Source organism: Mobula birostris, chromosome 21, assembly GCF_030028105.1.
Source record: "Mobula birostris isolate sMobBir1 chromosome 21, sMobBir1.hap1, whole genome shotgun sequence".
Taxonomy (NCBI): domain Eukaryota; kingdom Metazoa; phylum Chordata; class Chondrichthyes; order Myliobatiformes; family Myliobatidae; genus Mobula; species Mobula birostris.
The window spans coordinates 34,456,789-34,528,877 of record NC_092390.1 but is presented as its reverse complement, the minus strand read 5'-3'; the positions used below and the strand labels follow the sequence as shown (position 1 = coordinate 34,528,877).

Sequence of the window (72,089 nt, the reverse complement as noted above, 5' to 3'; positions counted from 1 at the left end):
TAACCCTGTTCCTTTCCCCTTCCTTCTGAATCTTTGCCTGCTACCTTCATCTACCTCTTTGTCAGAATTCCCCGTCAAGTTCTAGCGCCGGAATAAGACCAGAGCCTTGCTGTGTCCAGATAAGGAACTGTCTATCGTTGTTTAGAACTGTCTCTGTGTTCACGCCTTCGCAAGGTAGTTCCAGCCATTTGCTGTTAACTTGTGTTGGGAACCATCTCATCGTGATCAACATTCCATGTATGAGTCCCGGCCCTATGTCCCGTTCCCAAGAAGGGACCACAGCTCTGTGTTCCATGTTCCTGTCTCTCAAGTCCAAGGCTCCGTGTTCCCATGCTCTAGACCAATGCTCCGAGCGTCCAGTCCTCGTCCTAGGTTCTGAGCATCCATTCCTCGTCCAAGGCTCCGAGGTTCCTGTCTCCCAAGACCACATCATGTCTTCGCCTAGCTCCAGAGTCCGAGCCCGAGTCAAGACCCAGATTCTGGGTCCTTGCCCAGTCTCTGGCTCGGTGTCCATACTCAAGCCTCGAAGAACCCAAGCCTCGTCATGTCCTTGCCTAGTTCCAGGTTCAGAGCCCGAGTCAAAACCTAGGTTCTGGGTCCTTGTCCAGTCTCTGGTTTGGAGTCCAAGCCCAGGTTCCTAGTTCAAAGTTCCTTGTCCTGGTCCCACTTTCCTAGCCAAGGTCCTAGCCCTAGTCTGTGTTCCTGTCCCAGCTCCTAGTCAGTGTCCAGTCAAGTCCCTAACTCTAGTCCAGTCCTGTTCCTAGTACTTCAGAGTCTGTGTCCTGCATTTGGGTCCTCTTCACGCCCCCCCCCCCCCATATGACACCAGGAGGGGATGTTTCCAACAGTGGAAGGTCTTGGACCAGATGTCATTGTCACAGTATAGAAGGATGTCCCTTTAGAAAAGAAATGAGGAGGAATTTCTTTAGCTAGAGTCTAGTGAATCTGTGCAATTGATTGCCACAGATGGCCATGGAGACCAAGTCATTGTGTGTTTTTAAAGCGGAGGTTGATAGGTTCTAAATTAGTTAGGGTGTCAAATGTTGTGGGGAGAAGGCAGGAGAATGTGGTTCAGAGCGATATTGAATCAGCCATGATTGAATTGTCATCCAGGCTCAATGGGCCAAATGGCCTAATTCTACATCTATGTCTTATCCTTTTGTTGCAACAGTTTTTTTAGTTAGCTTAACATTTGGATCATGCCATCCACAATGTAGGGTCAAACCATTGAAATTTGAGACTGCTTATCTATTAATGTCTCTTATAAATCCAATGCCTCCCTCCCCTTTCTCTCAATCTCACCATCTCTATCTCTGGAGACAGCTTGTCTACTGATGTCTATGACAAACCCACAGATCCTCACAGCTAGCTGGACTATACCTCTTTCCGCCCTATTGTAAAAACGCCGTCCCTTCTCTCAACACACATAAAAGTTGCTGGTGAACGCAGCAGGCCAGGCAGATTCTCTAGGAAGAGGTACAGTCGACGTTTCGGGCCCTTCGTCAGGACTAACTGAAAGAAGAGCTAGTAAGAGATTTGAGTGGGGGAGGGGGAGATCCAAAATGCTAGGAGAAGACAGGTGGGGGAGGGATGGAGCCAAGAGCCGGACAGTTGATAGGTAAAAGGGATATGAGAGGATCATGGGACAGGAGGCCTAGGAAGAAAGAGAAGTGGGAGGGGGGCAAAAGCCCAGAGGATGGGCAAGGGGTGTAGTGAGAGGTACAGAGGGAGAAAAAGGAGAGAGAGACAAAGAATGTGGGTACATAATTAAATAACGGATGGGGTATGAGGGGGAAGTGGGGCATTAGTGGAAGTTTGAGAAGTCAATGTTCATGCCATCAGGTTGGAGTCTACCCAGATGGAATATAAAGTGTTGTTCCTCCAACCTGAGTGTGGCTTCATCTTTACAGTAGAGGAGGCAGTGGAAAGAAATATCAGAATGGGAATGGGACGTGGAATTAAAATGTGTGGCCACTGGGAGATCTTGCTTTCTCTGGCGGACAGAGACCTTCCCTCAATTCTTCCATCTCCACCACATCTGCTCTCAGGATGAGCCTTTTCATCTAGGACAAAGAAGATGTCCTCCTTTTTCAAAGAAAGGAACTTCCCTTCCTCCACCATCAACACTGCCTTCAACTGCATCTCTTCCATTTCACGCATGTTTGCTCTTAATCCATCCTCCCGCCACCCTACCTGGGATAGGGTTCCTCTTGTCCTCACCTACCATCGGACCGGCCTCCACGTCCTGCACTTAATTCTTTGAAATTTCAGCCACCTTCATTGGGATCCCACCACCAATCAAATCTTTCCTTCAGCCCCACGTTCTTCTTTCCACAGGGATCGATCTGTACGTGATTCTTTCTCCATCCGTCCCTCTCCACTGATCGCTCTCCTGGCACTTATCCTTGCAAGCGGAACAAGTGCTACACCTGACCCAAACACCACACACCTCACTACCATTCAAGGACCCAAACAGTCCTTCCAGGTGAGGCAACACTTCTCCTGTGAGTCTGTTGTGTCATATACTGTCCAGTGCTCCCACTGTGGCCTCAGGTATATCGCTGAGGCCTGACGTAGTCTAGGAGACCTTTTCGCCAAGCACCTACGTTCCATTTGCCACAAAAAGTGGGATCTTCCAGCGGCCATCCATTTTAATTCCACTTCCCATTCCCACTCTGATATGTCAAACATTGGTTTCCCCTACAACCACACTCAGGAAGGAGGAACAACACCTTATATTTTGTCTGGGTAGCCTCCAACCTCGATTTCTCGAACTTCCAGTAGTGTCTCCAACACCCTTCCACCACCACCCCCTCTGTCACCAGTCCTGCCCCCTTTTCCTTCTCTTATCGTAACTCCTTCCCCGTCCTTCACCTCCCTGTGGAACTCCTCACCCCTTTACATTCTACTATCCCCACATATCAGATTCTCCTACCTCCAGCCCTGTATCTCTTTCACCAATCAAATTCCCAGCTCTTCACTTCACCCCTTCGCTTTCTGGTTTTGCTTCTCTCTTCCCTCCCCCCACATTTTAAAACTATTCCTCATTTTTTTATCCAGTCTTGCTGAAGGGACTCGACCCAAAATGTCGACTGTACTTTTTTCCATAGATGCTGCCTGGCCTGCTGAGTTCCTCCAACATTTTCTGTGTTACTCAAATTTTAGGCAATTGTCAATTATTCTTTTCATCATATTTTTATTCACTTTGAACTTCTTCCTTTATATTTTCCCTGACTGAGATGGCACCAGTATTTAGGTATTACACTGTCCCACAGAATTTCCTTCTTACTATGATGAGGGATTCTGAAGGTTTGCTGAAGAGCTGCAGTGACTGGTGTGTTATGGGTTGAGAGACTCACAGTTACACTGAGTGCTTTCAATTGCTGGCATGTCTCTTTAAAACATTGGTTTGGTCCAATGATATGAGGCCCTGCCCCCTGTGTCTCTTATGGACAAAATGTCAATGTGGACCAAATACAGAACCCTTGCCAACTTTAGTACTGTAGGCATGATGTTGGGTGGTTCTTCAGACAGGTCGACCACTTCAGCTCATTGACTGAGCCTGGTCCCCTTGGGTCTGTGTAAATCTACCACATCCCCATACTTCATACGTTAACAATTTACAAGGTTGTTGTAAATTGCCTCCAGCATAACTTTCGGAAAGTGAATCAAAGTGAGATGAGTGAACATGTTAGAGAGAAGGGTTAGGCGGGAATAAACATTGATGGGAGAGTTTGCATCGGCATTAATTAAATGGGGTGAATGGCCTTCTTCTGCATAAGGAGCTAAACAGAAACATGGAATATGAAACATAACATGTCTAAGTGGTGACTGGCAGAGCATGGTGTGTATTATATTGAAAATGATCAAAGTACTGCTGAGCACTCAGCACTTTCCCATCAGTCCGTGTGTTGCTTGTAAACCTACAACAGCCTGCCCCTTTGTGGAGGTTGAGGCAAAGCAAGGATGGACAAAATGTCCAGGCAAGGATAGATTGTAGATAGGTGCAGACAGCTTAGGCAAGAAAGGTATCTGATGAATGTAGCTTCCATTTTCACTACTAAGAACTGGAGCCGTTTTAGCTGACAGAGATGAGGTAAGAATTAAGCTGAAGTATTCAAGGAGTACGCACCAATTAAGGAATAATTGTGTTATTAAATTTAAAATATTGTCAATTGTTAGGCAGTATTTTATATCGACTTTAAACACCTGTATTGTGAGTGGTTATTGATTTTGCAAGTAAGAAATTCAAGCATGCACAGCTTCAAGAAATCAACACAAACAAAATACTGTGCGAACTCCGCGGGTCAGGCAGTATCCAGGGATGTATAAACAGTCAAGGCTTCTGGATGAGACCCTTCTTCATGACTGGAAAGAAAAGGTGGAAAATGCCAGATCAAAAAAAAGTGTGGGGGGGAGGGGGAACAGTTAGAAGGTGTTTGGTGAATGTGATATCAGAAAGGTAGAAAAGATAAAGGGCTGGAAAGGAAGGAACTCAACAGGAGAGGAGAGGAGAGTGGACCAGAGGAGAAAGGGGAGTTAGAAGGGATCCAGGGGGAAGTGATAGAGAGGTGAGAAGAGCTAAGAGGCCAGAGTGAGGAATAGAAGAAGAGGGAAGGGGTAGGGAATTCTTTCTCCGCAGAAAGAGAAGTTGATATTCATGCCATCAGGTTGGAGGCTGCCCAGACGGAAGGTAAGGTGTTGCTCCTCCATCCTGAGGGTGATCTCAAGAGGAGACCATGGACTGAGATGTCAGAATGGGAATGGGAATTAAAATGTTTCGTCACTGGGAATGGTCAACATTTGTACCTGCTAGTCAATTCTGTATAAAAATGACATTTCTCTGTTCAGACTTCAGAAGTGTGTGGAGACAGAAGACATGCTCTTCGTCTTGTGCACAAGTAAATGAAGTGTAATTTTATTTTATTTATTTTATTTAGACATACAGCATGGACCAGCCTGTACTAGCCCAATGAGACTCACCACGCAGAACCCACCTATATAACCCTAGCAAAATATCAGGACAGTTTACAATGACAAATCACCCTACTAACAGGTTTGACTTTGGAATGTGGGAGGAAAAGCGGACCACCCAGAGGAACAGAAAAACTCCTTATAGACAGCATCAGAATGGAACTCTGAATTCTGATGTCCAAGCTAGAATAGCATTCTCCTAACCACTATGTTACCGTGGTGATTGAGGAACAAGTGTCCAGTTAATTGGCGATGACACCTCTCTTTGAAATTTCAGATGATTGTTCCCAAGCTGGTTCTCATATGCCTTTCTCTTTTCTGCATCTCCCTTCTCATTCTTCTCAACTCTGAAAATTTTATGGGGGCAACAGCTCACTTAGCGTATAACCATATCTGATTTCCATTGTCTAATTACGGGGTTATCTCATTATCAGCAGCCAATCCCTTGCACATCACAGGAAGATCTTTTGGCTATCACTTTACCAACACCATTGGTCATGTCAAAGGCATGATCCTTGCACTATAACCTTCCATCTTCTTTTTCCATTATGAATCCATTGGCTCACACAGTCTTGTTTGCTGTGTTGCAGATACATTGTCCTTGGCTGTTAATTATTATGAATGAAAACTCTAATCCTCTTTTTTGTTAAAAATATTATCTTTTTGAAATCCATGAATAATTGTCAAAACCGCTCTACCGCAACTTGCCAGTCATTCCTCTTCCAGGACACTCCTCCACCACACTCAGCAGGTTGGAATCATGCTGTTAAGGATTTGTTGTTTGCGTTCCTTTTATTGTGTCAACACAAGACCAACTTTTGCTCTGAAGCTTTAATTATCAGACATATCTAAAGAGGACATTTTACCATTATCCTTAAGATACAATGTTACGTACCCCGTAACTGGGTTGCCAAACCAGCAGAAATGGACCGCTTAGTTGGAGTCTGGATTACTGGAACTAAGAAAGTTTTATTAAAGAAATAAGTAACACAGTACTCTAATCGTAAGGATATGAATGCAACAGATTAGCAATGATAAAACACACATGTACACAGAACTAGGGTAATAGGAATCAAACAAGCTCTATCACAGTCTAGGGGTAAAATGATTAGTCTCAAGTGATGCAAAGTTCAGTTCAGCTTAGGACAGTTCACAGTAATCGCTGTTGTGCCATTGGGGAGAGAGAGAGAGAGAATGATATGCAAATCTGATTCAGGCAGACCTTGATGTTCTTCGCAGTTAGCTTTCGGGCGAAGCCTTTTAATGTCTTCTGTGGTCACTGACTGTGACCCCTCTGTTCCGGATACGACCGTTCTTCCGCGGTGAACCCAGCACCCAGGCAAGGGTGGACACACACACCGGGTTCCCGCCGATCGTACCTTTTCACCCTGTGCATCTATGGTCAGTTCCCGCGACCAGACCTCCAAACTTCCACCAACTTGTGGGGGCACACCGCTGTTCCAGGGTCTCATTATCTTGTGATCTCGTGGTGTGTGTTGCCTTAGCGAACCTGTTCTTTTTATCCCCCTGCTGGGGTGTCACCTGTCCGTCAAACTTCAAAAAGTTCAGGTTCAATACAATCGGTCTGTCAATACTCGGACTGGTGTCTCTTTCCGTTATCTCTCTCTCGTCTCTCATTAACATTTTGAATATTTCTCCATTGTCTCACTTATCTCTCTCATTAGCATCAATCTTCTGATAACTTGATTTTTCGTCACAACAATCACACTCGAAAACTCATTCCAGAGTTCCGCTAATACATTAGAATACATGTGAAAAGTAAAATACATTCAATGGTTAATAGGTCCAACAAACCAATGTGGAAAAATATTTGATTTCTCATTTCACTCCACTTGCTGCAGTATCCCAAATCCCATTTTTCCAAAGTCTAGAGAAGCACAACTGAATTCAGTTTGTTCAGGGTCCTTGAGGAATTAGTATTTTTATAAAAGAAGCAGAATAATTGGGTATAGTTACAAAGGGACCATTTTTGCAAATCGAACACTAATGAGTAAGGGAAGGTGCTAAGAGGATATAACTAGTAAAGAAACACCCCACCAAACCTATCCTCAGTTCAGATAGAAATGCATCTTTTAAACATCCCAGTGGTGCTCAGATACGTAACCGAGAAAGAGCACTCACATATTCCTCATTGTCAGGATCAAACTCCAAGGCCATCTCAAAGTACTCAGCTGCTCTACCCTGGTTCCCATCCAGCTGATACAGAAATGCTCTGACACCAAGAGCCTCGCTGTCTTGTGCATTTACACTAAGTTTTCTATCTGTCCACTCCCCCAAATTCATGCGACATTTTTCCCGTTCTCTTGAGTTATATTCAATTTTCACTCCTTTCAGGAAGAGGCGAGCAGCATTTGTTTCAGAATTGTTCTGGTTTAGTTCAAATAACCCAGCTTCCAGACATATGCTCTGCATGTTTTCAGGTCGAATGTCCACTAACTCCTCCAATCTACTGTAGATCTCTTCTGCTCTGGGATATTCCCCACTTGTTATGCAGATGTCTGCAAAGTCCAGTTGTGCTCTAATAAATGACCTTGGACGGTGCTCAAAAGCCTTTTCAAAGTGATATTTGCATAGATTGATCAACTCAGCTCTCTGCTGAAATTCAGGATTGCGAGCGTATCTGCTACGAGTGTATTTCAGTTTCCTTCTGTAGCACAATCCAAGTTGGTGGTGTAAGAAACCAGAGTGTGGAGTTAATTCTAATGCTTTTTTCAAGAGCTCGATTGCTTTCTCCACAGATCTTACTTGTCTATAATATTTTGCAGCATAGCGAAGCACATATGGAAGATTAGAAGTCTTCTGCAATGCTTGTTCGACTAATTTACGTGCTTCCTCATTTTGTTGTAACCTCAGCAGTTTTAGAGCCAACAGCACCATGGCCACAGCATCATCTGGATCAAGCTCCAGTACTCGTCGGAAATACTTCACTGACTGACTCTGATCACGACTCTCTGGGGTTCCAGACATTGATTCCAGACGAGACAGTGCAGTCGCATATCCCATTATCCACTCGGTGTTGTCAGGATCTTGCTCCAAAGCCTTTGCAAAGCATTCCTTTGCCTCTTCATAGAACTCAGAAGCAGAATTCAACAATGACCATCCCTTCTCCCCGTACACCTCAGGGATCATTGCTGTATAGCGAGGGCCGTCACTGAGCGGTTTACAGATCATCTCCAGCTTGTCGAGGTAGGACTGGGACTCGGTCAGTTGTCCCATGTGGTAATGCACCCAGGCGAAGTTTCCATAGGTGATGATGCTTCTTCTTTCAAATTCATCTTTGTGGTTCTCCCTCAGAATTTTTTCAGCTTCCTTTAAATTTTGAATTGCTTCCTCACATTTGCCCTGCAAACAATTTAAAAAAGCAATTTGGTTGTAGGCCTGATCTTTATACTTCATATTCATATCGATAGAATCTTGCAATCTGTGCATCAGATCTTCCAAGTCAATAGTTTCCTTCTGTGGCCTCCATGTGAAGTGACACTGCAGCTGATTGAGCTTCTCTTTCAATAAATCTCCCGATGTGTTGCTGCAAGAGAGAAAAACATAATCATGAATTCCATCTCAGATCACTTGATGCAGATCTGCCCTGTAATCCCATAAAGAGCAGATTTACTAACTGTACGAAAGCTGCCTTTTAAAGTTTTTTTTAAAATTATGACATTGAAAGCCTGGAAATGCTCAGCCTGTTAGTCTGCATCTGAGGAAGGAGAATCTATCAATGTTTCAGATGAATAACCCAATATGAAGAATTGATTCATGTGATGAAGATGGAAATGTGTCTCCTGAACAGCCTAGGCAGCTGATCTGTTGCTTCGCTACACTGATGTTGCATTTGGTTTCTCCCAAAGGAGATGAATTTGCCGCACCATGGATGCAGTTCCTCCATCCTGTCCTGAAAGCCACTAGGGGTTGGAAGTTATGACAGTTTAGAGTAGCATGTTTCTCTGGTTTATTAACTAAGTACTCAATACACCCCATAAGCTCCAATGTGCTCAAATCTACATGGATGTAGTATATGGCAGAGCTGAACCACATCCTACTTTTAAAGAATTTAAGATTGATGATTAGCTTTTTTATCACATGTACATGAAAATATACAGTGAAATGCCTCGTTTGACATTATATCAGATGAAAAAGGGTAGCCGACAAGTGTGTCACCATGTTTCCGGCACCAACATGCACACCCACCCTAACCCATACATCTTTGGAATGTAGGTGGAGAGTCGAACACCCGGAGGAAACCCATGCAGTCACATCAGACTCTTGATCCAATGGGGAAAACTTCACTCAACTTCACTTGGCCCATTATTGAAATGTACCCACAGCCATTAGACCCAGTTTCAAAGGCTCTTCATTTTATGTTCTCCATATTAATTACTTATTTGTTTTTATTATTTCTTTTTTTTATATTTGCAAAGTTTGTTGTCTTCTGCATTCTGGTTGAACACCCTAGTTGGGTGATCTTTCATTAATTATGTAATAACTGTTATTCTATAGATTTATTGAGTATGCTCACAAAAATGAATCTCAGGATTGAATATGGTGACATATATGTACTTTGACAATAAAATTCACTTGGAACTTTGAACACTGAATGGGAACAATAAAAGATGAACACCCGATGTGCAAGAGAATAAAAAAACACAAATTGTGAAATAATTCAAGCAAACAACAACATTCCGTACCAAAATGTGTCCTCAGATCCGAACCCGGGATGAAGGGTTTTGGCCCAAAACATCTACTGTTTCATCTCTTCATCTGCGGAGGTCCCCCAGCATTCTGTGCGTATCACCTCCAACAACTAAATTGCTGTCCCGTGAGTGCAAGTTGTTTTGACAGAAGTGTTCAGATAAAGAACGTGCTTTCATGACACATGGTATTCTGCAGAGTAGCACACACAAAGTGCTAGAGGAGCTCAGCAGGTCAGGCAGAGAGTTTTCTCAGTGGACCTTATCAAATCTTTTACTGTAATCTCCAACATCTAGGTAAATATCAGCCTTTCTACATGACCTGTCTTCACAATTAGTGCTTTCAGGACCAGTCTCATTTTAAGGAATCTTCAAGCTCAGAGTCTGATGTTTGAAATATTGTGCCCAGAATAAACTCTAAAACTCAGCCATTGTAAATTATTGAGAGATTTATACAGAAGTAGCACAACAAGTATACGTAGATTCCAACATCCCTTGAGATTAAGGCTATGTTTCTATTTGTCACGTCAGTTATTTGTCTGCTGAGTGTCATAATTTCCCTGTATTTCTCTGCTCTTTCACCAGTATCCATATTTTTCACAGCACATTCCGGTTTGCTCAGTTTTTCCCACTCACCTTTTTGCCAATGATCCTTTGCAGCTTTCAATCCCCATCTGCTCAATTCACTAGACCTCTCAGTGACAGCTGTAAACTTTAGTATCTCAGTCACTGCTCCTGCAGTTCACTGAATGCAACCGACTGGGAAAAGTCAGTTCCCCACTACGGAGCTTAAAAATCATGTCATCTATTCAGAGGATATGCTCCTTCGTGTAACGTTCACTTTCCGCACTCCCAATCAGCTCCCTATCCTTCAGTGTCTTAGCACCACAGGCCTTGTTTCAAATTATTATCAGATCCTGGGATATCAAACTGAGTGCTCACATTCTGTGGGCTCATCCCACTCCAGTGGTCTCTGATCCCAGGATCAAGCTGAAGTCCCCAGATCACAAACCTGGGATCAGATCCACAATCCTTATGCTGAATGAACACCGGCATCTTTCCTAGATCCCTTCATGTCCGGAAACAGATTACATTAAATCTGACTGATCCAGCTATCCATGCTAATGTCACTGTCAAATGTCCGAGAATTTGTAAACATTCTGTAAATGAAGATGCGACTCACCTCATGATGCTGTGCAGAATTCCAGCTGCACCTCAGATGGCTGGTTAGCTGAGTAACTCTGCAAAGTGTTGTTCTAGTTGTTTATATAGCGTCTGGGTGGAGCTAAAATCTATCAAAATATTTGGCTCAAAGTGGATCAAGAAAGCAAAGCTGAAGAAGCCGGATGTTTTCTCCCTGGAAGTTGTTTGTGTCATGAAGAATTTTCCATGTTGAGAGTGTCAGGGGGCAGAAGCGAGTCTATTTGCTATTACTAAGGAGAAGGTGCTTGGGAAGCTGGAAGGTCTGAAGATAGATAAGTCACCTGGACAAGGTGGATTACACTCCAGGGCTCTGAAAGAACTGGACGAAGCAATAGTGCAGGCCTTCGTTGTGATCTTTCAAGAATCACTAGATTCTGGAATAGTTCTGGAGGACTGGAAATTTGCAAATATCATTCCACTCTTTAAGAATGAAGGGAGGCAGAAGAAAAGAAATTATAGGCCAGTTAGCCTGGATTCAGTGATAGAGAAGGTGTTGGAATTCACTATTAATGATGATGTTTCAGTGTACCTGGAGGCACATGATGAAATAGGTCAAAGTCAGCATGGTTTCTTTAAGGGGAAAACTTGCATGACAAGTCTGTTGAAAATCTTTGAAGAAATAACAGGCAGGATAGGCAAAGACAGTGGATATTGTTTACTTGGATTTTCAGAAATCCTTTGACAAGGTACTGCACATGAGGCAGCTTAACAAGAAAAGGAACCATGGTATTGCAGGAAAGATTCTAGCATGGATATACATTAGATTGGTTGACTGGAAAGAGGCAAAGTCTGGGATGAAATCAGACCTTTTCTGGTTGGGTGCCAGTGAGTAGTGGTGTTCTTTTCACAATGATTTGATGACAGAATTGATGGCTTTGTGGCCATGTTTTCAGATGATCTGGAGATCGGTAGGGGGGCAAATTGAGGTCAGGAAGCGGGGAGTCTGTGGAAGGACTGAGTCAGATTGGAAGTATAGACAAAGAAGTAGCAGATGGAATATAGTATAGGGAAGTTATGGTCACGTATACTATTTTCTAAGTGGGGAGAAAATTCAAAAATCTGAGTAGTAAAGAGATTTGTGAGTCCTTGTGTGGGATTCCCTAAAGGTTAACTTGCAGGTTGAGATGGTGGTGAGGAAGGCAAATGCAATGTTAATATTCATTTCAAAGGGACTAAAATGCTAAAGCAAGTACTGTACGTAATGCTAATGCTTTTATAAAGCATTGGTCTGACCACACTTGGAGAATTGTGAGCAGTATTGTGCCTTTTATCTAAGAAAATATATGCTGGCATTGGACAGTCTCCAAAGGAGGTTCATGAGAATGATTCCAGACATTAAAGGGTTAACCTATGTGGAGCTTTTGATGGCCCTGGGCCTCTACCCACTGCAGTTTAGTTGATGAGGTAGGGGGATCTCATTGAAACCTATCGAATACTGAAAGGTCTGGATGGGTCGGATGTAGGGGGAAAGCTTCCTATAGTAGGGGAGTCACGAACAAGAGGGCACGATTGTGACTGTGATCAAACTGACCACAGAAACACTGAAGCTGGTGATATAGAATTCGTTGTTCAGCACAAGAAGCCAAAATCATTCTGGAGTCACTCTCGGTAGGGGCTCACAAACCCAAAGATACATCACATTTTTACACCCTTAAGATCAAATGTAACAGTGGTGTTTCATTGCAGTTTCAACAGATACTATTACATCAGTTGCTCCAATATTTTGGATTGACAATGCGTCCTTTGAATTACATATCTATAGTGCGAGAATTCTGAATATGCAACTATCTCTGTGAATTGCAACCTTACTTGAACCCATTTACAATGGGGCAAATTACTTAACTGCTACTGAGTCCTGAAATGGGGGGGGGCATGATAAAAGGTCTCGGCCTGAAAAATCCACTGCTTATTCATTTCCATACATGCTGCCTGACCTGTTAAATTCCTCCAGCATTTTGTGTGTACTGACCTGGATTTCCAGCATGTGTAGCCTCTCTTGTGTTTAAGCCCAGAGCTGCCTGGATGGCTGCAGGCCAATGAACACCACCCCATTGTTTTAACATTTGGCTGACGCATATGCAAATATCTCACAGTCACTATTTTGGAAACAATCTCACTTCATTTACAGGTGGCCAATACACCACAGAGGGTGCAAAGGGAGCTTTTAATGTCAATTTACTGCTTTCAGTTTGCAACTCACATGAAGAAATGAAGACTGGTTCTCACCTGAATTAACATCTGCCTTATTCACATAACTCTAGAATACTCCCTGACAGACACAGCTACAGAGTAGAGGCTCATCCAATTAGAACAGAGAAAGGAGGAATTTCGTTAGCCAGAGGGTGGTGAGTCTGTGAAATTCATTGCATCAGATGACAGTGGAGACCAAGACATTGATTATATTTAAAGTAGTGGTTGATAAGTTCTTGATTAGTAAGGGCATGGAATGACATGGGGAGAAAGCAGGAAACTGGGTTGAGAGGAATAATAAATCCGCCCGGATGGAATGTTAGAGCAGACATTTTGGTCCGAATAGCCAATATCCCCTCGTACTGTATATGTCACTGTCAGGGAGCACTTCAAGTAGTATAAGACATCAGGAATTTAAATCTGCAGCTCCTCTACAATGTTTCCATTTCGTCCACAACTCTCCAACTTCTCAAACAGCTATGTTTCAGAGAGGTCATCAGCTCTAATGCACCGGACAGTGAAGACAAGGAGTGGAGCTGGCCGGAGTCAGAAACATGTTTCCTCTGACACTGAGCTCTTCTCTAAAGCCAAGGAGGAATCTTTTATTGTTTTTTTAAACTATAATAGTGTTAATCACATTATATAGTCTTACATAATCATGCACCTTGTACCTTACAACAACCTTTTAATCATCAGGCCATGTCTCTCAAGGACTTGTGCTGATATTATCTTGTGACTCTGTGTGCTGGATCATAACTATATGTGGTCTGCGTGACTGTATGTACTGTGTTTTGCAATTTGACCCCAGAGGAACAATGTTTCATTTAGCTGTATACATGTATATGATTGAATGACAATAAAGAAGTGGGTGGTCTCTGAAATTAGGGCTGGGCTGACATCAGAAGAAGGATGTGATGCAAGGGGAAAGGGAGCATATGCAGAGTGTGAGATTGAGGGAGTAAATGTTTAGTGCAGTGATCTGGTGCCAATAAAGAGAGCTGATTAAACCTGTTCAGAGTGAAGTTTCTTGAGAGGTGTTGTAGCTGCAACCAAATGGCAAATGGAAGTCATTTCATCAAGGCCCTTATTTGTTCCCTGCAATGGCAGAATGGCTTTGGGGTGTCAGATGATGAGTCACTTACCACTGGGTACCACTCTGTCCCACTCTGTCCCACTCTGTCCCACTCTGTCCCACTCTGTCCTAATCTGCAATATTTGAGGCAATAATGATCCCAAGGATATGGACTGTTTAGGAAAACACAGTATATCTGTGCAATTTTCCACATTGCATATTGTTCCTGAACTGTAATAGCTGGAATAGAGGCATAATTGATTCTAGGGAACAGGTCTTCAAAGGGATGTTGTCCGGTGCCATGGTTTTTGCTATGTCCGTTGTACCCAGTTGTCACTTGTCATGATATAGAATGAATTGAATTGCTCGGAGGCAAGATTCCATGGTGCTGAGAGTCTCAGCTGGAAGCTGAGATGGATCGCTGGTTTGGCACTTCTTGCTGGGCATGGCTGTGAATATTTTTTTATCCCATTTTTAAACACTGCCATTCCAACTCTGCTGTCAGCGAGGTTGGGAATTCTCGGAGATTCCCACTCCTGTTAGTAGATTTATCATCCTCCACCTTTGATGACAAGATTGAGTAGGTCTGATCCATTAGTGTAATGTCTGCTCTGCCTATTGCAGATTCCTGCTGCTGATAATGAGTCACAGCACCTCATGGACATCTAGTACAGAGCTGCCTGTTCTGTTCAGAGTCATTCCAATTTAGAGCTAGAGCTGTTGGGAGTGTTTAATCTAATCTGGCAGGGGAGTGGGAACCAGTATGACAGAGCTGAGGATGAGCAGCAGTAGATGATGGACAAGCCAATCATTCAGTACAACTACAGACAGAGCAAAGAGTTAAATTGTACCACAGAGGCAAAATCCATAAGGATGAAGAATACAGGACTGACAGTGATGTATTTAAATGCACGTAGCGTTAGGAATCAGGTGGACAAACCGGTGGCGTAATTACAGAATGGTCGGTATGATGTTGTGGGCATCACTGTTCCGTGGCTGAAAGATGGCCACAGTTGGGAGTTTAACATCAGAGGATATACTTTGCAATGAAAGGAGAGGCAGGAAGGCATAGGCAGTGGCATGGCTCAGTTGGTAAGAGATGAAATTATATCTTTAGAAAGAGATGACATGGGGTCAGAGAATGTCAAATATTTGTGGGTAGAGTTAAAAAACTGCAAGGGTAAAATAATGCCATAATGGGAATCATATATAAGCTTCCAAGTAGTAGCCAACATGTGGAGTTAAGATTGCAAAGGGAGCTGGAAAAGGCATGTAATAACGGTAATGACACAATTGTAATGGGGGACTTTGATATACAAAGGAATTGGGAAAATCAGGTTCATGTTGGATCAGAAGAAAGGGAATTTATTGAATGTTTATGAGATGGCTTTTAGAGCAACTTGTGATTGAGCCTATAAGGGGAAAGTCTATCTTAGATTGGGCATTTTGTAATAACCCAGATCTTATTAGTCAACTTAACATAAAGGAACCCTTAGCAGGCAGTCATCATAATATGATTGAATTCATACTGCAATTTGAGAGGGAGAAGCATAAGTCACATGTATCAGCATTACAATAGAATAAAGCGATTTACAGAGGCATGAGAAAGGAGATTGCCCAGGTGGATTGGAGTGGGATACTGGTGGGGATGACGTCAGAACAGAGGCGGCTGAAGTTTCTGGGAATAGTTCAGGATAGATATATCCCACAGAAGAGGTTCTCAAACAGCAGGGCTTGGCAACCATGGCCGACAAGGGAAGTTAAAGACTGCATAAAAGTCAAGGAAAGGGTGTATATGGTAGCAAAAGTGAGTGGGAAGTTGGATAATTGGGAAGCTTTTACAACCTAACAAAAGGCAACTAAGCAAGCTAATAGAAAGGAAAGATGAAATATGCAGGCAAAGAAGCTGATCATATAAAGCAGGATAATAAAAGTGTTTTTCAGTTATATAAAGAATAAAAGGGAGATGAGAGTTGATATTGGACCACTGGAAAATGATGCTGGTGAGGTAGTAATGGGGGACAAAGAAATGGCAAATGAATTTAATAAGTACTTTGCTTCAGTCTTTACTGTGGAAGGCATTAGCTGTATGCCAGATGTCCGTGAGTATCAGGGAGTAGGATTGAGTGCTTTTGCAAAGGAAAAAGTGCTAGTAAATCTGAAAGGTCTTAAGGTGGATAAGTCAGCTGGACTAGATGTACTATATCCCACAGTCCTGAAAGAGGTTGCTGAACAGATAACAGATACATCAGTCATGATCTTTCAAGAATCACTTGATTCTGGCTTAGTCCCAGAGGACTGGAAAATTGCAAATGTCTCTCCACTCCTCAAGAAGGGAGGAAGACAAAAGAAAGGAAATTATAGGCCAGTTAGCTCAACCTCAGTGTTTGGGAAAGTGTTGGAGTCTATTATTAAGGCCAAGGTTTTGGGGTACTTGGAGACTAATGACAAAATAAGTCAAAGTCAGCATATTTTCTGTAAAGGCTATCTTGCCTGACAAATCTGACAAATCTTCGAGGAAGTAACAAGCATAGTGGACACAGGAAAGGCAGTGGATGTCATTTACTTGGATTTTCAGAACGCGTTTGATAAGGTGCTTCTCATGATGCTGTTTAACAAGATAAAATCCTATGGTACTACAGGAAACATAACGGCATGGATAGAGGAATGGTTGACAGGCAGGAGGCAGTGAGTGGGAATAAAGGGGACCTTTTCTGTTTGGCTGCCAGTGACTAGTGGTGTTCCTCAGGGGTCAGTATCGGGACCTCTACTTTTCACATTGTCAAAGATTTAGATAGTGGAATTGATGGCTTTGTGGCAAAGGTTGCGGATGATACAAAGATAGGCGGGGGTAGGTAGTGCTGAGGAAGCAATGCGATTGCAACAGGGCTTAGACAAATTGGAAGAATGGGCAAAAAAGTGGCAGATTGAATACAGTGTTGGGAAATGTATGATAATGCATTTTAGTAAAAGGAACAATAGTGGAGATTCTTATCTAAATGGGGAGAAAATTCAAACATCAGAGGTGCACAGGGACTTAGAAGTCCTCATGCAAGACGCCCAGAAGGTTAATTCACAGGTTGAGTCTGTGGTGAAGAAGGCAAATGCAATGTTGGCATTTATTTCAAGCGGAATAGAATGTGAAAGCAAGGAGATAATGCTGAAGCTTTATAAGACGCTGGTAAGGCCACACTTGGACTACTGCCAACAGTTTTAGGTCTGATATCTCAGAAAAGATGTATATGTATTGTCATTGAAGAGAGTCCAGAGGAGGTTCACAAGGATGATTCCAGGAATAAAGGGATTAAAATATAAGGAGTGTTTGGCAGCTTTGACCCTGTATTCACTGGAACTTAGTAGAATGCAGGGGGATCTCATCGAAACCTATCTCATTGAAAAATCTAGATAAGGTGGATGTGGAGAGGATGTTTCCTCTGTTGGGAATATCCAGAACTAAAGGACACAGCCTCAAAATTGAGGGGTGACCTTTCAGAACAGAAGTAAGGAGGAATTTTTTTCGCTGAAGTGTGGAGTATCTGTGGAATGCATTACCACAGACTACAGTAGAGACCAAGTCTGTGGGTATATTTAAAGCAGAGGTGAATGGATTCCTGACTGGTCGGGGCATTAAGGGATTTGGTGAGAGGACAGGTGTATGGGGTTAAATGGGACCTGGGATCAGCCATGATGTAATGGTGGAGTGGACTCAATGGGATAAATGGGCTAATTCTGCACCTGTGTTTTATTGTCTATGGTCTTTACCAGGTCCACAATTCTACATAATACGATGGTGGATTCGGAGGGGAGGAGTGCAATTATGATGGCGCTAAATGATTCTTTACTTGCATCTTTGGAAACAGCTCTATTTCTATCTTTGATATCTCTTTTTTCTCTTTTCAAGGTTCTTTTGAAGACCCTGACTTGGAGTTACACTCTGACTTCAGTTTTTTGTGGGAATGTGACCCACTCCCAGGACCTCAAGACCTGCCGTTTTTTGATATCCCAAGGACACATCCTGGAAGACTAGTGCACATTCAGGGTGCCGGAGTTTCATGGCTCTGGAGACAGGCTGATTCTAGGCTGGTGCACCTGACTGAGACCTCACGGGAGAACACGGAACATCGGGAGCAGCGGGTTAGCAGCCGTGTGCTGTGAGTCCAGAGACCTGAGCCTTTCTGGAGCAGACTCTCTGGATACAGAGCTCAGAAAAAGTGACACAACAGACTCTCAGGTGTATATTGTATCCATTTCTCTGACATTAAACGTAGCTATTGAACCTATTGAACCCCAGTGCTGGACAGATCCATTTCCATGAAGATGGTGCAGTATTCACTTTTACCAATGATACCCAACCAAGACTGGATATAAATGACAAATGAAGCTGTGGAATGGAGCTCAATCTGAGAAAGAGATTGAGGATTGAGCTCCATTATGAATTTTGAGACTTCAGGTTTGGGAATCAAGCAGAAGAAGGTGGTACCTACAGGATTAAGAATCAGGAAGAGCAAAACTAGGAAATGAAATGAATGTGAAACTGAGATTTACCACCAAACTTGGAGAGTGGAAGTGACACTGAGATGAGAGCAGCCAGTAAAAGTCTGGACCAGATGAGTGCAAAATCTGTGTTGCATTTCCTACTTTGCAAAGCTGACGAAGTTATAGAGTTCGTATCAGAATAAAGAATTGGCTGCATTTGGGACATCCTGAATTTGAGGACAATCCTATATAAACAGAGACCGGGTCTTTTCTTTTGGGGACTGAGGAAAACAATGATTTAACATCTAAATCCTCCAACAGATAAACCGCTCTTTCTTTATGGTGGATTCGAGTTGACCAGATAGTTGGGATTGCTGGGTAACAAGGAGCGGGGGACATTCTCCCTTCAAGTTCCAATGATCTGGGTTGGTCAGCGGTTTCTTCACTCTTTGTTATCTATGCTTCTGGTTGTTTGTGTTGGTGAAAGATTTGGATGCCCATTTTTAAAGGTAGCATGTTCTGAGAGTGTGGAAATTGAGATAATTGACTTCCCAGTGGAGCTCTAAATTATTGAAGATTTAATTGAAGAAGAAGAGGAGGAGGATGTGTACGTTATGTGTATTTTATATTAAGCTATGTTTATGTTAACTTCTGTTCATCATGGATTTCATGTACCTTGCTGCTGCAAAAAGCTTAACTTCATGGCATCCATACTGTGTGCATGTACAGCATGCCAACAACAAAAATAAACTTGTACTTGAAATTCAGTCTGATCGGAGGGGAAAGTGGAATCAGGCGAGGAACGGGGAAGTGCAATTTAGATCTGTGGCAGGAGGGCTTTCGAGGAAGGAGTATGAGGGAAATGGGCAGATGGAGTGGGTCTGGGTTGGGAAAGAATCAGGTTGAAGGGGGTTTAGTTTGTGTGAGTCGGAGGAACTGGGTAGATCAGGACAGAAAAAAGGGACAGCGAGGGAGCAGTCTACTGGAAATTAGAGAAGTTAATGATCATACCATTGGGTTGTAAACTAGTCAGGCAGAATATGACATCATTGCTTACATTTTAAAGTGACTTTGTGTTTGCTTCGTGGCAGCGTGAGCTGCACCTGGTCCCTGTGCACGCAAGGGCACACAACACAAAAAATTCACCTGTAATTCTTGAATATTTTATTTTCCAGTTCCACTGCATTATTTTCAGGGCTTTTTACAAAGATGGAAATTCAGCCCTGATAACAACTGCCTCTAAATCCATTGATTATTTATCTTCTATGTTTATGTTTATCTTATCATGTAAATTATAAATAACATGTTATTTTAAGATTATGTTAATTAATGTTTTATCATATTTGTAATGCACTGTGCCGCTGCTAGACAGCTAACATTTGTAGTATTTCTTAATCATAGGCATGCATACACAAAAAGAACAATAAACCTGAATCATAACTTGACTCATTCTGCACACGAACCTTTCTCATGTGAGCCTGTACTTTAAAACTACGTTTGGCATACACACAAAATGTTGGAGGAACTCAGCAGGTTAGCAGGAATAAACTTGCACTAATTTCCTCAATTCTGCCCCCTGCTTTGTTCAGTGTGATCAATTTACACATCTGCATGATTCTGCTCAGCTTTTAGTGAAGGTGATTCCTCACAAATCCAATGGTTCCTGCAAAATCTTAACACCAAGTTTCTTCAGGCACAGCAGATCACCGGGTTACTACCAAAACTGTATACAGTATCTCCCACAACACTGATCAATTTCAATTCAATCTCATTATACATGCTGCTTGTAACAAAGAAAGGCAACAAAATTATGCAATAATTTTCCTAAGTTTGGGTGTGAGAGCTTAATGCTGCAATCAAGCATGTTGTGGTTATATTTCATTTCTTCCTTTTTCAATTGGGCACACAGTTTGTAGCTTCTCTGTCTTTCCAACCTCATTTTTCTTGGAAAAGAGTTGCCCTGAGATTCTGCAAGATGTGTATATTCATCTAACTTCAAAAATAGTTTTGCATATTGCCAGTAGTTATATCTAGAAATACTCTGTTTATTTCTTGCTAGCCTGCTGAACCAGTGCATATCTAACAATGACCACCTCAGAGAAAAAATGGGAAATTGGGTCAGGCAGTAACAGGTACTAAGATGGTGCTGGTAAGTGGTGACTCTTTGTGTGTTGCTCCAATTAGAATCATCAAATATTCCCGTTTCGGATTAATACAGCTGAAATTTCCAGTCACAGCCATGGCTACTTCAGTAAGCAACATCATTTTAAGACGTGTTGAAAAATATATCAATCCTCAAAATCAATGGACTCCATTTGTCAGACTCAGGTTGCGAGTGCAGTTCCTCTTTATGAAAATAGAAGTGGAGAAGGCCTGCTCACCCACAGGTAAGATTGAAATGCAGAGGCCTTTGATCTCCCACTCCTGACCATCCTGCTGGCAAATGTTCAATCTCTGGAAAATAAAATTGAAGACTTCAGAATGGGATCAGAGGGACATTAGTGAGTGCCGTATACTTTGCTTCATGTAAACATGTTTCACAACCGCCATTTTGAAAGCATTGCTGCAGCCAGATGGCTTCATTGTTCTCTGTAAAGATACGTTGGTTGAGTCTTTTAAAAGTAGAGGAGGGGGTGTATGCTTTATGATTAACATGATTATTCTGTTCCAGCCTTCCTCACACAACCTGGAACATCTAGCGGTCAAGTGTTGTTCATTTTATCTGCCGAGGGAATATTCCTATATCAACCTGGTAGCGGTGTACATTCCACCTCTGGCCAACATCGGGCAGGCACTGGAGGAGCTAAGCACTATGATCAGCAGTCACAAAGCAGCACACCCTGGTGCTTTCCCTGTCATTGTTGGGGATTTCAGGCAGGCCAGCTTGAAGAGGTCTCAGAACAAATACAACCAACATATTACCTATGGATGTGGAGGAGCCAACAAAACTTGACTAATGTTATATTACCATCAAGACGGCTATTACATCCCCACACTTTGGAAAGTCCAATTACCTGGCTATCCTTCTACACCCAGCATATAGGCAGAGACTAAAGACCGCAGCACCAGTGGTGAGGACCAAGAAGGTATGGTCAATAGAGGTACAGTTATTTACAAGGACTGCTTTGAGTCAGTGGACTGGATAATATTCAGGAATGAAAATTCCACACTTGTTACCAACTTCCCCTCTGTGGATGAGTGTGTGCCTTTGAGAACATATCTAATTCAAATACTGTGAATGAACCAGGGGATTCATAGTCTGCTGAGGGCTAAATATGTGGCATTCAAGACCAGTGATCCAGAACTATGCAAAAAATCTACTTATGACCTATGGAAGGCTATTTAAGAGTGAAACAAAAATTACCGTTAAAGTTAGAAACAAAAATGGATGCACATCAGTTCTGGCAGAGTTTGCAGACCGTACCTGCTACAAAGTGTAACCTAACATTGTGAATAACTGTGCTGTTCAACTTCCAGATGAGCGCAACATCTTTTATGCTCCCTTGGTAACCCTGTAACCTCTGTCATGGAATGCAATGAAGTGGAGGATAAATGTGTGGCTGAAGGATTGGAGCAGGGGGCAGGGATTCAAGTTTTTGGATCATTGGGACCTCTTTTGGTGCAGGCGTGACCTGTACAAAAAGGACGGGTTACACTTGAATCCTAGGGGGACCAATATCCTGGCAGGGAGATTAGCGGGGGCTACTGAGGTGACTTTAAACTAGAATGGTTGGGGGGTGGGAATCAAATTAAAGAGGCTAGGCGAGAGGAGGCTAGTCCACAACAGGGGGATGGGAACCAGTGCAGAGAGACAGAGGAGTGTAAAATGAGGGTAGAAGCAAAAAGTAGTAAGGTGAAAAGTAAAAGTGGCAGGCCGACAAATCCAGGGCAAGCATCAAAAAGGGCCACTTTTCAACATAATTGTATAAGGGCTAAGAGAGTTGTAAAAGTGCGCCTGAAGGCTTTGTGTGTCAATGCAAGGAGCATTCGTAACAAGGTGGATGAATTAAAAGTGCAGATTGTTATTAATGAATATGATATAGTTGGGATCACAGAGACATGGCTTCAGGGTGACCAAGGATGGGAGCTCAACATTCAGGGATATTCAATATTCAGGAGGGATAGACATGAAAGAAAAGGAGGTGGGGTGGTGTTGCTGGTTAGAGAGGAGATTAACTCAATAGAAAGGAAGGACGTAAGCCGGGAGGATGCGGAATCGATATGGGTAGAGCTGCATAACACTAAGGGGCAGAAAATGCCCCTCCCCTGGTGGGAGTTGTGTACAGGCCACCTAACAGTAGTAGTGAGGTGGGGGATGGTATTAAACAGGAAATTAGATATGTGTGCAATAAAGGAACAGCAGTTATAATGGGTGACTTCAATCTACATGTAGATTGGGTGAACCAAATTGATAAGGGTGCTGAGGAAGAGGGTTTCTTGGAATGTATGCAGGATGGTTTTTTGAACCAACATGTCGAGGAACCAACTAGAGAGCAGGCTATTCTAGACTGGGTATTGAGCAATGAGGAAGGGTTAATTAGCAATCTTGTCGTGAGAGGCCCCTTGGGTAAGAGTGACCATAATATGGTGGAATTCTTCATTAAGATGGAGAGTGATATAGTTAATTCAGAAACAAAGGTTCTGAACTTAAAGAGGGTAACTTTGAAGGTATGAGACGTGAATTAGCTAAGATAGACTGGCAAATGACACTTAAAGGGTTGATGGTGGATATGCAATGGCAAGCATTTAAAGATCGCATGGATGAACTACAACAATTGTTCATCCCAGTTTGTCAAAAGAATAAATCAAGGAAGGTAGTGCACCCGTGGCTGACAAGGGAAATTAGGGATAGTATCAATTCCAAAGAAGAAGCATACAAATTAGCCAGAAAAAGTGGATCACCTGAGGACTGGGAGAAATTCAGAGTTCAGCAGAGGAGGGCAAAGGGCTTAATTAGGAAGGGGAAAAAAGATTATGAGAGAAAACTGGCAAGGAACATAAAAACTGAATGTAAAAGCTTTTATAGATATGTGAAAAGAAAAAGATTGATTAAGACAAATGTAGGTCCCCTACAGACAGAAACAGATGAATTGATTATGGGGAGCAAGGACATGGCAGACCAATTGAATAATTACTTTGGTTCTGTCTTCACTAAGGAGAACATAAATAATCTTCCAGAAATAGTAGGGGACAGAGGGTCCATTGAGATGGAGGAACTGAGGGAAATACATGTTAGTAGGGAAGTGGTGTTAGATAAATTGAGGGGATTAAAGGCAGATAAATCCCCAGGGCCAGATGGTCTGCATCCCAGAGTGCTTAAGGAAGTAGCCCAAGAAATAATGGATGCATTAGTGATAATTTTTCAAAACTCTTTAGATTCTGGACTAGTTCCTGAGGATTGGAGGGTGGCTAATGTAACCCCACTTTTTAAAAAAGGAGGGAGAGAGAAACTGGGGAATTATAGACCGGTTAGCGGTCAGGAAGCGGGGAGTCTGTGGAAGGACTGAGTCAGATTGGAAGAATAGACAAAGAAGTAGCAGATGGAATATAGTATAGGGAAGTTATGGTCACGTATACTATTTTCTAAGTGGGGAGAAAATTCAAAAATCTGAGTAGTAAAGGGATTTGTGAGTCCTTGTGTGGGATTCCCTAAAGGTTAACTTGCAGGTTGAGATGGTGGTGAGGAAGGCAAATGCAATGTTAATATTCATTTCAAAGGGACTAAAATGTTAAAGCAAGTACTGTATGTAATGCTGATGCTTTTATAAAGCATTGGTCTGACCACACTTGGAGAATTGTGAGCAGTATTGTGCCTTTTATCTAAGAAAATATATGCTGGCATTGGAGAGTCTCCAAAGGAGGTTCATGAGAATGATTCCAGACATTAAAGGGTTAACCTATGTGGAGCTTTTGATGGCCCTGGGCCTCTACCCACTGCAGTTTAGTTGATGAGGTAGGGGGATCTCATTGAAACCTATCGAATACTGAAAGGTCTGGATGGATCGGATGTAGGGGGAAAGCTTCCTATAGTAGGGGAGTCACGGACAAGAGGGCACGATTGTGAATGTGATCAAACTGACCACAGAAACACTGAAGCTGGTGATATAGAATTCGTTGTTCAGCACAAGAAGCCAAAATCATTCTGGAGTCACTCTCGGTAAGGGCTCACAAACCCAAAGATACATCACATTTTTACACCCTTAAGATCAAATGTAACAGTGGTGTTTCATTGCAGTTTCAACAGATACTATTACATCAGTTGCTCCAATATTTTGGATTGACAATGCTTCTTTTGAATTACATATCTATAGTGCGAGAATTCTGAATATGCAAATATCTCTGTGAATTGCAACCTTACTTGAACCCATTTACAATGGGGCAAATTACTTAACTGCTACTGAGTCCTGAAGTGCGGGGGGGTGCATGATAAAAGGTCTCGGCCTGAAAAATCCACTGCTTATTCATTTCCATACATGCTGCCTGACCTGTTAAATTCCTCCAGCATTTTGTGTGTACTGACCTGGATTTCCAGCATGTGTAGCCTCTCTTGTGTTTAAGCCCAGAGCTGCCTGGATGGCTGCAGGCCAATGAACACCACCCCATTGTTTTAACATTTGGCTGACGCATATGCAAATATCTCACAGTCACTATTTTGGAAACAATCTCACTTCATTTACAGGTGGCCAATACACCACAGAGGGTGCAAAGGGAGCTTTTAATGTCAATTTACTGCTTTCAGTTTGCAACTCACATGAAGAAATGAAGACTGGTTCTCACCTGAATTAACATCTGCCTTATTCACATAACTCTAGAATACTCCCTGACAGACACAGCTACAGAGTAGAGGCTCATCCAATTAGAACAGAGAAAGGAGGAATTTCGTTAGCCAGAGGGTGGTGAGTCTGTGAAATTCATTGCATCAGATGGCAGTGGAGACCAAGACATTGATTATATTTAAAGTAGTGGTTGATAAGTTCTTGATTAGTAAGGGCATGGAATGACATGGGGAGAAAGCAGGAAACTGGGTTGAGAGGAATAATAAATCCGCCCGGATGGAATGTTAGAGCAGACATTTTGGTCCGAATAGCCAATATCCCCTCGTACTGTATATGTCACTGTCAGGGAGCACTTCAAGTAGTATAAGACATCAGGAATTTAAATCTGCAGCTCCTCTACAATGTTTCCATTTCATCCACAACTCTCCAACTTCTCAAACAGCTATGTTTCAGAGAGGTCATCAGCTCTAATGCACCGGACAGTGAAGACAATGAGTGGAGCTGGCCGGAGTCAGAAACATGTTTCCTCTGACACTGAGCTCTTCTCTAAAGCCAAGGAGGAATCTTTTATTGTTTTTTTAAACTATAATAGTGTTAATCACATTATACAGTCTTACATAATCATGCACCTTGTACCTTACAACAACCTTTTAATCATCAGGCCATGTCTCTCAAGGACTTGTGCTGATATTATCTTGTGACTCTGTGTGCTGGATCATAACTATATGTGGTCTGCATGACTGTATGTACTGTGTTTTGCAATTTGACCCCAGAGGAACAATGTTTCATTTAGCTGTTTACATGCGTATGATTGAATGACAATAAAGAAGTGGGTGGTCTCTGAAATTAGGGCTGGGCTGACATCAGAAGAAGGATGTGATGCAAGGGGAAAGGGAGCATATGCAGAGTGTGAGATTGAGGGAGTAAATGTTTAGTGCAGTGATCTGGTGCCAATAAAGAGAGCTGATTAAACCTGTTCAGAGTGAAGTTTCTTGAGAGGTGTTGTAGCTGCAACCAAATGGCAAATGGAAGTCATTTCATCAAGGCCCTTATTTGTTCCCTGCAATGGCAGAATGGTTTTGGGGTGTCAGATGATGAGTCACTTACCACTGGGTACCACTCTGTCCCACTCTGTCCTAATCTGCAATATTTGAGGCAATAATGATCCCAAGGATATGGACTGTTTAGGAAAACACAGTATATCTGTGCAATTTTCCACATTGCATATTGTTCCTGAACTGTAATAGCTTGAATAGAGGCATAATTGATTCTAGGGAACACAAGTCTTCAAAGGGATGTTGTCCGGTGCCATGGTTTTTGCTGTGTCCGTTGTACTCAGTTGTCACTTGTCATGATATAGAATGAATTGAATTGCTCGGAGGCAAGATTCCATGGTGCTGAGAGTCTCAGCTGGAAGCTGAGATGGATCGCTGGTTTGGCACTTCTTGCTGGGCATGGCTGTGAATATTTTTTTATCCCATTTTTAAACACTGCCATTCCAACTCTGCTGTCAGCAAGGTTGGGAATTCTTGGAGATTCCCACTCCTGTTAGTAGATTTATCATCCTCCACCTTTGATGACAAGATTGAGTAGGTCTGATCCATTAGTGTAATGTCTGCTCTGCCTATTGCAGATTCCTGCTGCTGATAATGAGTCATAGCACCTCATGGACATCTAGTACAGAGCTGCCTGTTCTGTTCAGAGTCATTCCAATTTAGAGCTAGAGCTGTTGGGAGTGTTTAAACTAATATGGCAGGGGAGTGGGAACCAGTATGACAGAGCTGAGGATGAGCAGCAGTAGATGATGGACAAGCCAATCATTCAGTACAACTACAGACAGAGCAAAGAGTTAAATTGTACCACAGAGGCAAAATCCATAAGGATGAAGAATACAGGACTGACAGTGATGTATTTAAATGCACGTAGCGTTAGGAATCAGGTGGACAAACCGGTGGCGTAATTACAGAATGGTCGGTATGATGTTGTGGGCATCACTGTTCCGTGGCTGAAAGATGGCCACAGTTGGGAGTTTAACATCAGAGGATATACTTTGCAATGAAAGGAGAGGCAGGAAGGCATAGGCAGTGGCGTGGCTCAGTTGGTAAGAGATGCAATTATATCTTTAGAAAGAGATGACATGGGGTCAGAGAATGTCAAATATTTGTGGGTAGAGTTAAAAAACTGCAAGGGTAAAATAATGCCATAATGGGAATCATATATAAGCCTCCAAGTAGTAGCCAACATGTGGAGTTAAGATTGCAAAGGGAGCTGGAAAAGGCATGTAATAAGGGTAAAAACACAATTGTAATGGGGGACTTCAATATACAAAGGGATTGGGAAAATCAGGTTCATGTTGGATCAGAAGAAAGGGAATTTATTGAATGTTTATGAGATGGCTTTTAGAGCAACTTGTGATTGAGCCTATAAGGGGAAAGTCTATCTTAGATTGGGCATTTTGTAATAACCCAGATCTTATTAGTCAACTTAACATAAAGGAACCCTTAGCAGACAGTCATCATAATATGATTGAATTCATACTGCAATTTGAGAGGGAGAAGCATAAGTCACATGTATCAGCATTACAATAGAATAAAGTGATTTACAGAGGCATGAGAAAGGAGATTGCCCAGGTGGATTGGAGTGGGATACTGGTGGGGATGACGTCAGAACAGAGGCGGCTGAAGTTTCTGGGAATAGTTCAGGATAGATATATCCCACAGAAGAGGTTCTCAAACAGCAGGGCTTGGCAACCATGGCCGACAAGGGAAGTTAAAGACTGCATAAAAGTCAAGGAAAGGGTGTATATGGTAGCAAAAGTGAGTGGGAAGTTGGATAATTGGGAAGCTTTTACAACCTAACAAAAGGCAACTAAGCAAGCTAATAGAAAGGAAAGATGAAATATGCAGGCAAAGAAGCTGATCATATAAAGCAGGATAATAAAAGTGTTTTTTAGTTATATAAAGAATAAAAGGGAGATGAGAGTTGATATTGGACCACTGGAAAATGATGGGGGGGCAAAGAAATGGGGGGCAAAGAAATGGCAAATGAATTTAATAAGTACTTTGCTTCAGTCTTTACTGTGGAAGGCATTAGCTGTATGCCAGATGTCCGTGAGTATCAGGGAGTAGGATTGAGTGCTTTTGCAAAGGAAAAAGTGCTAGTAAATCTGAAAGGTCTTAAGGTGGATAAGTCAGCTGGACTAGATAGGTTAGGTGAGTGGGCAAATTCATGGCAGATGCAATTTAATGTGGATAAATGTGAAGTTATTCACTTTGGTGGCAAAAACAGGAAAACAGATTATTATCTGAATGGTGGCCGATTAGGAAAAGGGGAGGTGCAACGAGACCTGGGTGACATTATACACCAGTCATTGAAAGTGGGCATGCAGGTACAGCAGGCGGTGAAAAAGGCGAATGGTATCTGGCATTTATGGCAAGAGGATTCGAGTACAGGAGCAGGGAGGTACTACTGCAGTTGTACAAGGCCTTGCTGAGACCACACCTGCAGTATTGTGTGCGGTTTTGGTCCCCTAATCTGAGGAAAGACATCCTTGCCATAGAGGGAGTACAAAGAAAGTTCACCAGATTGATTCCTGGGATGGCAGGACTTTTGTATGATGAAAGACAAGATGAACTAGGCTTATACTCGTTGGAATTTAGAAGATTGAGGGGGAATCTGATTGAAACGTATAAAATCCTAAAGGGGTTGGACAGGCTAGATGCAGGAAGATTGTTCCCGATGTTGGGGAAGTCCAGAACGAGGGGTCACAGTTTGAGGATAAAGGGGAAGCCTTTTAGTACGGAGATTAGGAAAAACTTCTTCAAACAGAGAGTGGTGAGTCTGTGGAATTCTCTGCCACAGGAAACAGTTGAGGCCAGTTCATTGGCTATATTTAAGAAGGAGTTAGATATGGCCCTTGTAGCTAAAGGGATCAGGGAGTATGGAGGGAAGGCTGGTACAGGGTTCTGAGTTGGATGATCAGCCATGATCATACTGAATGGCGGTGCAGGCTTGAAGGGCCGAATGGCCCACTCCTGCACCTATTTTCTATGTTTCTATGTTTCTATGGAGGCCGACATCAGGACATCTCTTATGAGGGTAAAACCTCACAAGGCATCAGGCATGATGGTGTACCTGGTAGAGTACTGAAAATCTGTGCCAACCAAATGGCAAGAGTGCTCATGGACTTTTTCACTCTCTCATTATTGCAGTCAGAAGTTCCTATCTGCTTCAAAAGTGTGACAATCATACAGTGCCCAAGAAGAGCAGGATGAGTGATTTCATTGACTTTTGCCCATTTGCACTGTTTATTGTGATGAAGTGCTTTGAGAGGTTGGTCATGGCCAGAACCAGCTCCTTCCTAAGGAAGGACCTGGATCCACTGCAATTTTCCCCTTGCAACAATAAGTCTACAGCAGATGAAATCTCACTGGCTCTCCACTTGGCCTTGGGGCACCTTGACAATAGCAATATGTACATCAGGCTGCTGTTTATTGATTACAGCTCAGCGTTCAACGCCATCATAAATTGAGTACTAATCAACAAGCTACAAAACCTTGGCCTCTGTACCTCCGTTAGCAACTGGATCTTCAACTTCCTTATTGGGAGACCACAGTCAGTGCAGAGCAGACAGAACATCTCCACCTCGCTGACACTGGTGCATCTCAAAGATGCATATTTAGCCTACTGCTCTACTCTCCCTACACCCACAATTATATAGCTAGGCAGAGCTCAAATGGCATCTATAAATTTGCTCATGACACAACTATTGTTGACGGAGTTTTGATGGTGGCAAGTCAGCATACATGAGTGAGATAGATCAGCTGGTTGAGTGGTGCTACAACAACAACCATGCACTCAATGCCAGTAACACCAAAGAATTGGTTGTGGATTTCAGGACAGGGAATTTGAGGGAACACACATCAGTCCTCATTGAGGAATCAATCATAGGAAGGGTGAGCAGTTTCAAGTTCCTGGCTGTCAACATCTCTGAAGGTCTATCCTGGGCTCAACGTATTGATGCAATTACAAAGAAGGCACAGAGGTGGCTATATCTCATTTGCAGTTTGAGGAGATTTGCTATGTCCCCAGCTTCTAGAGGTGTACAGTGGAAAGCATTTGAACTGGTTGTATCACTGTCAGGTATGGAGGGGCCACTGCGTCACATTGGAAAAAGCTTCAGAAAGTTGTAAGCTCAGACAGCCCCAATCATGGGCACAAGCCTCCCCAACGTTAAGGACATTTAGAAAAGGCGATGCCTTAAAAAGGGGGCATCCATTATTAAGGGCCCTGATTACCCTAGTGTCAACGAAGAGGTACAGGGGCCTGAGGACACACATTCAACATTTTAGGAACAGCTTCTTCCCCACCTGCATCAGGTTTCTGAATGGACAATGAACCCATGCACATGACCTCAGCCTATATCTTTTTCTTTTTCTCCTACTTATCTAATTAGAAATACGAGAGGTGATTGATATGTTCGTGGCCTAAGTTAGAAGGAGTCAATTTTAGAAAACCTAGCACATTTATTTTTCCTACATTTACACACTTAGTCCAGCGGTCGTGGAGCATACAGATCCCTTCTTTGTAGAAGTCGGCGTCTTGGACCTTCAGAAGTGGTCGACAGCAGGGGTGATTGATAAGTTTGTGGCCTAAGGTAGATGGAGCTGAGTTATTAACTTCAAACTGTCTGCGTAATCACTCAAAGAGTTGAACTACACGTTCATGTAACGAGAGCTGTATGACTCATCTCCTTCCACCTTAGGCCACAAACTTATCAATCACCCCTGCTGTGGACCAATTGCTGGAGGTCCAAGATGCCGACTTCTACAAAGAAGGGATCCGTATGCTCCACGACCGCTGGACTAAGTGTGTAAATGTAGGAGGAGACTATGTTGAAAAATAAATGTGCTGGGTTTTCTAAAATTGACTACTACCTTAGGCCACGAATATATCAATCACCCCTTTGGTGTCTGTGTGTGTGTGTGTGTGTGTGTGTGTGTGTGTGTATATATATATACATTTCTTGTTGTAATTTATAGTCTTTATTATTTATTTCAATATACTGCTCTGCAAAATAGCATATTTTACAAGATATGCCAGTGATAATGAACCTGATTCGTATTTTGAAATCCGAATTCATTATGACCCCTGCTGGCTGACAGTGGTACCAATTCTTTAAAGCAAGAATCAGAATGCAAAAAGTAGTGAGGTAGAGTTTATGGAATCGTTCAGTGTTCTTTCAGAAATCTGATGGCAGAGAGGAAGAATCTGTCGCTAAAATGGTGAGTATTTGTCTTCAGGCTCTTGTATTTCCCGCTGATGGTTATAATAAGAAGAGAGCATTCTTGGGTGATGGGTGTCCTGCATGATGGATGCTGCCTTTTTGAGATACCGCTTTTTGAAGATGGGTTCAATGCTGGCGAGGTTCATGTCCATGATGGAATTGTATGAGTTTGTAACCATCCACAGCATTTTCTGATACTATGCAGTGTCCCCTCCGTACCAGATGGTGGTGCCACCAGTTAGAATGCTCTCCATGGGACATCTATTGAAATTTGTTACCTTGGTGACGTACTAAATCCCCTCAAACCCCTCATGAAATACAGCTGCTGATGTGCCATTTTCATAATTATATCAATATGCTGGGCGCAGGATAAATCTTCAGCGATGTTCACACTCAGGAAATGGAAACTGCTTACTCTTTCCACTGGTGATCCCTCGATGAGAACTGGCGTGTGTTCCACCGAATTTCCCTTCTTGAAGTCCACAATCAATTCCATTGTCTTACTAACATTGAGTGCAATGTTGTGGTTGTGACACCACTCAACCAGCTGATCTATGTCACCCCTAAACGCTTCTTCGTCTTCATCTGAACTTCTGACAATAGTTGGGTCTTTGGCAAATTTCCAGATGATGTTTAAGCTGTGCCCATCCATTAGCAGGGCTGCCTCTGTCTTGAGCTGCAGGAGATGTTGAAGGGTGGCGGAGTGGAAGGTTAATTGATTGTTAATGAATGTATTTACTGAGGAGGAAATCATGGTTGGAATTAAGTATCAATGATTTGGAGGAAATTTAAATTACCATGGAGGAAGTACACCACATTAAGGTGGATACATATTCAGGGCCTCATCAAGTGCATCCTCGGACGTTGTCAGAGGCTAAAGAAGAAATTGAGTAAGCCTGTGTGGAGATATTGCTTCATTTTTAGCCACCGGTGAAGTTCTCAAAGATTGGAATGTTGTTTTGGCTAATGTTGTTTTGTTGTTTAAGAAGAATATTAAGGAAAAGACAGGAAACTGCGGGCTGACCAGCCTGACATCAGTAGTCAGGGAGTTAATGGAGAAATCTGAAGGATGAGATTTGCCAGCGTTGAATAGACAGAATCTGATTCAGAGTCAGCATGGCTTTGTGTGTCGAAAGTCATGTTTGATGAAAATTTTAGAATTTTTTGAGGAGATAACCAAAAAGACGAATGAGGGTGGGACAATGGATGTTGTATATTTGGACTTTAGTGAGGCCTTCAACAAGGTGCCACATGATATACTGGTCTGGAAGGTTAGGTGCCATGGAAGGTTGACTTAAATTTCGCTAAGTAGTAGGAAATAGGGGGTGGTGGTTGAAGATTGCCTCACAGAATGGAGGCAAGTGACAACCAATATGTCACAGGGACCCTCGTTATTTGTTACTTATATAAATGTTTTGGGTTTAAGTACACAAGGTTTGTGGATGACAGAAAATTAGGAGGTGTCATTGACAGTGAAAAAGGTTATGACAGATTACTGGGGGGTGTTGATCAGTTCGGGAAGTGGGCTGAGAAGTGGTAAACAGATTTCAGTACAGATAAGTAGGAGGTGGTTTAAGTCACATAGGACTGCTACTATGAATGGTGGTGCACTAGGGTGTGTAATGGAAGAGGAAGTCCTAGTTCATTGGAAGTGGTCTCACAGGTAGACAGTCTGGTGTAAAAGGACACTGCCCTTCATCATTCAGGGCACCATATATAGGATTTGGAACATTGTTTTGCAGTAGTACCTGCCGTTAGTGAAGCTGCATTTGGAGTACTGTGTACAGTTTTGGTCATCCTGTCATAGGAATGATGTGGTTCAACTGGAAAGAGTGCTAAAAGATTCACATGGATGTGGCCAGCACTAGAAAGCCCAAGTTACAGGAAAAGGAGGGCAGGCTAGAAATATATTCCTTGCAACATCGGAGAATGAAGCGCAACTATATAGAGATATTTAAAATAAGGAGTAGCATTGATCAGGTGCACAGTACAGTCTTTTCCTTGGGGAAAACGAGTCCAGCCTATGGGGCATTGATTTAGAGTGGCAGGCAAAAACTTTCAAAGGTACGTGAGGACAACATTTTCATGGAGAGGGTGGTAAGTATATGAAATGCGCTGCCAGTGGAGGTGGAAAAGATTCTCCCTCAGGTCACTTTCAAATCTTTCACCTTTTACTTTAAACCTGTAGCCTCTATCTGGGTAAAAGACTGTGACCATTTATTTTATCTATGCCCCTCATGATGTTCTGAATCTCTATTAATTCATCCTTTGGCCTCCTATGCTCAAGGGAGGTAAGCCCAGACCCAGCCAGCTTCCCCATATAACTCACACCTTCCAGTCCCTGTAACACCATCATAAATCTTTCTTTTGCACCATCATAAATCTTTCTTTTGCACCAGAGTCACCAGAACTGTTTGCAGCGCTCCATATGTGGCCGTAGCAAAGGCTTGTACGGCTGTAAAATGGCGCCAAGAATCCTGTGCTCATTGTTCTGATCGATGAAGGCATGACATGAGTGTCATTTGCCTTCTTCACACTGCGCCCCCTCCCCCTCTCCCATCTACCTGCCCCTCACGCTCTCTCTGTTCTACATCACTCCCCAGGACCTGCTCTTTACTGTATGTGAATGGAACAGAGGAAAAGATGTTTCTCCTGAACTGCACTGGAAGATACGTCTGGCAGCTCCACAAAATAGGATTACATCATTCTTTAGTGAGATCTTCAGGTTCTTATGTATTAATGCCAAAAACTGATATCAGTAACTCACCGAGTAGACAGAATGGAGAGGCAAAAGTAGGAAAGGAATCAAACTTTTCTCCAATTATTGTACCATACTGGCACATTGCGATGCGATTATAGGCTGATGTACAATGTCTTCCATTCACAAACCACTTGCCTCTGATTATCCTGCCAAACTACGCCACTTCACTATGTCACTGACTGAACTGGATGGGTGGGTCTCAAGAAAAGTACAGGTGAGATTCAAATGGATGGGTGATTTCCTTTCCTGCTGATAGTTTCACTTGACTTCTTGCAAGTCCCTAATTTCTCTAATTGTGTTTGTTTATGTTTATTTCCATGCTGGATCAATAGCCCTGACCTTAACATGGTGAACACCTTGCTACTGTGCCCACACTGCAGTGTACCTACAGGTCAGAACTGGTCCTTTCAAAATCACTCGCTCACCTGGAGTTATAATCAAGTGCCAGGAAACACTCATCATAAATCCGAATATTACTCATTGCTCATTAACAACTATTGTGACTCTGTCTAATAGTTCTGATAAAAGAGGCATTGTGTCTGTGGTGATTCAGCACCACAGAGCATGTCTACATGAAACACTGTCATAAAAAAACAGCATTCGTCATCAAAGAATCTCACCGCACAGGCCATGCTCTTTTCTTGCTGCTGCCATCGGGTAAAAGGCGCAGGAGCCTCAGGACTCGCGCCAGCAGGTTCAAGAACAGTTACTATCCCTCAACCGTCAGGCTCTTGAAAAAAAGAGGATAACTACACTCATATATCGAGATGTTCCCACAAACATTGATCTCATTTTAAGGACTCTTTATCTTGTTATTTCTTGCCTTCGTTATTTATCTTTGCATTTACACAGTTTGTTGTCTTCGATGCTCTCGCTCTTTCTTTGATCCTTTTTTATAGTTACTATTCTGTAGATTTGCTGAGCACGCCAACAGGAGAAAGAGTCTCAGAGTGGTATATGATGATATGTATGTACTCTGATAATAAATCCTACCTTTAAACTTTCGAACTTTGATTTTTCCTGTCATATTTGTGCTCAGAATGATTTCACAATGGCCCGTAGTTAAACATTAATTAAGGCAGACAGTGTCCAAGTGGTGATCAGCATGTGTGTGCAAGGGAATGATAAGCAAGTTTTGATGGTTTGGATCAGTGCAGAAGAAGGAACACTCAAAAGTTCTTGCAAAGTATTTTATTCGAGTATACTAAGTGATCAGAAAAATGAAACATAAGGAAATATAAAACACCTAGTCTAAGTGCAAAATAATTGATAAAAGAGCAAGTCACATGTTTGTTTCACTGAGTGATACAAAGAATTAACAAAACAACAAGTCTAAAACAGTACAGAATTATCAATACAGTATCAACCTCAAGTCGTTCTGCCCGTTACCGACTTCCAATTTGTGATGACTGGCCTGGAGACTCTTCGATGTCCTTGGCACCAATTGTGATTCCGGTCTGAGGCCAGAGAATACTCACCGTTCACACTTACAGTATGTAATCACGAAAGCCCACGCTTCTTTTATAATCCATGCGTATAGGTCAGCTACAATTCTAAAATTAATTATTCCTTAATGGGAGAGGTAGAGGGAGGATTTTATGTTTCCACTGAACTGGTCTCCTTGTTACCAATTTTTTTTTTACTTTGATTTGTCAACCGAAAAGGTTTCACTCCTCCTTGGAAAAAAAAACATTTCCTTCATCACTTACATCTGAATACTTCAAAGTCTCAAAGAGCACATGAATCAAGACCTTTTCCTTCGCTTATATTTCTAACAGGCTTGCTCATTATGAGGACTGTTACGTGACCACGGTTTAGTTTACCGTGGGTGTCACTTTGAAACGCCTGGATGAGGCGGGACTATGAAGTCAGTATCACAAGCTGCGACAGACTGCTGGGATTTTCAGGGGAGAAGGAGAGAGAGAGAGAGAGAGAGAAAGATATATATATATATATATATAGAGAGAGAGAGAGAGAGATAGAGAGAGAGAGAGAGAGAGAGTGAGAGAGAGAGAGAGAGAGAGAGAGAGAGAGAGAGTGGAAGTTTTGGACCTCAAGCTGCCAGCAGGAGCATGCTGCAACAATGGATAAAATCTGATACTCCCCCATGCCCAGAGAATTGGTTTGAGCAACAGCATCCACTGCACATTGGATGTGTGACTGTCACTTCGTATGATCCATACGTGGATTTTGTTGGAGTATCCTGTGGTGACCACCTTTGTTAACCCTTATATGGTTTTGGGTATGTTATGTGGTAACCACTTGTGCTAAGGAATATTCTGTGACTGTCACCTTGTGATATTTCTACGTGGACTTCAGGACGACTCGACAAATAAGATCGTCGGCGACTGTTACTTCGTTTTCTCAGCGTGGAACCTGTGGAATTCTCCGTAATTCACCTCCCCTCTACATTTTAGTGTGGATTTACCAATCCTTCCCCTCACTTACTCCGTGGATTACTGGACCTTTCCAGTTTGCCATCGTAAGACTTTAAGAACTGTTCCTAAACTTGACAGTTTGGGAGCCACACACGCACATAACACTTTTACCTTCTGCTTATTTTGTTTAATTTTCTATATTTTGAGTAGATTACGAGAACACTCAGTCCTCTTTTATTGTCATTTAGAAATGCATACATGCATTAAGAAATGATACAATGTTTCTCCAGAGTGATATCACAGAAAACAGGAAAATCCAAAGACTAACACTGACAGAACCACATAATTATAACATATAGTTACAGCACTGCAAAGCAATAATAATAACAATAATAATAATAATAATAAATATAGTATTTTAACATTAAAACCTGACTCAATTTGTGATCTATTGCCGCTGGTACGTAACAGGACTGTGAACAGACAATACTATTTCAAGTAAGTAGATTTGTTTTTTAACCTCTTGTTATAAACTGATCGTGTGCATAGTACAATGGACCAAGAAAAAAATCTCCATGGTATTACCCCACCATCCATGTCCTCAGCATTTTCAGATCAATCAGGGCCTACACTGTGTGTGATTTATTTACATCTTGACCCTTTCTCTCTATTTGTCGCTGACGGTTGGCAGTCCCAATCCCCAAGATAAATACCTCTACGCTTACCCTTTCTAGAGCTCCCTGATTTTTCTTTCCTGCTCTGCAAAGCCCCTGGGATAAAAGCTCACCAAATTCCAGCATGCAAACAATTTACATTGTCCAATTATAGAATTGGCACATCTTCACAAGCTTGCACCAAATTAGTATCAGACAATTACAGTAATGTCAATATTTGATGTATACACTCTAACAAGCCCTGGTTGCTCATTACAAATGTGTATCTAAATTGCATTGTATAATTACAGTAAATGTGACATTGTCATCCCCACCCCTGCATCCACACCCTTTCCACAGCTCATACATCCACCCAGGGTCATGGAACAAAAGCAAAATGCTGCTTCAGTATTGTTGCTGAACATACTCCAAGCAAGGTTTTGGCGTTTACCTCACCTTCTTTTTTTACTAATTTCTGGTTCCTTATGAGTCTAGATGTTTCCAGGTCTGGAGAAATTTGTCCTTGGCTGTGAGCTATTCTAATTGAGATTAAAACTTCACTTTCTCCCTTGCATATTACATTATCATTTGGAATTTCTCTATTTTAACAGTTATCAGGTTGAACCATCTGTTAAGGATTTGCTGTTACTGTTCCTTTGATTTGGTACTTTCCTTTCCTTGACTTAATTCCTCTGGAGAAGATTTTACAATGGCCTTGAACATACAATCATTTTATAAAAGCTATTCTTCAAAAAGTGATGCAGGGGACAGTAAAATATAACCAGAGTTAATTGCAGAAGAAAAAGGAGACATATAACAAAAGTCAGAAAAGATTTTCTAATTGACTCCATTTGTTCTAATTCCCACAAACCAATCTTCATTCTTCTTCCACGCTAAACAGAAATTAAAAGCTATTCAAATCTGATATGTTAAGTGTATTATTAATGTTAATATTTTGGAATTCAGCACAAAGATTGATAATGATTATGTTGAAACTATTGCTTGAAAAATTTTTGTTTTGTCTGTAAAGCCTCCATGAAGGAGGGGACTGGAAGATCTTAAAAAGTGAAACATGCACCTGACATGCTTGTAGTCCAACCTGACACAATCAGTTCATCTTTCAATCATCATTTTGACTCTTGATGGAAAGGCATAATTCGCAAAGTGCACTCAAATATTCCTCATTGCAAGGATCAATCATCAAGGCTTTCTGAAAGTATTCAATAGCTTTAGACTTGTTCCCATCCAGCTGATACACTAATGCTTTAACACCAAGGGCCTTGCCATCATGTTGATACCTGCAAAGTTTCCCGTCTGCCCAGTTTTCCAATTCCTTCTGACACATTTTGCGTTCATTTGAATCATAATCGATCTTCAGGCCTTTCAGCAGTAGATTAATAGCATCGGATTCAGACTTTTTGTGGTGCAGTTCAAATAACCCAGCACAGAAACATATTTTCTGCATACTTTCTGGACAAGTATTCTTTAGCTTCACCAAGTTGCTATAGATCTCGTCTGCTTTGGAGCAGTCTCCAATTACTTCACAGAAGTTTGCAAAGTCCAGCTGTGATTTAATTGTTGAACTTACGCTATTTTCATATGTTTTTTCAAAGTGATACTTGCATTGAATGATCAATTCAGATAAAAGACAGTGATGGTTCCTGCAGAATGGAGTTCTCTGCATGTTTCTTCTTTTACCCTTGTAACACATGGCCACTTCATTGTGAAAGAAGTTTGGAGTTATTTCTAAAGCTTCCTTCAACAGCTTGATACCTTTCTCCACAGCTCGTTTTTGTCTGTAAAATTTTGCTGCATACTGAAGCACATATGGAAGATCAGTGGCCTTCTGCGCTGGTTCTTTGACGAACCCATTTGCTTCCTTCTTTTCATTGAAGTCTGGTAGCTTCAAGGCCAGTGGTACCATAGCCATTGAGTCATCTGGATCAAGCTCCACTGCCTGACGTTGTCTATCACTCTTTGGGGTTCTAGAAAATGATTCCAGCTGAGACAAAGCAGTCGTATATCCCATGATCCACTCTGTGTTATCAGGATCTTCCTCCAGAGCCTTCTCAAAACATTCCTTTGCCTCCTCATAGTATTCAGCTGTAGATTTTAACAATGACCATCCCTTCTCCCCGTACACCTCAGGTATCATTGCTGTATAGCGAGGGCCGTCACTGAGCGGTTTACAGATCATCTCCAACTTGTTGAGGTAAGACTGGGCCTCGGTCAGCTGTCCCATGTGGTAATGCACCCAGGCAAAGTTTCCATAGGTGATGATGCTTATTCTTTCAAATTCATCGTTGTGGTTCCCATTCAGAATGTTTTCAGCTTCCTTTAAGTTTTGAATTGCTTCCTCATTGTTGCCTTGCAGAAAGTTTACAAAAGCGAGTTGGTTGTAGGATGTGGCTTGATTTACGGCACCAGCATTTGAAGAATCTTGCAACCTGTATGTCAGATCATCCAAATCAACAGTTTCCTTCTGGAGGTCCCAAGTGAAGTGACAATGAAGTTGCTTCAGTTTCTCTTTCAACGCATTTCTTGGCATGTTGCTGCAAGAGAAGAAATTCCATTTTAAAACTTCAGAGACAGATCCACTCTGTAATGCCATTTCTGTAAAGCAGTAAAAGTCAGCCAGTCAGGCACCATCACCATCTGAGCAGAGAACAAGCAGTAAGACTTCAGGTCAGGTACCAATAATTGATCCATGTATTGAGACCTGGTACACTTGGTGATATTGCAGATGGTGCTGTCTGTCTCATAGTTGACAGCTTCTGCTCTTGTGCGTCGAGCCTGCACTAGTCAGAAACTCATTCTATAGGGAAGGTGCTTTGGGAAAGTAGTAGTGTGGCATGGTGATTGGAAGGCATAGCTGACTTATATAAGATAAAATTGTGTGATGGCTACTGTGATTGGCCCTTATGACATTAATTCTCATGTTATGATATTGAGGGCAGGTTTGGCTCAAAGGAGGCTTCGGCTCAGAACAGGCTGTAGATCTGGGTAAGGCCTTCAACCAAAATTCCAGAATGTGTCATTTCATTGGATGCTGAAAAAGCTTTTGACAAAGTTGAATGGATATATTTATTTAATACTCTTGAGAAATTCAATTTTAGTCCGATGTTCATTTCCTGGATTAAACTGATATATTTTACCCCTTTGGCCTCGGTATTTACTAACAACCAAAGATCCCCTTTCTTTCATTTATTCCGTGGTACTAGGCAGGGTTGCCCTCTTAGTCCATTATTATTTGATATTGCTTTGGAACCGTTAGCTATTGCCATTTGTGACTTCCCTAATATATTTGGTATTACTCGTGGAAAAGAGACTTATAAATTATCACTATATGCAGATGATCTACTATTATATACTTCTAACCCAGGAAAATCTATTCCGGCAGTATTAACTTTGCTTGCTCAGTTTAGTAGCTTTTCTGGTTATAAACTGAACCTAAGTAAGAGTGAACTCTTTCCATTAAATATGCAGGTTCCTATTTATAGAAATTCTCCATTTAGATTGATTACTGATTATTTTACTTATTTGGGAGTTAAAATTACTAAGAGGCATAAGGATCTATTCAATTTCAACCTTTTACCATTAATTAATCAGGTTAAACAACTGATTACCAAATGGTCCCCTTTGTCTCTATCATTGATTGGCCGCATTAATGCTTTTAAAATGGTTATTTTACCCAAATTTTTATATTTATTTCAAGCGATACCAATTTTTATTCCTAAATCTTTTTTTGATATTATTGACTCTAAAATTTCTTCTTATATATGGCAAAATAGAAATCCCAGATTAAGTAAAAAATACTTACAGAAATCTAAGAAAGAAGGTGGTTTGGCACTGCCTGTCCTAAGATTTTATTACTGGGCAATTAATATCCGATACTTATTATTTTGGACACAAGATTAGAATATAACTCAAGCCCACATTGGGTAACCCTTGAAGGCCATTCTGTACAAAGGTTTTCTTTAGCCTCCATTTTAGGAACTTCATTGCCTTTTGCACTATCTAAATTGAATAAACAAATTTTCAATCCTATAGTTAAACATACATTGCGAATATGGTTTCAATTTCGTAAATTTTTTGGCCTGAATGAATTTATGTTATCAAGTCTAATTTTTTTTTCCCAACCTTCGGTAATGGACCAAGCCTTTTTGATATGGAAAACGAAAGGCATAATATGTTTTCGTGATTTATTTTTGGATAACTACTTTATGTCCTTTGAGCAGTTATCTGAGAAATTTGATTTGCCTAGATCCCACTTTTTTAGATACTTACAAATAAGAAATATTTTAAATATTACATTGCCTACCTTTCTGACTTCCAATCTTTCTGGCACTCTTGATAAAATTTTAGGCTTTAATCCTTTGCAGAAGGGATTAATAGCAATAATTTATGATATAATTATGAAATTACAGCCAGATATATATGACAAAATTAAAAATGAATGGGAAAGGGAACTTCAACTTTCCCTACCTACAGAGAAATGGGATAAAATTTTTCAATTAGTTAGTACTTCTTCTATATGTGCTAAACATACTTTAATACAATTTAAAGTAGTACACAGAGCTCATATGTCCAAAGATAAACTAGTTCGTTTTTATTCCCATATAAACCCTACTTGTGATAGATGTCACTCTGAAGTGGCTTCTTTAACTCATATGTTTCGTTCCTGTCCACTTTTGGAAAAATATTGGAAAGACATTTTTGATATTATTTCAACAGTTCTATGCTTCGATTTAAAACCCCATCCTATTACGGCGATCTTTGGATTGCCAATGGTAGAACATAGATCTTTGTCTTCTTCAGCCTGTCGAATGATAGCTTTTGTTACTTTAATGGCGAGAAGATCTATTTTGTTGAATTGGAAGGAAACTAATCCTGCAACTACATTCCGATGGTTTTCTCAAACCATATTAAGTTTAAATTTGGAAAAAATTAGAAGTGATATATTTGACCCTTCGGTTAAATTTGAAGAAACTTGGAAACCTTTTATGCAACATTTTCATATGATGTAATCTGACCTTTCTGAATCTTTTTTCTAAACTTAAGTTATATGAGGAGAGGAGTGGAGTTAACGACATTATTGAACATGTTCAATATAAGCTGTTGGTCTAGCCCTGTATTGTTTTTTTTTCTTGGGTTTTTTTTCTTTTTTGGGGGGGGTTTGTTTATATATATTTTTTCTTTTTATTTCTTTTTTAATGTTTAATCTCATTATGAGTTTAGAAGTCTTTTATATTTATGTTACTTAAAATTCATTTTATATATGCTGATGAACATTTTTCCAATCTCTGTGTACCAACTTTGTTATTGAGCTTGTAATTTTGAAAAATTAATAAAAAGATTTAAAAAGAAAGAAAGATCTGGGTACGTTTCTGTTAACGTTCCCTTGCTGTGTCAGGGGTACTTAGTGTAGTTTAAATGGCTGTAGTGTGTTATTCACGCCGGGAGTTGGAGGCCTGGGAACTGCATCCAACTGCAGCTCCGTGAAGACTGTGTTAGGGGTATGAAGCAGCAGCTGGATGACATTGGCTTGTATGGGAGAGTGAGGAGATCATCAATTAGAATTACAGGGATGTAGTCATTCCTGAGCAGCAGGAGGCAGGTAGCTGGAGGACTGTCATGAGAAGGAATGGCAAGGTGAATAGGAAGGTAGCGCAGAGCACCCCTGCGGCCATTCCCCTTAATAATAAGTATACCTTTCTGGATACCAAAGTGGGGGATGACCTCCTAGGGGAATGCCACAGAGACCAGTTTTACTGACACTGAGCATGGGTTGGTGGTGCTAAAGGGAAAGAGGGAGAAGAGGGGAGCTGTAGTGATAGGGGACTCAATATCCATAGGAACAGACAGGAGATTCCATGGATGTGGATGGGACACCCGGATGGTATGTTGCCTCCCATGTGCCAGGGTCAGGGACATCTCGCATTGCATCCACAGCATTTTGGAAGGGGAGGGTAAGGAGCCAAATGTTTTGGTACATGTTGGTACTAATGACATAGGAAGGAAAAAGAAGGAGGTCCTGAAAAGAGAATTTAGAGAGCTAGGCAGGAAGTTGAGAAGCAGGGACTCCAGTGTAGTAATTTCTGGACTGCTGCCCGTGCCATGCGCCAGTGAGGGTAGAAACAGGATGATATGGCAGATAAATGCATCGCTGAGAAGCTGGTTTAGAGGGCATGGCTTCAGATTCTTGGATCATTGGGACCTCTTTTGGAGCAGATATGACCTATACAAAAGGGATAGGTTGCACCTGAACCTGAGGGTGACCAATAATCTTGTGGGCAAGTTTGTTCGAGCTGTTGGGGTGAGTTTAAACTAATTTGGCAGGAGATAGGAACAGGAGTAAAGGGACTCAGGATAGAATGGATGGTAAGAAAAAAGCAAAGATAGCATGCAGTCAGACTGTCAGGAAGGGGAGGCAGATGATAGGACATAATTGTAGGCAGCAGGGTGAGTATCAGTGCATTAGGGATACAGAATCAAAAAGGGGTAGCAAGTACAATATTCAAAGTGTTATATGTTAATACATGGGGTATAAGAAGTAAGGTGGATGATCTTGTTTCACTTTTACAGATTGTTGGGTATGATGTTGTGCCCATCACTGAATCGTGGCTGAAGGATGGTTGTAGTTGGGAGCTGAACGTCCAAAATTACACATTGTATCAGAGGGATAGGAAGGTAGGCAGAGGGGGTGGCATTGCTCTGCTGGTAAAGAATGGAATCAAATCATTAGAAAGATTGAACAAGGTTCAGAAGATGTTGATACGTTGTGGGTTGAGCTAAGAAACTGCAAGTGAAAGAGAACCCTGATGGCAGTTATATACGGGCTTCTAAACAGTTAGCTGGGATGTGGAATAGACGATAGAGTGGGAAATAAAAAAAGACAAGTCAAAGAGGCAATGTATGAAAGTCATGGGAGACTTTAACATGCAGGTAGATTGGAAAAATCAGGTTTGTAATGGAGCTTAGGAGAGTGAAGTTGTTGAATGTCCATGAGATTGCTTTTTGGAGCAGTTTGTTGTTGAGCCTACCAGGGGATTAGCTATACTGGATTGTGTGTTATGTAATGAACCAGAGGCAATTAGAGTATGGCAGACCTAACTCTACTCCTATGCCTTACAGTCTAAAGACTTACAGCACATGCCCAGAAACCATTTGAGTGAGCAAAGTCTCCTGCGGTTGTGGTACAAGTCAGCTGTTTGAGGTGTTCCCACTCTGAGTTGAATATTGTTTCATCCCCTGTGTATATTTGGCATGCTGCTTTCTTCCCGAAGAGGAAGGTATGAGTTTTCTACTATTTGAATATAGAGTCTCTGCTGCCTTCTTAATGGAGTTTTGGACTAGAAATTCCGATATTCAGAATCAGATTTGTTATCACTGATTTACATGGTCATGGACTTTCCCAAAATCTGATGGCCTAGGGGAGAAAGCTGTTTCTAAATTGTTGAGTATGGTTCCTCGTGCTCCATTAATTCCTTCTTCATGGAGTAATGAGAACACGGTATGTGAGGGTCCTTCGTGATGGATGCCGCTCTCTTGAATCACCGCCTCTTGAAGACGTCCATGATGGAGCTGGTTGAGTCTACAACCCTCTGCAAGCTCTTTCGATGGGCTCAAAACATCCCCTGAGACATTGACACCAAGAAACCTGAAGCTGCTTCACCACTGACCCCTTGGTGAGGACTGGAATGTCTTCTCCCGACTTCATGTTCCCGAAGTCCTGAAGCAGTTCCTTGTCCTTGCTGTCAGGGTAGTATGATCTGTGGGATGTGAAGACTAGATCTTTGGGGTTGCTAATGAGGAAATAGATGTATTTTTGAAAGATGGGAATAAATAAATAAATAATACTGAGAACAAGTTGTAGAGTGCTTGAAATTGAGTCCATAGGTTGTGTTTAGCGGCAAGTTCAGTGTTCTGGTGAGTGAAGATTTTCAAACTGTTTCAGGAGTTTGATGGTTGAAGGGTAATAACTGTACTTGAACCTGGTGGTATTGGAACTAAGCCTCCTGCACTTCCTTCCCAATGGCAGCAGCAAGAAGAGAGCATGGCCTGAATGGTGGGGGTCCTTGAAGATGGATGCTGTTTTCTTGTGGCTGTCTCTTTGTAGACAGCCAAACAGACTGGTCTGGTCTGCGGATGTCTCAGGTCCGCATTGCTGTCCTTTGAACATGGAACGGAGACTTGAGACTCCAGCCTGTCCTCTAATTCTCCCACAGTCTTGTCTCTAAACCCTAATTTGACCCATAACTCTCCTATCTGCCCCCAAAACCATCCCTATGGTCCTAAACACTCAACTAAGTCTGACTCGTGATTTCAGTGGAGATCACAGCTTAGTGACATCTTTGACGCCCACTCTTGTTACTGAGCCAAATACATTGGATATATGGAACTGAATTCGGCTGATCAGATGACCTTGGTAAAACAGAGGAAGACAAAACCAGGCAAGGTTTGTGAGATGGTCCAGGGAAATCTGAAGGGTGACAAGTAATAAAATAAGCTGAAATGCACAGTTTAAAATGGATATAGTAACAATCTCAATGCAACTATACACGTCTTTGAAGGTCACTTAGACAGGTTCAGAAAGCTGTTTAACAGAATACAAAATCACAAGTTTTATACAAGAAACAGAGACCCTTGGGTTAAGGCAACACACAAAAAGCTGGAGGAACTCAGCAGATCAGGCAGCATCTATGGAGGGAAATGGGCAGGTAACATTGCAGGTCAAGACCCTTCATCTGGGCTATCATGGGACATGGGTGATCACTGGTGGAATTCCATATTGATATAGCCAGGAGAGGGTCCTTCAGTGCAATCTGAACTCAGCCATGTCACTACAGTAAAAATAAAAAATACACATACACTGGAAATCTGAAATAAATACTGGAAATGCAACACCACAGACACCACCTATGGAAGGAGAAGCAGTTGGTTCTGCTGCTCCCAAACCAGTCATCATCTCAGATTTAAGTTCCTGGAACATTTAATAGTAACTCCCCTCCCTTGAAATTGTCTCCCTCTTCAATTGTCTGTTGAGTACATTTCTAGTCAGGCAAATAGGAGGTTCTGAGGGGTAAGCAGTGGATAGAGTGAGCAGCTTCAAGTTCCTGGATGTCAGCATCTCTGAACATCAATCCCTTAGTTTAATAATTGCCACATAATAGGACATGGGTGTTCACTGGTGGAATTGCATCTTGATATAGCCAGGAGAGGGTCCTACAGTGCAATCTAAACTCAGCCACGTCATTGCAGTAAAAATAAAAAAATGTTGGTGCAATTGCAAGGAAGGTACTCCAGTGGCAATATTTCATTGGGAGATTGAGGAAATTTGATAAGTCACTGAAGACTAAAGCAAATTTTTACAGATTTACTGTGGACAACATTCTGACTGGCTACATCACCATCTGGTATGGAGGGGCCAGTGCTTATGGTTCAGTCAGCTTCAGCATGAACACGTGCCTCCCAACCATTTGAGGATATTTACAAAAGACTAAGACAGTGACTCAAGAAGATGGCATCTATCATTAAGGCCCATCACCATCCAGGACATGCCCCCTTCTGGTTGACTTGAAGGCTGTAATGTGGCCATCCAGAAAATGAGGTGTTGTTTCTTAAGCTTACATTCAGCTTTGCTGGAACAGTGAACATGTCAGAGTGGGAAGAAGAATTCAAATGGCAGACAAGAATGAGTGCAAGACCATATTCATAAACCGAATGAGGTGCGCTACAAGACGGACATGATATCTATGACAGATTTCTTAATGAAGGGAAGACCACATTGGGAACAATCAGCTCTGCTTACTGAATTGGAATTGTTAACTTTAGTAGCAGCACTAAAGACTGGAGTGAAAGTTCCTTAAATATTCCTTGAACTGATACTGTTCGCCATAGTGTGCAGCAAGAAAATCACTTACACTTCACTACTGGTGTGGAGAATTAAATCATAACATTTTATTGGTTACTTTTACATTCAGTTTTTGATATTACAAATCATTTAACAATATTGAAAGGAGAATAAAAACTTATAACTATAAGATTTCAAATTAACGCTTGATTTAGAAGCTCCAAACATTGGAAATCCAAATTCTTAACAGTACAAGTTCTGAAAAAAACACACAAGTCAGGCAGCATCGAATCTTCAGTCTGAAAAATTAAATATGTTTTCCCTTCCATGGATACTGAACGGTCTGCTAAATGTTATCAGAATTTTCTGCTTTAATAGCATAATATTATAATACTTTTAACTTTTTGAGTTTGCTTTGTTGCTTCTTCATTGTGAATTGCATGAAGCTTTCACTCATTAGTGTGGCAGGTAAACAAACTCTAATGTGGCGTGTAGACTCTACTGCAAGTTGCAAAGATTTCATCTGGAATATTATTGCATACAAACTAAAATGCTTGGAATGGAATTATTGAGAGCAAAAAATGTAAAAGTGTAAAGAATGTTTATAGTAATCAATCACAAGTGTAAGCTGGAATATAGAACATTCCACGGAATTGGGTTATAATTGATTATGGCTCATTTGGGAAAAAATGGAGTTGAGTACTTTCCTTTTTCATTTGTGTATTTTATAAATCATTTCATTTTCTTTCAGACCAAGCTTTATTAACATGGAAACTGAATCAGATGGTACTTCTTGTTTGGTGCTGTCAAACAAAAATCAGTTTTACCGAGAGTTTGGTGGATTTGCAATCAACACCAGGTTAAATTGGACCCGTGGACTGGGAAATTAAAGTTGTGTTTACATGGTAGTGATACTGATCTAGCCATAGCATCAGATGTACCTGAAATAATGTCACTCTATCTCAAGTGGAAATTGGAGAACTGATGGGAGAAGCAAATTCTGTAGACTGTATGGTCACAATATTCAGCACAAAGCCTTCAGAAGATCACCAATGAAACATGAAGTAAATGTGTTTCTATTAATGTACTGTACATGATATCAGACAACTTTAACAGCTAAAAATGGTTAAGGAAAGACTTTCCACAGTCAGTGCACCCTCGGATCTGTTTGGGTATCTGGAGCCTAAGTAGAAGGGCTTAATTCAGAAAGAGCATTGAGATATTCTTCATTGCCAGGATCAAATATCAAGGCTTTTTCAAAGCACTTAACAGCCTCATCCTTCTCCCCAGCCAGCTGATGCACCATCCCAAGAATTCCAAAGGCTTTGCTGTTTCTTGGATTCCTCTGAATTTGTTTTCCTAAGATCTTTCTCAAGTTACTGTCACAGAGCTTCCATTGTTTACTTCCATGATTAATTTTAAGTCCATCCAGAAAATAGATGATGGCATTTGATTCAGATGTTTTGTGGTTCAGTTCAAATAATCCGACTTGACAATCCAGTGCCTGTTTATGATCGAGAGCAAGATCCGTCAAGCTCAGCAGACTCTTGTGGATCTCCTCTGCTCGGTCGGCTTCTCCATTTTCAAAGCAGATTCGTGCAAAATCCAGTTTTGCAAAAGTAAATGATGGTTTGAGTTCAAATGCCTTTTGAAAGTGATATTTGCTCTTACTGATCAACTCAGCTTTCTGTTGATTGTTGCTTTTATCCTTCTTTTTCAGAGCGAGTAGTTTTCCACTGTAACATTTACCCATTTGATGGTGTAAGAAGGAAGAACGTGGAGTAAAGTCTAAAGCTCTCTCCAACAAATCAATTGCGGTATTAACATCTCGTCTATTTCTGTAAAACTTTGCTGCATAGCGAAGCACATATGGTAGATCTGGGGTCTTCGTCAATGCATCTTTAACTAATTCATTTGCTTTCTCTGCTTCATTGAACTCTTGCAGCTTTAGGGCCAACATAACCATGGCCACCGTGTCATCTGGATCAAGCTCCAGCACCCGTCGCAGATACCTCACTGGCTGACTCCGCTCCTGATTTTCTAGAACACCAGAAATATTTTCCAGACGAAGCAAAGCAGTCGCATAGCCCATATTCCACTCCACATTGTTACAATCTTTCTCCAGAGCCTTTTCAAAACATTCCTTTGCCTCCTCATAGAATTCAGCAGCAGAACTCAGCAATGACCATCCCTTCTCCCCGTACACCTCCGGTATCATTGCTGTATAGCGAGGGCCGTCACTGAGCGGTTTACAGATCATCTCCAGCTTGTCCAGGTAGGTCTGGGCCTCGGTCAGCTGCCCCATGTGGTAATACACCCAGGCAAAGTTTCCATAGGTGATGATGCTTCTTCTTTCAAATTCGTAGTTGTGTTTCTCTCTCCAAATCCTTTCAGCTTCCTTTAAGTTTTGAATTGCTTCTTCATAGTTGCCTTGCTGACAGTTTATAAAAGCAAGTTGGTTGTAGGATGTGGCTTGATATTTGACACCAAGTTTTATAGAATCTTGTAATCTAAGCTTCATATCACTGAAGTCAGTGTTGTCCTTCTGTGGAATCCACGTGAAGTGACACTGAAGCTGGCAGAGTTTCTCAAACAGTGATTCCTTCAGAGTGTTGCTGCATGAAAGCACAAAGTAATAGAACGTAGAACATAGAATAGTACAGCACAGAACAGGCCCTTCAGCCCACATTGTTGTGCCGACCCTCAAACCCTGTCTCCCATATAACACAACCCCCACACCTTTAATTCCTCCATATACCTGTCTTGTAGTCTCTTAAATTTCACTAGTGTACCTGCCTCGCCACTGACTCAGGCAGTGTATTCCACGCACTAACCACTCTCTGAGTAAAAAAACCTTCCTCTAATATCCCCCTTGAACTTCTGACGCCTTACCTTAAAGCCATGTTCCCTTGTATTGAGCAGTGGTGCCCTGGGGAAGAGGGCATCTATTAATCAAGGTCCATTGATGTGAAATCAATTCTCCATCTTAACTGCTAAATGCTTGGATGGACAATATTAGCAAATTCTGAATTCTTGAGCTGGAGCACAGGCAGGGAGAGGTGGGTGCAGAACAGTTCCATCCTTGACTGATCAGACCAGTATCTACCAGATAGTGATTAACCCAGTGGAAAACAGTCTTGATACTGGAAATACCAACCAATAAGCCGAGACAGCTAGATTAAAATAATTACTGTGTTCTGACTATGCTAAATGAATGTATTTTAAACTAAGCAAGAGAGTAGGATATATTACATTCCAATTTGTCATTTAAGGGTTGGGCCAGTCTAGCAGATTATTAACTCAGTAGCCGGGATAAGGAAAGTTAAAAAGCAACTTTGTGGCTCCATGTCAGTCAGTTGGTTCTCTGTCTGAATACATGGCTGGCAAATTTCAGAAGCAATTAGTAGCAAGGCTAATTAGCCAGTGATGATGAAACCCATCATCAGACAAAAACGCTCATGAAATACCTGTTAACAAAAATCTCAAGGAAGAGCCTAAAGTTACTGCTGATGTTATGAAAATACCATGGATATCCAGTTTAAATCAAGAAGGCAACATCCATCATCTGGGACATGCCATATTCTCACAACTACCATTAGACAGAAGATACAGAAGCCTGGAATCCTGTACCATCACATTCAAGAACAGCTACTTCCTGTCAAACATTGCTCTTGAACCAATCAGCATAATTTTAATCACTCTTGTTTAACACTCTGAATGCTTTGCACGAAAATGGGTTTAGATTATTTTTGTTATAATTATCTTCTTTCTCGTAAGAATTGTGTGTAGTTTAGATTTATGTTTCTCCTGTGAATGCTTCTTATGTGATGCTATGTGCCTGTGATGCTGCTAAAAGTAACTTTTTCATTTCACCTGAGAATATTCACTCATTGCAACCTTATTCGATACCTCCTGTACATAATAAAGTGGCCGCTGGGTGATTGTTTGTGGTCTTCTGCCTCTGTTGCCAACGCACTTCAAATTTCACACCAATTTTGCAACATGTGTTTATCTGTGCTACGGTCACTTTCCTGTCAGCTCAATCCTCGCTGGCCATTCTCCTCTGATCTCTCGCATTAACAAGGTTTTTTCACCCATACAACTTCTGCTCATTGGATGTTTTTTTTTCCTTTTTTGCACCATTCTCTTTAATTTCTAGAAACTGCTGTGCTTGAAAATCCCAGGAGGTCAGCAGTTTCTGAGAATCACAAACCATTCCGTCTGTCACCAACAATCATTGCACAGTCAAAGTCACTTAGATCACATTCCTTCCCAATTCTGATCGTGGTCTGAGCAATACCTGAGCCTCTTGACCATGTCCGCATGCTTTTATGCATTTTGTTGCTGCCACATTATAGGCTGGTGAGATATTTGCATTAAAGAGCAGTTGTATCTAATAAAGTGGTCACTCAGTGGATGCACTTGTGAAATGAACTGAACTAAGACTTTCATCTGTTTCCTCAATGCTGACAACACAGCAAATCGGACAAACAATTGCAAAAGTGATAAATGTAAAATGAAAACAACAGTATCTTACACTTGGTGCTGTCATAAACAGGTCTGTGAAAAGACATCTGTCTCTGACATCTATTGCCCAATGCAATAACTAACTGTAGGACAAGACTGAGAGATCTAGGATAATTCCTCCTCAGTGCAGAGAGTTGTGAAAAATAGGGTAAAGATGATAGAGGTGCAAGAGACTGCAAATGATTGAATCTGGAGCGAAAGAAAAGATCTGCTGAAGAAACTGCACAGGTTGAGCACTGTAGAGGTGAAGGAATGGTCAATGATGACAGTCGAGACTCATTATAAGATCTGAAGAGTAGAGAGAAGGTAAGCTGTATAAAGAGGTCAGAGGAAGCGGTGAGACCAGGACTAGTAGGTGATAAGTGGAACATCACAAAGGGGATCTGAACCCGATGTGTGTGCACTGGATTATAAACTGAGAAAGAGCATGAGTGGATCAGTAAGACAGATTCAGTTGTTGGGGATCGAGGCAACAAAGGTGAATGAGATAATTCTGGGGAACATAAGCGCTGACAGCTGATCCAACCCAATGCAGATAAAGATAATCATGAATATGGAGAGAAACTGTCCATTCATGTCAAAGCCTGAAGCCACAAATGTTGAAAGCAATGGAACAATAGAACAAGTTTCCCCACACCCCTCCATGCAATTCTGTGAACTGGCATCATCCTCGACTGGTTGAGCCCTAAAGTTAAGATTATGTCTGTTGTAATGTACTTCCCATGTCAATCTCATCAAGCTATTTAAATTTGGTAAGGTTTTGCCAAGTGCCTCGCACTCAAGCAAGTATCAGTCCAGTTGCAAAACCTGACGCCATATTTTAATGTTGCCAATCCCATATTCTATTCGATCTGTCACTGTGCCCTCTGCCACATATCATTACTGAGATATAGTGATCAGAACTAACCCCAAAGATAATTTAACCAAAGATGGCAAAGCTCCAGTTTTGATTTCCAGCTCTCCTTTTAATTAAAGACTCATTTCCCGCTATTCACTTTGATTTTCAGTCACTGGGTTTAATGATTCCCTTCTGTTTCACTGCTCCTCTACAGATTCCAAACATTTCCACATTCTTCCACCTTGAACTCCAGATTCTGCAGTTGCTTTACCTGCATTAACCATCATAATACTTTGTAGATTTTAATCCCTATCTGCTTTGCTCACTGCATCACTTAGTGACATCTATAAACTTCAATATATAATCCACTGTTACTGAATGCTCTCGATGATGAAAATCCTTTCCCCCAATGCAGATTCCTTGAAATGCAGGATATGTTCATTAATTTGCCTCTTGGGCTCTCTCTCCTCATGAATTCTTTCCATTTCGGAGACCTGGACTACCAACCTTACCTCAAATCATTATTTCCTGCAATGAAAAGAGTGAGCGATCTCTTATTCTTGGCCTCCCCCACTATTTCCCAGTAGTCTGAATCCCCAGAATCAAGTAAATTTCCCAGATCACAAACCTGGGTTCAGATCCCCTTACCCTAAGTGACCACAAACTCCTTTCCCAGATGTCTGCAGATCCAGACACAGATCACATTAAGTTTGACTGATCTGGTCATCCATGCGAACACTTCTGACATTTTCTGAGAATGCCCTGACTTCTAACAACATCATGGAAACAAAAGGGCTCACTCACCTCATGGTTCTGTTTGGGATTCTGGCCGTACTTCAGAGGACTGGTAACGCTACGTGATTGCTCAACGGGAAGATTTCTGGTAGCTTTTATAGTCTGTAGGGTTGGGTTGAGTTGTAAAATTTGCCAACCGAGAGTGGAATGGAAAATGAAACTGGAAGCTGAAACCGGCAAACCTGCTTTTCCCTTGAGAATCTATCACAATAATCTATTACGTCTAAAAACAGGTCATGTTAGTTCAAGCACCACCCATTTTAATCCCTTTACATGTTAATCCTGCCCACTATTTGGAGTGAAGAAGAGATTTTAGAATAACATTCCAACAGACCGTGAAGAACCAAAGATTCACATAATTATTTGATATCTCCCTCAAACACTGCCTCACGCAATCCAGGAGAGTTCAGATTTTAACCCTCCGTTACTCCACTGTTGCTCTCTCTCTGTAACTATCTCCTCCCTGTGTCCGTGCTTTCACTAGCTCTGCTCAGTGGAGACTGTGACTTGGAGACATCATGGGCATTACTGCACAACATGGAGAAGCAGGAGGCACAGAGAGTCGAGGAAAAAACATTTGAAAATTCGGGAACAGAGAGTCTCCAACATTGAGCTCACCTTTGAAGTCAAAATGGAATCTTCTCAATGAGGCATCTCTGAAATCAGGACTAGGCTGACTGAGGAGAAAGGAATGAATGAAAGAGGAAAAGGAACTTGTGAAGGCTTTGGAATGCAAATTTTCTGCAGGGCTGGAAGAGAATGAGTTTTAAGGAAGAATAATGTGGAATCAGAAAGAGAGAAAATGGAAAATGCAGGGAGAAATTCTGGATTCCAATGGGCGTGTGATCAACGATCTGATGCCCATTGGGAGAGAGAGCCCAGGAAGTGAATATAATGAGTGATAGACCAAGTATTTCTGAGATAGCTGGGAGCAACAACCAGTAAACTGTTGAATGATACCATGGGACAAAACCTGTGCGCTAATATTGTGTTGCACTTCTAAAATTTCAGACATCATAAAAGAAGTAGCTGAAGAAAATTCCCAGTTTAGCTAAAGAATTGTCTGAATTGGGAGATCCGTGGAAAATGCTATATATTATTTTTTAATGTATGATAGTATGTTGACTGATGCCTAAATCTCCCATTGGACAAATTCCCACGCCATTAAGCTGGACATGATTTGATCATTTCAGAAGATCGGGACTGCTAGGTAACACGGGGGGGCCAGAAATGCTCACTTTGGGCCTCAAAGGATTGTCTTCCTCAGGGGTTTTCTCACACATTATTGTCCATGTTTTCAGCTCACAGATTTGCCAACGAAGCTTTCCAGTACCCATTCAGGCACAGTAACAACTTCCCAGAGCATGGAAACTTTGATATTAGTCTTCCCAAGGAAGAGCTCAGTTATTAAAAATTGCATTAAGGAGAAAGACAAGGATGAGAAGGCGTCCAGGACACCCAGCAGGTGAGGCTACCTTGCAAGGTCACTTCCTAATGATCACAGTACTCAACTGTGAGGAACTGAATGGATTCAATTGCTTTTCTGTCTTTATTTGCGCAGCTGGTGAGACCAAGACAGGCTATTGCTGATGTTCACTGCTAGAAATAAAGTTTCTATTAGGAAAAGTTCAGTGCAGGCAAACAATAAAGTGCAAAGACATATAAGGTAGATTGTGAGGTCAAGAGTCCATATTATTATACTAGGAAACCATTTAATAATCTAATAGCGGTACGGTGGTGGTGCTTAGTACCATACTTTACAGTACAGATGATCCAGGTTCAATTCCCACCACTTCCGGTAAGGATTGGCACGTTCGCTTTGTGACCGTGTAGGATTTCTCTGGGTGCTCTGGCTTTTTCCCACAGACCAAGGATGTACCAGTTGGTGGTTTAATTGCTCATTGTAAAATTGTCCCATGATCAGGCTCGGATAAAATCAGGAGGTTGCTGGGCAGTGTGGCTCGAAGGGCCGGAATGTCCCTACTGCATCTCAATAAATAAATACAGACTAAAACTTGTCCTTTAGCCTGGTAGTACATGCTTTGGGGCTTCTGCATCTTCTGCCCAACGTGGGGGTTGGAGGAAAGAGAGAATGTCTGCGGTGTGTCCTTGATAATGTTGGCTGCTTATCTGAGGCAGAGGGAAGTGTTGACAGAGTCACCAGATAGAAGGCTGGTTTTCAGTCAGGTGCTGAGTTGTGTCCACAATTCAAAAAAGAAGAGGCACTGGTGAGCTTCCTAGGCCATTGCATCTCTGTATTGGACCAGGACAAACCATTGGTGATGTTTATGACTAGGAATGCAAAGTCTCAATACTCTCGACCTCAGAATCATTAATATAAAGAGGAGGGTGTGAACAACCCCACTTCCTAAAGTCTATAACCCCCTCTTTTATTTTATTGACATTGAACGAAAAGTTGTTACCATGACCCCATTGCATTATTGCTATTTGAGATACGATCCACCATGTTGGTATCAGCTACAAACTTCTGATGTTTCCACTAGGATTGGACACAACATGGGTGTTTGGAAGAAGAAACCAAAACCGCTGTAAAAGTGCTAGATTTATATAAACCTGAATTTCTATGTAGTGGAACAGGCTGCTGACATAATAAACTGAATGTGTTTGATGTTTACTACCGGTGTTTGGGGGGAATGTGCATAACTGATTTCTATCAACAACGATGAGGCATCCATGTGTTGACTACTAAAGAGGCAAAGCACAACATCAAATGAAAGAGAAATTATGGGAAAAGGTTGAACAAAAAATAGCCTGTGAGACCAAACGTAACAACAACAAAGTAGAAACTAAGATCAGCAGGTATCGGAAAATGAAAGAAGTTACAATGGATATCAAAATGAACAGAGACAATTTTTAGCAATTATTTTAGTAAAAAAGAAGCTTGATCGGTGAATTGGCAACAATTTAAAATCAGGAACTGTGAATTTTAAGTGAATATGAGGAAACCCACTTACAACTGAGGAGAGGACAGGGGCAACATCAAAATATCAACACCCAGGCAAAAGTATACAGAAAATAAAATACTAATTATATATAATTTATACAAAAAATATTTAAGACAATCAAGGCCCCTGTTATCGGTTTGGGAAAATTGGAGAAGACACTGGAGGAATGTGAATTCAACTTTGAATTGGATGAGTTTTGAAAATGTTGAGAATAATAATTCCCCTTGTGAGAATTCTGTAACGAGGACACTGAATTTTGGAAGGGGGTGGTCACTTGTTTAAAATAGAGACAAGAAGGAATTTTTGTAATTCCAATTCACAGGTAGCTGTGGAAGCTGAATTGTCAGATAGATTATATACAGTATTCAAGGCTGATATGGGCATTTTTTCAGAGCCCCAACTAGTCACAAAAAGACACAGGATGCTTCCTGTGAATGTATGCAAAATGTGTGCTACCACATGGAAATATGAAAATATTAACTAGTAGAGATTATAAGCAGGTGCTTTAAATTTCAAGAGTTGTTTTTTCAGAGTTGTTGAGGTTTCTTCCAATGTTTTACAAGTCTTAAAAATGTGTGTAGAGGGTTGAGATTGTCTGTTAGCATTTTAGACTTGAGGATTTTGTGAAACAGGTAAGAAAGTACATAAAGGCCAAGACTGGAACAGCTGAACAAGCTTGAGAGTCTGTACATCTTGTGCTATAATTGAAGTTGGTCCAAATCAACATTGATAAACAGCACCACCATGAGGCAAATAAAGCATCATTTTTATGTTGTTGTATTATCCTGCAGCTCAATATATGCTCGGTAGCCACTTTATGAGATAGCTCCTGTACATAATTAAGTTGCCACTGGGTGTATGTTTGTGGTCTTCTGCTGCTGTAGCCCATCTACTTCAAAGTCACATTTCTTAGAATATATTTCTTCCCCATTCTCATGTTTGGTCTGAAAACCGGAACCTCTTGACAATCTCTGCAGGTTTTTATACATTGAGTTGATGTTACAATTGGCTAAGTAGATTTGATTTGCTTTAATCAGCTGGTGTACAGGTGGCCTGAAACATTGACCCTTTGTTGTTTTCCTTAGATGCTGACGAACCTGCTGGGTTCCTCTAGCATTTTGTGTGTGTTGCACTGAGAGCATCTTTAAATGGTATGGTGCACTTTGGTATTAGAGAGACATGGTCATTAACAAGGAAATTGTTAACAAATGGTTTAGTACAAAAGGAAAAAAAAACCTGTTGCAGACTTCTCAGAGATAGTGATACTGTGGGCAGATGAGTAAATAGGGAGATGAGAGGAATATTTCGTCAAACTCAGCTCTTTATAATTGGAAGTACCAATCTTCCCATGTAACAGGAGATGTAAACTAGGCGAAGTCATAGAGGCAAGGAGTTTACAGAGATGTAGTTGTGGAATTTCTTTCAATTGTTTTTATTCACTTATTCATTTATGAGACATGGGTGTCACTGTCAAGTCAAGAAATTACTGGTGATTCCTGATGTGGATACATCCAAGTGGTTTATTTCATTTCAGTTCCAATTTGTTACCATTTCAGTTCCCAGATAACAGCTGAATGCATTGTGCTAAATTAGATTAAGAACAGACTAATGAAGGACTGCAGTTATTTCTTTCCAAGTGAGGTCTGACTACAGTTTAATCTAGCTACAGCATGACTTCCTTACTCTTATACACAATATCCCCAGCAATGAAGGATCATGCCTTAGGCCTTCTTTCCCACCTTATCCACTTGCTCTGCTACTTTCAGTGAACTATCTGGACCCCAGAATCCCTCCAAACCTCAATGATATTTGGGGGATGACCATTAACTGTATACATTGTCCTTTCATTTGACGTCCCTAAGCACAACACCTCACACTTGCCTGGATTAAACTTCATCGGAACTTTTCCGTCCATATCTACAACTGATCTATATCCCACTGTATTAATTGATAGTCCTCCATACTCGCCACAATTCCACCAATCTTGTGACATCCACAAACTTGCAAATCCACCTGTCAATGTTTTCATCAAAATCATTGATATATAATCACAAACAACAGAGATCTCAGCACTAATCCTTGTGAACACCACGGGTCATGAATCTCCAGCAGGAATAGTCAACTTCCACCCCTCCTCTCTGTCTTCCATAGTTAAACCAGTTCTGAACCCATATTTGCAATTCATTCTAGATCATTTGCACTTTTTAACTTCTTAATCACCATAACATGAGATTCAACTTACCATGAGGGTCCTGATGAAATGTCTTACTGAAGACCTTGTAGATAATGTCCTCTGACTTACCTTCAACATGTTCCTTTGTCACCACCTCAAAAATCTCATTCAAGTTTTTGAGGCATGACCTACCCTGCAGAAAGCCATTCGGACTCTCTCTGAGGAGGACAGGCCATTTTAAATGTGTATAAATCCTTTTATTCAGTAACCTCTCCAACATCTTCCCTACCACAGCATGAGGCTGAGTGGCCTATCCTGACTAATTTTCTTGAATAAAGCACAATATTCGTTACTTTCCAGTCATTGGGACCTTGTCCATTGCTCATGAGGATACAAAGATCCTTGTCAAAACCCCAGCAATTTGTTCACTTGTTTCTTTCAATATGCAACCAAAAGGCTCCTCAAACCTATCGACTTTAATGCTTTACAGAAGAAGTATCTAACACTACTCCCTTAACCCTAGAGTGTCCCAGCACATTTGTATGTTCCACACTGGCTTCATTATCCTCAGGATTCTTCTCCTCTGTAAAGACCAGTACAAAGTACATGTTTAGTACCTCAGCCACTTCTCTGATACATGTCATATGTTTCCTCCTTTATCCTTGAGTGGACCTACCCTCTCTTTAGTTATTCCCTTTTTCTTCATATGAGTTGAACATGCTTTGGGCTCCTTAATCTTGTTCAACAAAGACATTTCATGACCCTTACCTGACCATCCTTGTCTTCACTCCTTACAGCACACGCAAACCCTGAACTCAGATCAGCTGGTCTTCAAACAACTCCCAGATGTCTGGCATGGAGAGATCTTGCATAGGCTGATCTAGATCAGTGCAGCTTATCTCTCTCTCTCTTTAATTCTACCCCCCTTAACCCTCTCCCACCCCCCTACCCTCCTCCCCCTCCCTTTCCCCTCCCTCCCGCTCCCTCTCGCTCTCTCTCTGCAATGCTGTGACATTTTCCCTTATCAGTAACCAACCCCTCTACCTTTTTCACACCCCCGCAGGACATCTGAAACAATGAAACCGGAGAGGGTTAGGCAGCCAGTCCTGTCCCTCGTGCCACCGTAATGGCAATATCATTGTAATTTCATGGACTGATGGTGGCTCTGTTCACCCTTCTTGCCCATTATACTACTTGTACTAAAGTAAACACATTTCAGCCCAGGAGCTCACAACGTTTATTAGCCTTCCTTTCACCGTATTTTATTTTGGTTTTGCGACATACGCAGTGATATTAAGACCATAGACCATAAAACAAAGGAGCAGAAGTCGGCCATTCGGCCCATCGGGTCTGCTCTGCCATTTTATCATGAGCTGATCCATTCTCCCATTTAGACCCACTCCCCCACCTTCTCACCATAACCTTTGATGCCCTAGCTACTCAGATACCTATAAATCTCTGCCTTAAATACACCCAATGTCTTGCCTTCAGTGCCACCCATGGCAACAAATTCCATAGATTCACCACCCTCTGGCTAAAAAAATGTTTTCACTTCTCTGTTTTGAATGGGCGCCTTTCAATCCTTAAGTCATGCCCTCCCGTACTAGACTCCCCCATCATGGGAAACAACTTTGCCACATCCACTCTGTCCATGCCTTTCAACATTCGAAATGTTTCTCTGAGGTCCCCCCTCATTCTTCTAAACTCCAGGGAATACAGTCCAAGAGTGGACAAACGTTCCTCATATGTTAACCCTCTCATTCCCGGAATCATTCTAGTGAATCTTCTCTGTGCCCCCTCCAACGTCAGCACATCCTTTCTTAAATAAGGAGACCAAAACTGCCCAGAGTACTCCAAGTGAGGTCTCACCAGCGCCTTATATGGCCTCAACATCACATCCCTGCTCCTATACCCTATTCCTCTAGAAATGAATGCCAACATTGCATTCACCTTCTTCGTAAAAATAAGAAAACCTGCTAAAAAAATGCCATCATGACAGCGTCCCGATGACTCCACTCGGAGATAAGGGCTTTCTTCTTCCAATTCAGATGCAAATTGTCTCGTTTGTAAAGATCTCCTCTGCCTCTGGCTTGACAGGGAACCCAATGATCCATAAATCTGAAGCCCTCTTAGCCACATATTGAACTGCAGCATGTATTTATTTCCTACCTCACTATCACCATCCTTTACTATCGAGTCACCCATCATTATCATTCTATGTCTTCCTCCTTCTCTACTTTTTCTCAGAGCTAGGCACAGTATCACTGTCACTGCTGCTGTCTTCTCAAAGCTTATTACCCTCCCCCCCAGTTGTATTCCAAGAGGTATACCCATTTCTATAGGTAACAAGCACAAGGGCACCCTGCACTGCCTGGCCACTCACATTACTTCTCCTCGTGGTCACCTTTGGGTTTGGCCACTCACTAAAACTCTCATCTATAGTGTATCCAAGCCTCCCAGATGATCTGGAGTGTATCCAACTGCACCTCCTGATCCTTGACCCCTAGTTTGTCAGCTGGTTACACTTTCCACAAATGTAGGGATCAGGAAGACCATGGAGTCCCTGCATTTCCCAAATCTTGCAGGAATATCAGAAGAAACAAAATAATGTACAGTTGAATTTGATATCATTCCCAAATTTGCTGTAAGTTACATGAACTTCAGACATATTTTAGAATCCGTGAGACAAAAAGCCAAAGATTTGGTCCTGAGTATTGAATTGGTTAATAATCTGGAGGAAAGAAACACATGCAGATAGTGGCCACAATGTGATGGTATTTTAAGATTGCTTTGAGATGCAGGGGGAAGTATCACAAACCTTGGTTTTAACTTTTAACTTATGCAACTTAAAAATAGATGAGAAATAAATAGAACACAATAAGTCATGCAAATCTGAAGACAAATAACACATAAACTCCTCTTGGGCTTCCACCGAGTCCAGGTGTCAATGAAGATGAAGATGGGAAGGTTTGTCATCGAAACGTCAGTTAAAATCAACACATGAACCAGACTGGAAACCTGAGAAGGGTCTATGAATCATTTATGCCTGGTAAGCACTAGATCCTGAAGACAAAGGGTTAGCTCCTGCTGTTTGGGCAAGAGCACTCAGCTTCATTTCCATTCACTTCAAAGGATACCATCCTGCTACAGACCTGCCTACTTCCCTGACATAAACCATGACTCGTCTAACTCTCTAACAACCAACAGAGTTGTCCTCATTTAGCTATAACTCCACCATAAACCCAAATCTCCGTAGATCAATACAAAAGTTTCCCAAAACTATTTGTGGTGGTGAAGACAGCCACGATGAAATTCAGAAACCACTGTTGGATCCTGATGCTTTTGTGATCCAAAGGTTCTTCGGAAGTCATAGGCATAAAATCTATTGCTGGCAAATTTTATTCAATTCAAGAGCTCAATAATTTCATTTAATAGCAGAGAATGTGTATAATATACAACCTGAAATGTTTGTCCTTCTCAAACATGCATGAAAACAGTCTGGGTAGGTTTTCAAAAGGGCCTGATGTCTACCCTGTACACCCGCTTGTTAGGACTTTCCTCCAAAGGTTCCACAGTGAATGTGTCGCCAACTATTTCTACTGCCCTGTGGACAATTAATTTCCAGCCTTCTGTTAGGAATACTCCTATGCTCAGACGTGAGCTCAGTCCTTTCTGGTATATGGCTAACCAGTGATATTTCTTGTCCACAGACTGTTCTTGCCCCAGCAGAGCATCCACTGGCAAGTGGGGATCAACACTGAACAGTAGGTAATAAGGGGAATATCCGGTGGTGGTGTGAGATGTCACATTATACTCATACACTATCTCGGGTAGATGCTCTGGCCACCTGCGTTTCTTTTCTAGAGACAACATACACAACAAATCATGCATTGTCCGATTGAAACACTTGCACTGAGCATTGCCAGAAGGATGATGCGGTGTGGTACAGCTTTTATTTACCCCATACAGTTTGCAAATTTCAGCTATGACCTCACTTTTGAAGTTACGGCCAAGTCAGAAAGCAACCTGTCAGGAACAGCATACTTCATAAACTATTCCTTCAGGGTCACATTTGCTGTGGTACCCATCTTTTGATCTTGATTTGGGAACGCTTGGGTGGATCTTGTGAAAATGTGTAGCTATTCAGACATTCTCACACCCGTCAGCTGACAGCTCAAGTACAGTGAAATCTACAGCGACAACTTGGAGTGGCCTAGAAGCAAGAAATGATTTCATGGGGGCGGACAGATCTTAAGCTGTGGCATCTTGGTTAACATACAACATGGACAATTTTTGATCCACTGTGCCACATCTTCGTGCATGCCCATCCAAAAACATCAGCTTCTCAACATGTGCAAAGCACTTTCTATATCTTGATGGCCCTTAGCATCATGTACATACCCTAGCACTTTACCCCAAGCTGGTAGTAGTAGAAGCTGAAAATAGAAGAAAATATTCAATGGTCACCTGGTTAAATTTGCCTAATGGTGTTTGTGGATGCTGGGAGGCTTGTATTACTGTTGTTATTTCATTGCCTGATAGGTTGTCTTTTGTTCTGCCTCGCATGGTGGACATCCTCTGTTGGCATCAGAATGTATGGTGATTCTTGATGGGTTCCCCCAACACATCCTTGGCTATAAACACAAGTGACGCATTTCACTAATAAGAGAAAATGCTGGATGAGCTCAGCTGACAAGACAGAGTCGATGGAAAAGTGTATATTCAACGTTTTGGACCCAGACCCTTCATCAGAACTGCAGAAATAAAGGTGAGGAGTCAGAGTTAAAAGGCGGGGGGTGGGGAGGAGGGTGATAGATGAAACCAGGAAGGTGGGAGAGTGGTGAAGTAAAGAGCAGGGAGGTTGATTGGTGAAAGAAATACAGGGCTGGAGAAGGGGGAATCTAATAGGAGAGGACAGAAGGCCACAGAAGAAAGAAAAGGGTGATGGCAGGTAATTAGATAAGGTGAGAAAGGGATAGGGGAATGGGGAGTGATGAAGGAGGGGGGAAATATTGCTGGAAGTTCGCGAATTCAATATTCATGCCATCAGGTTGGAGCTACCCAGATGGAATACAAGGTGTTGCCTGTCCAACCTTACTGTGGCCTCATCGTGACAGTAGAGGAGACCATGGATTGACATGCTCAAATGGGAATGAGAAGTGGAACTGAAATGGGTGACAACTGGGAGATTCCGTTTTTCCTGGCGGACAGAACATAGTAGTGGTCTGAGCAAAGCGGTCTCTCAATCTACCTGACATAGGTAGAAGGGCAGGTGATAAATAATGTGGTGGAAAAATCCGAAAAGGCGGGTATTTTTCAATTATGAGAGACTGAGAAATCCTGATTGTGCTTGTACTCAAGCCACTGAAAAGCAACATGCATGTGCAACAGTTAGTTCAAGGAACAATTGGGATATTAGCATCAATGACACTATAATCTGAATGAAAGAATAAGGAAATCTGACTACAATTATTAGGAAAGATCTGCTCTGCCATTGCTTACAGGCTGATATGTTGGTGAGACTGTGGCTGAAATATTGCTTTGGTTTCTTAACCAAAGACTGGATGGCCTTGCCATAAATCAGGTGTTCCCAAACAGTTTTATGCCATGGAGCCTTGCCATTAACCGAGGGGTCTGTGGATTCCAGGTTGGGGGCCCCTGCCATAAAGGGAGTGCGGCAAAAACGTACTAAGTTCATGCCAGGGATAGCCGGGTTCAGGTTAACTAGTAGACAAGACCTGCATTGTTTAGCATTCATAGAAATGAGAAGAGGTTGCATTGGAACTTAATAAACTGCTGCAATCAATCTGTTGTTGTATCTGTAGGAGGAGCAACAGGAAAACACAAATGCAGTCTGCAATACTGGAGAAAAATGAGTAAAAGCTGAATGATGGTCACGTCAGATGCAAGATCGAAATAGCTTGAATCTAAAATAACTGAATTTCCCACCGATTCTTGAAGGCTGTAATGTGGCCACCCAGATGATTAGGTGCTGTTCCTCAAGCTTACACTGAACTTTACTATAACAGTGAACAAGTGAGAGTGGGATGAAGAATTCATGTGGCAGACAACAATGAGTGCAAGATGACTTTTATGAGCCGAATGAGATGCTTTGCAAAGTGGCCATGACACCTGCAACAGATTTGTTATTGAAGGGAAGACCACATCAGGAACAATCTGCTCTGCTTACTCAATTGGAGTTGTGAACTTTATTACCGGCACTAAAGGCTGGAGTGAAAGTTCCCTAAATGTTCCTTGAACTGATACTGTTCGCCACAGTGTGCAGTAAGAAAATCACTCACACTTCACTACTGGTGTGGAGAATTAATTCATAACATTTCATTGGTTACTTTAACACCCAGTTTCTGATATTACAGCTCATTTAACAACATTGAAAGGAAAATATATATTAATGACCATCAGATTTTTAATTAAAATTTAATTTAAAATCTCTAAGCTTTGGAAATCCAAATTCTTAACAGAAAAAAATTCTGAAAAAACACACAACAGGTCAGGCTGCATCTCAATCCTCAGTCTGAAAAATAAACTGTTTTCCCTTCCATGGATACTGAACAAACTGTTAAATTTTCTGCTTTTATTGCATAATATTATAATACTTTTAACTTTCTGAGTTTGCTTTGTTGCTTCTTCACTGTGAATTGCATGAAGCGTTCACTCATTAGTGTGGCAGGTAAACAAACTCTAATGTGGCGTGTAGACTCTACTACAAGTTGCAAAGATTTCATCTGGAATATTATTGCGTACAAACTAAAATGCTTGGAATGGAATTATTGAGAGCAAATAATGTAAAAGTGTAAGGAACGTTTATCGTAATCAACCTCAAGTGTAAACTGGTATATAGAATATTCCACATAATCAGGTAGAAATTGGTTATGGGCCAGTTGAGAAAAAATGGAGTTGAGTACTCTCTTTTCTCATTTGAGTATTTTGTAAATCATTTTGCTTTCTTTCAGACAAAGCTTTATTAACATGGAAACTGAATCAGATGTCACCTCTTGATTGGTGCTGTCACCCAAAAATCAGCTCTACCTAGAACTTGGTGTACTAGCGATCAACTCCAGCTGAAATTGGACCCATGGAGTAATCGGACTGTGAACTTACAGTTGTGTTTACATGCTAGTGCTACTGATCTAGCCTTAGCATCAGATGTACCTGAAATAATGTCACTTCATCACAGGTGGGAATTAGAGAACTGATGTGAGAAGCAAGTACTGTAGACTGTATGGTCACAAAGTTCAGCACAAAGCCCTCAGAAGATCACTGATGAAACATGAATTAAATGTGTTTCTATTAATGTACTGCACATAATATCAGACAACTCTAACAGCCAAAAATGGTTGAGGAAAGACTTTCCACAGTCAGTGTACCCGTAGATCCGATTGGGATTCTGGAGCTTAAGTAGAAAGGTTTAATTCAGAAAGAGAATTGAGATATTCTTCATTGCCAGGATCAAATTCCAAGGCCTTTTCAAAGCATTTAACAGCCTCATCCTTCTCCCCAGCCAGCTGGTGCACCATCCCAAGAATTCCAAAGGCTTTGCTGTTTCTTGGATTCCTCTGAATTTGTTTTCCTAAGATCTTTCTCAAGTTGCTGTCACAGAGCCTCCAATGTTTATTTCCATGATGGATTTTAAGTCCATCCAGAAAATAGATGATGGCATTTGAATCAGATCTTTTGTGGTGCAGTTCAAACAATCCGACTTGTAAAGCTAGTGCCTGGTTATGATCCAGCGCAAGATATTCCAAGCTCAGCAGACTGTTGTAGATCTCCTCTGCTCTGACTGCTTCTCCATTTTCTAATTAGATTCCTGCAAAATCCAGTTTTGCAAGAAGAAATGATGGTTTGAGTTCAAATGCCTTTTCAAAGTGATGTTTGCACTTTCTGATCAACTCAGCTTTCTGTTGAAATGCAGCTCTGTCAGGATAGTTGCTGTCAGCTTTCTTTTTCAGAGTGAATAGCTTTCCCCTGTAACATAGACCAATTTGGTAGTGTAAAAAATACAGGGCTATTGCGATATTGAAAGCTCATACTATTCTGTAAATCTTTGCTACATAGCGAAGCACATATGGCAGATCTGGGGTCTTCCTCAATGTTTCTTCATCTAATTCATTTGCTTTCTCTCCTTCAATGAACCCTTGCAGCTTTAGGGCCAACATAACCATGGCCACTGTGGCATCTGGCTCAAACTCCACCACCTGTCGCAGATACTTCACTGGCTGACTCCGCTCCTGATTCACTGAATCACCAGAAATCGTTTCCACTTGATAAAGAGTAGTTGCATAGTCCATAGTCCATTCCACATTATCGGAATCTTCCTCCAGAGCCTTTGCAAAACATTCTTTTGCCTCCTCATAGCATTCAGTAGCAGACCATCCCTTCTCCCCGTACACCTCAGGGATCATTGCTGTATAGTGAGGGCCGTCACTGAACACTTTACAGGTCATCTCCAGCTTGTTGAGGTAGGACTGGGCCTCAGTCAGTTGTCCCATATGGTAATGCACCCAGGCAAAGTTTCCATAGGTGACGATGCTTCTTGTTTCAAATTAATCTGTTTGCTTCTCTCTCCAAATCTTTTCAGCTTCCTTTACATTTTGAATTGCTTCCTCACATTTGCCCTGCAGACAGTTTACAAAAGCGAGTTGGTTGTAGGACTGATCTTTATACTTCATATTCATATGGATATAATCTTGCAATCTACACATCACATCTTCCAAGTCAATAGTTTCTTTCTGTGGTCTCCATGTGAAGTGACACTGCAGCTGATCGAGCTTCTCTTTCAATAAATCTCCCGGTGTATTGCTGCAAGAGAGAAAAAATATGATCATGAATTCCATCTCAGATTACCTCATGCATGTCTCACCGGCAATCCCATAAATAGCAGATTTACTAACTGTACGAAAGTTGCCTTTTAAAGATTTTTTAAAAATTATTGTATTGCAAACCTGGAAATGCTCAGCTGTCAGTCAGTAAAATTTATAATCAGAGTAAATGCAAGTCACCTTAGGCTCCGCTAGTATGCAGGAAGCAGGAGTACAGCCAAATGATCCCACCTTCCAAAATGATTGGCATTCCTGATTGTAGTGTAGCAGTGCTCTACTGTTTGGGACTTATGGTACAACTAGTTACATGCTGGAGAAAATTGGGCAGGATTTTGTTCAGACAGGCCTGGATAAAGTCACTGACTGTAATTTGAAATGCATTGGGATGGGCCATTTCTTGTTAACAGAGAGCATCGTGCAGTTTCGTGAGCGCTTGTTCATAATCAGCCACTGGTTGTACGGTGGACAAATTTGCCAAACATATATTCCCTTTTGACTTGGTTTAGTTGCATTAAAAGTTTTCCCAAATGGTCATTTCTTCTTTGATATTTGGATTCTGGGATGTTGCCAAAAACAGATGATGATCCAACTAACCTTTGCTTCCCAGTTTCTCTTTTGAGAAACAGGAAGTTTGCAGGACTGAGACAGATTAGGAGAATGGGCAAGGAAGTGGCAAATGAAATACAATGTTGGAAAATGCAGTGTCATGCACTTTGGTTGAAGAAAAAACACAGTGCGGACTATTTTATAAATGGGGAGGAACTCTAAAAATCTAGGATGCAAAGGGACTTGGGAGCCCTTGTGCAGAATACTCTGAAGGTGAACGTGCAGGTTGAGTCGGTGGTGAGGAAGGCAAATGCAATGTTGGCATTCATTTCAAGAGGTCTGGAATATAAGAGCAGGAATGTGATGCTGAGGCTTTACACGGCACTGGTGAGGCCTCACCTTGAGTATTGTGAACAGTTTTGTCTCCTTATTTAAGATAAGATGTGCTGGCACTGGAAAGGGTTCAGTGGAGGTTTACAAGGATGATTCAGGGAATGAAAGGGTTAGCATATGAGGAACGTTTGATGGCTTTGTTCCACTTCCACTAGCATCCCGATTGGCTGACACAATATTCATAAGTTGAACAATATGGCCCCTTATAATTAGCTCAGACCCAATCATGCTAAAAGCAGAACAGACTGCTCTTACAGAACGGCTGAAATGAAATACTACAGCATAGCAGTAAAAATCTCAACCAGAGCATCACATGCAATTTAAAACATAAAAAAAATCTCAGTGAAGAATGTTCTGCAAAGAATATACTACGTGAGACTAGTGAGACAAACGTATCCTCAGATTAAGCAGAAGCAAAGATCTTTCAAGCATCATGATGTTTTTCAATGGAAAGACATATTTCACAATGAATCCCCAGATATTCATTCTCATGATCAAACTCCAAGGCCTTTTCGAAGTATTCAATAGCTTTAGTCCTGTTGCCTTTCAGCTGATACAGTGACCCTTTCATACCAAGAACATTGCTATCAGGTGGATCCTTGCCAAGTTTTTTGGCTGTCCTCATCTCCAATGACTGGGTTGTAACCAGTTTAAATGGGAGACAATTTTTTGCAATGAAAGCTTATTGACCTGAAGTAATAACTTTGCTTTACTTTTTAAGACAAGCAGCCTGATCTGCCTTTAATGATGTGTCTGTGAGTGCACAGTACCAACACTGTGTATCAAATACAGTTATAGCAATGTATTCAGTGTGCTTCCATATCAAGCTTCTGAGCAATGGTTACAAAATAATTTAAATACTTAAATTAATACAGTAAATTAAAATGTATGGGGTTTCTTTTTTGTGTCACTGCGTAGTCTAATTAAAATGACTTCTTTATTATGTTCTAATTGAAAGGGCTTCTTTGTTATGTTAACTGCTGAGAAAGTCCTTCCCGCTAGCAGTTTGTTTGAATCACGTTACTGATAAGAAGATGTTATGAACCAATTGGGATAGTTGTTAAGTTTTTGGTGTATCTGAAGATATTGTCTGCGTGGGGTTTTGGGGCAGAAGGCAGGAGAGAGAGACAGAGGATGGACCAGGTGCTGCGAGTCCGCTAATGGGGTCGGACCCCAAGCGGGGCATTCAGCGAGGAGAGGAGACTGAGACGGACTCGTGTGGAGCGTCTGGTCGACCAGCGCTGTTGGTTCCAGGCCGCCGGTTGAGGTGGTCCGAGGGGTCGCAGGGTGAAGAAGAAGGGTCCTGAGCTCCAACTGTTTGTGCACGAAGATTTTGAACTTTGATAAGTGTGGCGCCTTTTATTTTCCTTTTATATTTTATTCTCTATTAATTATATTGTTCCAGTAATATATATAAACTGTAAATCATTTAATCGTATCTGGTGTATTATCTGTTATTTGGGCGGGGTGGGGTACCTCACACAGCATCCACACAATCTTATTACCCAGTTTGGAGGGGCCGAGGGCTGTTTCCCTAGATGACAGCGAGCCGAGCGACCCTGAAGCTGGCCGGAGGGGCTACAAAAAAATAAATTTTGATTCACAGTGTTCTGTACCTCATTACGTTCAATAGAAAGAACGTTCTTTGAATATCTTTCACAGCTTCAGATGGACTTTTAATGTTGAGTCGATGGAGAAGGGTGTCTGATGTTCTGATTCCTTGCTCTAACAGATTGACTGCAACTCCCAGATGCTGAATAGAAACGTATCCTTGAAAATGAAACCATCATTTTCCTAGAAGTGATGCCACTGAAACAACAATGCAGGCTGATGCAGAGCTGCCTGGATCCACACACAAGGAAGGCTGGCAGAGCACAAGCAATAAATCACTTCGCCCATCAGACCCAACCTGATTGGCTGATCTTTTCTCTGCCTACTTAGCATACCTGGCAGGCATTGCAGATTGTCTTTTAACTATTTGTGTCTCCCTGCTTTTCCCTTTCACAGAGTTCTGTGGAAGGAGGACAAAGACTTTGGTATCAGTGATGTTCTCAGAGCCAGAAAGGGCCCCTGGTTTCATGGATACAGCTTTGCAGGTCTCCAAGTTGAAATCTAGACTGAATGAACAAGATTGTTGTACCTTAAAGCCCACACAACCCATCACCCCAGAGAGCCCTAAACGTCCTTCCAGGTGATCTGACACTTCACCTGTGAGTCTTTTGGGTTTGTTTACTGTGCTCGGTGGTCCCACTGTGGCCTCCTGTACATCGTTGAGTCCCGACATTAATTGGGAGACTGATTTGCCGAGCACCTACGCTCTGTCTGCCAGAACATGCGGGATCTCCAAATGGTTGTACCACTCATCAGGTTTTTCTGAGGCCAGGTATCTTAGGATTCATTCAAAATCCATGCCCTGAAAGCTGTAATTTGCTGAGTGATCTCTGTCCACACCAAACGGGGAGCAACTTCAGAAATCAGAGATGCAAAGGGACTTTGGAATCCCAGTTCGGATATAAAAGCAATGATGTGATGCTGAGTCTTTCTAGGACAATGGTCAGAATGCACTTGGAGTATTGTGAGCAGTTTTGGACCCCATGTCTAAGAATAGATGTGTTGGCATTGGAGAGTGTTCAGAGGGGATTCATGAGAATGATACTAGGAATGAAAGGGTTAATATATGAGAAGTTTCTAATGGTTCCCGGCCTGTACATGCTGGAGTTTAGAAAAAGGGAGAATCTCATTGAAAATAACTGAATATTGAAAGGCCCAGAAATATTGGAACAGTAGGGGATGTTTCCAAGAGTGGGAGAGTCCTGGACCACATGCCATTGTCGCAGAATAGGAGGATCCAAATTTGAGACAGCTAATCGACCGATGTCTATTATAAATCCGATACCTCCCTCCCCTTTCTCAATCTCACCATCTCTATCTCTGGAGACAGTTTATCTATGATAAACCCATGGACTGTCACAGTTACCTGGACTACAACCCTTCCCACCCTATTACTTGTAAAAACACCATCCCTTCACTCAATTCCTCCGTCTCCACTGCATCTGCTCTCAGGCTGAGGCTTTTAATTCTACAACGAAGGAAATGTCCTCCCTCTTTCAAAGAAAATGTCTTCACATCCTTCACCATCAACGCAGCCCCCAAGCTCATCTCTTTCACTTTCCGCATACCTGCTCTTATCCCATCCTCCCATCACCCTACCAGGGTCAGGGTTCCTCTTGTCCTCACCTACTATCCGACCAGCCTCTGTGCCCAGCGCATAATTCTATGGGATTTCAACCATCTCTATCGGGATCTCACCACCAATGAAATCTTTCCCTCAACCCCGCTTTCTGCTTTCTGATTGGACCCTACTTGACTCCTTGTCCATCCTCCCTCCTCACTGATCTCCCTCCTGGCACTTATCCCTACAAGCGGGACAAGTGCTACACCGGCCCCTGCACCTCCACACTCACTACTATTCAGTGCCCCAAACAGTCCTCCCAGGTGAGGTGACACTTCATCTGTGAGTCTGCTGGGGTCATACACTGTGTCCACTGCTCCCAGTGTGGCCTCGTTTATATCACTGAGCCCCGACTTCAATTGAGTGGCATTTTCGCCAAGCAGCTATGATCCTACCGCCAGAGGAGACGGGATCTCCCAGCACCCATATATTTTAATCCCACTTCCCA

The 72,089-nt window shown here is 41.7% G+C and overlaps 2 protein-coding genes and 2 pseudogenes across 2 annotated transcripts; all 4 read right to left on the bottom strand.

The window, feature by feature from the left end:
• Nucleotides 1-7,086: 7,086 nt before the first annotated feature.
• LOC140185938 (interferon-induced protein with tetratricopeptide repeats 1 pseudogene) lies at nucleotides 7,087-8,555 on the bottom strand (annotated as a pseudogene).
• Nucleotides 8,556-38,598: 30,043 nt separating this feature from the next.
• Nucleotides 38,599-40,026, bottom strand: LOC140186010 (interferon-induced protein with tetratricopeptide repeats 5-like). Its single transcript, XM_072239831.1, has one exon. It carries the CDS (start codon nucleotides 40,024-40,026, stop codon nucleotides 38,599-38,601), a length of 1,428 nt encoding a protein of 475 aa, XP_072095932.1.
• Nucleotides 40,027-48,010: 7,984 nt separating this feature from the next.
• LOC140185937 (interferon-induced protein with tetratricopeptide repeats 5-like) lies at nucleotides 48,011-53,565 on the bottom strand. The gene is made up of 2 exons (XM_072239735.1): nucleotides 53,501-53,565; nucleotides 48,011-49,946 (listed from the first exon to the last, which is right to left on the bottom strand). The coding sequence occupies exons 1-2, from the start codon at nucleotides 53,503-53,505 to the stop codon at nucleotides 48,515-48,517; spliced, it is 1,437 nt and encodes a 478-aa protein (XP_072095836.1). The 5' UTR covers nucleotides 53,506-53,565; the 3' UTR covers nucleotides 48,011-48,514.
• Nucleotides 53,566-66,045: 12,480 nt separating this feature from the next.
• On the bottom strand, nucleotides 66,046-70,693 carry LOC140186009 (interferon-induced protein with tetratricopeptide repeats 5-like; annotated as a pseudogene).
• Between the last annotated feature and the right edge of the window lie 1,396 nt (nucleotides 70,694-72,089).

Bases quoted from the DNA above. Each gene is read 5' to 3' on its own strand.
- LOC140186010 (XM_072239831.1), bottom strand. From the start codon at position 40,026: ATGCCAAGAAATGCGTTGAAAGAGAAACTGAAGCAACTTCATTGTCAC.